The sequence below is a fragment of the Hypanus sabinus genome, chromosome 2, assembly GCF_030144855.1.
Source record: "Hypanus sabinus isolate sHypSab1 chromosome 2, sHypSab1.hap1, whole genome shotgun sequence".
Lineage (NCBI taxonomy): Eukaryota > Metazoa > Chordata > Chondrichthyes > Myliobatiformes > Dasyatidae > Hypanus > Hypanus sabinus.
Genome location: NC_082707.1, coordinates 81260743 through 81332831, shown reverse-complemented (window position 1 = coordinate 81332831; position 72089 = coordinate 81260743).

Genomic DNA, 72089 nt, shown 5'->3' with positions numbered 1-72089 from the left:
TGGAATATCATGTTATTTTAAAACATGTGAAAATGCAGCATGATGCTTGATTGCAAAGAGTGTACTGGTGAATTCCAATACTTGCAGCCTAAGTGAAGCTGTTATGTAAACAAATGACAAAATTATGAGTTGATTCTGGAGCCTGACTTCATAGATGGCAAAAATATTGACAAGCACCAGTAAGATTTGTGCATGCCATATTTTCTGTGTGAAGTTATTTTTTTAACTGAATGATAAAAGTAAAATGCCCTGGGATTCACAGAAGCTCTGTAGTGTTGGGAGAAGATTAGTTCCTGCTGTTTGGTATATAAATAGTATGGACTGTGAAATTGCACCAGTCGTGTGCAATGTGTTGTCGTGCTTAAAGTGGCATCTAAAACAGTACAGATGCACATTACCTTGCAACATTTTATCAAAATTTGTATTTTGCATTGCATTGACAACCTTCACTGTGCTGGAGAAGGTCAGAAGAAGCAGCCAATGATATAGAATAAGTCCAATGTTCAAAGTAAACTTATTATTGAAGTACATAAAGTCACTGATTCATTTTCTTGCAGGCATTCAGTGTAGAGCAAAGAAATACAATGGAATCAATTAAAAACTACACATAAGCAACCAGTATGCAATCAAAGACAAACTATGCAAATACTAAAAAAAAAATCTTAAATAAATAAATAATACTGAAATAGTGACTAATAATTCAAGCAGTCATTGAAGTTACAAAGAAACTGCTCAATTTGGGTTCCAACAATATCTCTTGACAAAAGAGTTTCATAGCAACTTTGGTTCAAAATGTACAAAATAACTGAAACCCAAATGCAGAAGTAACCAAGTCACTATCCTAAATGTCAAGACAACATTTGAATGAGTGTGGCACTGAGGAGCTCAATGACGGGCATGTTATCTGCTGATGTCCAAATCCTTCCAGATACATATGTATATCCTGTTTATATAATGCACAAGTTTTTGCAACACTTCTTAATTCAACAATTTAAAGCATCTAGAAGGACAAGGTTAGCAGGGACCGATAAACACTAATGCCTACAAGTTTTCCTCTAAGTCACTCACTAAGTTGTTCCAGGAGAGGTACACTTTTAATTGCATCAAATAGCATCACATGATTAATTCATTGGCTAGGAATTTATTTTGATTTACTTTGATAAAAAGAACACAGATTTCAGCTTATTTTAGCTATACAATAATGAGCTCATTTCAGTGGAATATTCAAGATATTGGGATGAAGTATGGATGCTCAAATCGAATGGACTACTGAACAGTAAGGGGAAACAAGCAAAAGAAATAGATGATAATGCATGATGCATTCAAGTTTATGATAAATAGAGTACGTAAATCTGATTACATATCGAAGAATTGTTCCTGCGAGGATAGAAATACACCATAATCCCTGTATTATTTCTGGATGCTGCAGCTCTTTATCTAACAGCATTGTTTGTGAAGAAGTTTGTAAGCTCAGCTCACTCCACCATAGGCACAAACTTCCCCACCATCAAGAACATACTCACAAGGAGATACCCCAAGAAGGTGGCATCTACCATTAAGGGCCATCACCATCAAGGACTTACTGTCTTCTCATTATTGCCATCAAGGAGAAGGTACAGGAGACTGAAGACACACATTCAACATTTTCTATCCCCTCCACTCTTAGATCTCAGAATGATCCATGAACCCATGAATACTCACTCACGATTTTGTTTTTCTTTTGACTGTTTATTTATTTTACTGTATCAGAATCAGAATCAGGTTTATTATCACCGACCTGTGCCATGAAGTTTGTTAACTTTGAGGCAGCAGTATGATGCAATACATAATAATACTGAAAGAAATAAAATAAGTAAGTAAATCAATTATAGTAAGTATATATATGCATATTAAATGGATTAAAAATAGTGCAAAAACAGAAATAATACATATTAAAAGAAAGTGAGGTAGTGTTCATGGGTTCAATGTCCATTTAGTAATTATATGGCAAAGGGAAAGAAGCTGTACCTAAATCACTGATTGTGTGCCTTCAGGCTTCTGTACCTCCTTCCTGATGGTAACAATGAGAAGAGGGTATGTTCTGGGTAATGAGGATCCTTAGTAATGGACATCACTTTTCTGAGGCATCTTGAAGATGTCTCAGGTACTTTGGAGTATTCAAGATGGAGCTAACTAATTTTACAACTTTCTGAGCTTCTTTCAGTCTTCTGGAGTAGCTCCCCTCCCCACCACCATACCACACAGTGATGCAGTCTGTCAGAATGCTCTCCGTGATACATCTGAAAAAGTTTTTGAGTGGTTTAGTTGGCAAACCAAATCTCTTCAAACTCCTAATGAAATATGGTTGCTGTCTTCCCTTCTGTACAGCTGCATTGATATGTTGGGACCAGGTTAGATCCTCAGAGATTGTGAAACCCAGAAACTTGAAATTGCTCACTCTCTCCACTTCTGATCCCTCTATGAGGACTGGTTCATGTTCCCTCATCTTACCTTTCCTGAAGTCCATCATCAGCTGTTTCATCTTACTGACATTGAGAGCAAGGTTGCAAAGTTGAATGCAATGTATTTTTATTGTCATGTATAGTAAGTTTTAAGTATCGTACTGTTCTGCTGCCAGAAAACAACACATTTTACAACATATTTAATGAGAATAAACCTGACTCTGATTCCCATTCTCAATCTGAACCCTCATTAATGACCTCTGGTTTAAGGTGATGCTATTGAATCATGTGGCGAGAAGGGAACACGTCAACATATTTTGAGTGCATACAGAGTCAATCTTCCCAGCGACATGTACACTTGGAGACATAACAATGTTCTCAAAGTTCTAACAGACGTGGTTGAGCAGAGAGTACTCCAGCACAATGAATCTCATGCCCCAAGCTGCACAGAACATCGCATATCAGTTGTGAAAGAAGGCTCCAAGTCAAGGGTGTACAGCGCAGGCCCACGATCAAGCATACTTTCTTCAGCCAATGATTGGTGTGTCAAGGCTGAACTGTCAGTTTCCCAGCGCAAATAGCTTTCACCCCATTGCGTCCAGATGTAATCTTATGGTCTGACACCAGTAGAGAAGTGGTTATTGGTGAACTCACAGTCCCCTGGGAAGACAACATTGATGAAGCCCAAGTTAACCAAGTGTGCAGAATTAAGATCAGAGTGCAGAGACCGAATGTGGAAGGTCTCATGCTATCCAGTCAAAGTAGGTTGCTGTGGCTTTATTCGTTCACTTTCCAGAAGCAGCTGCATGACCTTGGCTTCACTAGAAGAGAGATCAAGTCAACCAGCAGGGCTATAGCTGAGGCAGCAGAGACAGGATCAGCATGGGTGTGGACCAAATACATCCAGAGGGGCAGATGGTCGGACACTGTATCCATCTTTTGTAAACCCTTCAGTAGTTGCATAGACACCTGAAGAGTAGACTATCTGTTGGATGGAAGTGACCAACAACTCTGATAGATGCAGATGCCAAGTTTTTAAGCTCACCAGTGGGAGGTGGTGCTTTAGCACTGCTGGCCTACCACCTCGAGGGAGTCTTGATCATAAGCGGGCCGAAACTCCTGAAGACACGTGGCAGATCAACTGTTGATCCCACTGGTGATAGCACAAGATGGTTAATATCTTAGTCCAAGTGTATTTTCAATTCTTTAATACTGTATACATAATTTAATAATAAATGTACTTTGAACTTTGATGAGAAGAAGTGCAGCAGTCCCAGAAGGCTGCTCAGTAACAACTTCTGCAGTGCAAATGATATTGGGCAGCTGGCCTTATCAGCACAGCAAAAATTCAGTGAGAGATCACTACTATTTTCTAGATGTGCAGATACATTCTGTAGAGTCCAATTCTAATGTAAAATACTCGAAGAATCAAATGTTTTTTAGAACTTCTCAACCAGTTATTTGCCCTTAATATATTGCTAGGAATCTATTTACATGAATAGCCATCAAAAATAATCTGGACTAGCCTGCAGTCAATATTAGGAATTTCTGAAAGACTTCAGAAGCCAGTGGAATCCACCTCAGCATGACAGGTCTACTCTAGTTAATTAGTTTCCAAATGCCTGCATTAAAAGCTGAGGGAATGCTTTGACTTTCCTGCCCTGCTTCCCAAAGTAATTGGTATTTTCCATAACTGCGAAAATACATACATATAAAGCACATTTTCTTAAAAAAATGCTCCTAACCAGCTAAATTAACAGCCTTTAGAGACCTCAAGTTATTTACCCTGCACATAACCAAATCTAGATGCACTTTCCATTATAGGGCTATAATGGTTTTGTTTAGATGAAATAAGCTGACGGTTTGTATGATGAATTGTCAAAGGATAAAGATAAGTCCCTCGGCAAAACGTTCTATTTCAAAAGTTCAGTGTTGCTGAGTACACCTGAATAGAATTTTGCTTTGTGCCTAATGGAAGTTTAGTGTAACATGCATATATCTATTTTAGCAAGATACTGAATACTGATAAAGACTACTGAAAATTAACCCTTGGAGATCTATAGGTAAATATCTTGAGAAGTAGCTGAAATGACAACTACAAGACAATTTTATTGATTTAGATTTATTCCAGTTTTCATTTGGGAAAAATAACTTGTTAAAGTACAAGCATTTTTCATTGTAGTCTAACTTCAAACGTGTTCTTTTCAATGAAGGCATTAAGTTAAAATCTTCTCTGGTCCTTTTCCATCTAACTACTTTGATAAAATTACCATCGCTGGAGTGGTAGTTTTTCAGTGAACAATGAATGGAAATATAACACTGATCAGATTCTGTGAATTTTGTCAAACCCAAACTAAATTTCCAAGACACAGGAGCTTAATGACAAGTGACATTTTGACTTGAGACCCTTCACCTGAACTCAAATCAAACTTTGATTTATTTTGGGTTATGCTTGTATTGGGTTAAAAAAAAGTGCTGGTTCAGTGGATCAAAAATGGCTGATGAAAGGCAAAGAAAATGGTTTAAAGAAAGACACTGCAATATGCATTATAATGGAAAAGAGTAAACAGTCGATGTTTCAGACTGAGATCTTTCATCAGGTCTCAAGACTGTCCTAGCATGCTGAATACCTCAAGCATTTTGTGTGTCTTGGATTTCCAACATCTGCAGATTTTCTTGTGGTTGTATTATTTAATGTTGCTTTATGCAGTGGACCTATTCAGGGTCATGATAGACTGGTCAAGAGCAAAATATAGCCCTGTATTAATGAGGCCATAAGCCAGATCTCCTGTAGTCAAGTTCATGGCATTGCTTCTAATCATGCTTTATATGCTTTGACTGACTATATCCAACAACTATACAGCAAATTTTTGGTCACAATTTGTGAGGGAAAAGGTGCTTCACTATTTTTAAAAGTTTATTATTTAAAGACCGTAAGTCATAGGAGCAGAATTAGGCCATCTGGCCCATCGAGTCTGCTCCACCATTCAATCATCGCTGATCCTCTTTTTTTCACCCTCCTCAACCTCAGTTTCTGGCCTTCTCCCTGTAACCTTTGATGCCATGTCCAATCAAGAACCTATCAATCTCTGCCTTAAATACACCCAATGACCTGACCTCCACAGCTGCATGTGACAGAAAACTCCACAAGTTCACGACCATTTAGCTAAAGAAATTTCTCTCTGCATCACTGTTTTGAAAGGGCGCCCCACTATCCTGAGAGTGTACCCTCTTGTCCTAGACTCTTCCACCATGGGAAACAGCCTTTCCATATCTACACTATCTAGGCCTTTCAATATTCAAAAGGTTTCAATGAGATTCCCCCTCATCCTTCTGAATTCCAGTGAGTACAGACCCAGAGCCCTCAAACATTCCTCATATGATAAATGTCATTATTAAGTTGATCAAAAGTTTATCTGTACTTTATTAAAAATGTTATTGTTATTTTGTCAAAGGTTCAAACAAAGGAAAAGAAAAGTCAATGTGATCAAAATCAGGCCAACAGCCAGGTGACCCCTAAAGCCCATAAGACAACATATGGGAAACACACTGAGAAGATGGTACTTGGAAATCTTTGGAAACCCTTGAAAAAAACTTTGGAAACACCCTTCAACATCATATCCTAATCTGAGTGAAACCAGATAGAACGTAATCCCTTTGGACAGAGGTTGAGGAGATGACAACCACTTTTCTCACTAAACATCCAGCTTCATAGCTGCTTGCTTGCTTTGCTGGGAGTAACTGTTATGTTACGATGAAAGGTTATTGATTTGAATCTTCAGTTCTCCTTCCATTTCCACAGATGCTGCTTGACCTGCAAAGAATTACCAGAATTATGTTTTTACATTTTCTGCTTGAAATTTTGAAAGCAATTGTACCAATTTAATGAATATGATCTTTCTGAAATGATGCCAGTGATCATCAGTGACATTCTGTTATGACACACACCCAGCTGCACCAGTTTCTGGGGTTTAAACGCTCTAACTCCCTGGAGTATGGATAGTTGGCGCAGCCTCTTTAAAGATTCAGGTCCGTCCTGCTAATTGGCAAACTCGCTTTAGCACCAAGAACTGAGTATTTAAGGAACACCTGAACTGATTTCATTCAATATAATTCAATATAATGCTCAATATTAAGACTTACCCATGATTTTGTCTAGCGTTTGTCTTGTGCGCAGTTCTCAGCCCAGGTTGATACTGTATCTTGATCCCTGCTTTGGATACTCCAACATTTGGGTCCAAGCCATCCTCGTCAAAGACTCTTGTCACACATTCTGTAGGCTGCAGACAACAGTTCCAAATATTCTTTTAAATGTACCACTTCTTAATTACTCTCACTGTAGTCTACAGTATGTAACTTTCATCTAAGCAATATACTTTTAAATCAACTTAATGATCTACAGATCTCAAGAGCAACAGAGGTGCTTGGTGGACCAGACAGGTACAGAAGACAAAGGTTCATCACCACGACGGGAAGCATGGCAGGAGACCAAGCCAGGCTGAAATGCAAAGGGATGAGGCCTCCTCTGCCCAGCATCTTTTTGGCAAATGTGCAGTTACTGGAGAACAAAGCTAAGTACCTGAAGGCAAGATTGGTGTGTATTGCAGAGAAATGAGAGCCTGTTGTATTTTATGCACGCCATATACAGCGATAAGACCCGAAGGCTTCTTGATTTACAGAATGGTCCAAACTGCTGATAGGAAAAGGCAAAAGGAAGAGGTATGTGTTACATGATGAACTCTCGCTAGTCCTCGGATGTGGCAGTTTTGTCGAACTTATTTTCCCCTGGCTTGGAATACCTAATGGTCAAATGCTGTCCATTCTATTTACTTTGGGAGTTCTCATCCATAATCCTGACTGCAGCAACTGACTATAATCAAGCACTTGTGATACTGCATGATACTGTCTCCAAACAAGAAACAATCCATCCTGATGCCCTCCAACCAGGATTGTTTGAAGAAAACCAGGCCCAGTTATCAAGAGCATAAATCAACAGCAGCAGCAGAAGTCCCAGGGTATTAGACCACAGTTACACTAAGATAAGGAATGCCTACCATTCCAAGCCCAGACCGCATTTCAGGAAATCTGATCACTTTGCTGTCCTACCATCATACAAACAGAGAATAAAGGGCAAAGTTTCAGAGATTAGGATGCAGGAGGCAGAGAAGCAGCTACAGGATTTCTTCAAGTCAATAAACTGGGACTTCAAGGACTTATCTAAGGATCTGAATGAATACATCATGGTTGTAATAGGCTTTATTAAAACAACTGTAGATGAGTTTGTCTCCACAAAATCATTCAGAGTCCTCCCCAGTCAGATGCCCTGAATGAACCATGAGTTCTTTTAAGAGCCAGATCATAGATATTGCATTCTGGTGACCAAGAAAGTTACAAGAATTGAATTGACTTTATTTCTTACATCCTTTGCATACATGAGGACTAAAAGTCTTTACGTTACATCTCCGTGTAATGTGCAATCATAGTAATTTATAATAAATAGAACAGTCTATATAACATAAAAATACACTCAAATCAACATGAGTTAATCAGTGGATGGCCTAGTGGAAGGAACTGTCCCAGATCCTGTTGGTCCTGGCTTTTATGCTGCGGTACAGTTTCTTGGGTGGTAACAGCTGGAATAGATTGTGGTTGGGGTGACTCAGGATCCCAGTGATACTTTTTTCACACCTGTCTTTATAAATATCCTGAATCATGTGAAATTCACAACTACAGATGTGCTGGGCTGTCCACACCTTTCTCTGCAGAATCCTGCAATGAAGGGAGGTATAGTTCGCATGCCAGGCAGTAATTCAACCAGTCAGGGTGCTCTCAATTGTGCCCCTGTAGAAAGTTCTTAAGATTTGGGGACCTGTGCCAAACTTCCTCAACCATCTGAGGTGAAAGAGGTGCTGTTGTGCATGTACAGACCACATGACGTTCTTGGTGATGTGGATGCAAAGGAACTTAAAGCTGTTTACCCTCTCAACCCCAGCTCCATTGATGTCTATAGGGGTTAGCCTGTCTCCATTCCTCCTGTAATCCACAATCAGCTCCTTTGTTTTTGTGACATTGAGGGAGAAATTGTTTTCTTGACACCACTGTGTCAGAGAGATGATTTCTTCCCTGTAGGCCACCTCGTTATTGTTTGAGATAAGGCCAATGAATGTAGTGTAGTTGGCAATTTTAATTAGCAGATTAGAGCTGTGGGTAGCGACAGCATCATGAGTAAACAGGGTGTAAAGAGGGGACTTAGTATACAGCCCTGAGGGACTCCTGCGTTGAGGTCCTGGTATAAACTCCAGAAAACCATCTCCCCGGCAAAGTGATAATTCCGGACCAAACTTGAATCAGTGATGTTTGACAGTGCTTGAATACTATCACCTCTTAAAATGCTAAATCAAGTGACATAGGGGACAGCAGGGCTTCACTTCCAGATGAGCTTAATGCCTTCTATGCCTGTTTAGTCAGTCAAAAATGGAGGACCATCACAAAGCCTCCAAGTCCCTTGATGATCCCATGATTTCAATCTCTGAGCAGCCTGCAGAACAGTGTACTTACAAAAAGCATCTGGCCCAATACTAAAGGCCCATGCTAATCATTGGCTGGTGTGTTCACTGAGAGCTTTAACCTCTCACTTTGGCAGAATGTGGTATCCACTTGCTTCAAGCAGGTTTCAATTATACCAGTTCCCAAGAAGGTCCTGGTAACATGCCTCAATGGCCATCCCCCAGTTGCCCTTACATCCACAGTGGTTAAAGTGTCTTAAGAGACTGGTGATGAAGCATACCAACAGAGCAGATGCCATCTCATTGGCTCTTCACTCAACACTGGAACATCTGGACAGCAAAGGTACATAGATCAGAATGGTCTTTATCAACTACAGCTCAGCATTCAATATCATCATCCTTTCAATAATCTTCAAGACATTGGCCTCAATCCATTCTTGTGCAATTGGACCCTTGATTTCCTCACTTGCAGACCTCAGTCAGTTTGAATTGGCAACAACATCTCCTTCACAATCTCCATCAACACAAGTGCATCTCAAGGTTGTATGCTTAGTCCCCTGCTCTACTCACTCAACACTTATGACTGTATGGTTAAGCATAGTTCCAATGTCATATTCAAGTTTTCTATTGAAAAAACTGTCATAAGCCAAATCAAAGGTGGTGACAAATCAGCATATAGGAGGGAAATTGAAAATTTGACCGAGTGGTGTCATAACCGCACGTCGTACTCAAAGTCAACAAGATCAAGGTGCTGATTATAGACTTCAGGAGAAGGAAACCAGAGGTTCATGAGCATGTGCTCATGGGAGGATCTAGGTTTTATTATTTCGAAGGGCATGTGTTGGACCCAGCACTTAAGTGCAATTACAAAGAGAGCACAACAGCACTTCAGCTTCCTTGGGAGCTTGCGGAGATTCGGCATGACATCTAAAACTTTGATGGACTTCTGTGGACATGTGGTGGAGTGTGTATTGACTGGCTCTCTCACAGCCTGGTATGGAGACACTAGTGCCCTTGGATGGAGGATCCTGCAAAAAGTAGTGTGTATGGCACAGTTCATCATTGGTAAAACTTCTCAACCATTGAGAACATCTGCATGAAACACTGTTACAAGAAAGCAGCATTATCATCCGGGGACCCCACCACACAGGACATCCTCTCCTCTCACTGCTGCCATCAGGAAGAAGGTACAAGAGCCTTAGAACTCACATCACCAGGTTCAAGAACAGTTTCTACCCCTTAACCATCAGGCTCTAGAAACAAAAGGAATAACTTCACTTGTGCCATCATTGATATGCTCCCACATCCAATGGAATAATCTTCAAGCACTCTTCATGTTCTTGATATTTATTGCTGATTTATATATTGTCATTATTATTTCTTCTTTTCGTATTTACATGGTTTGTTATTTTATGCACTCTGGCTGAACACCCTAGTTGAGCGGTCTTTCACTGATTTTGTTATGGTTATTATTCTATAAATTTATTGAGTATGCCCACAACAAAAAGGAATCTCAGGGTTGTATATAGTGACATATATGTACTTGGATAATAATATTTATTTAAAACTTTACATTATTTAGAGTGGCATTTAAATATAGAACCCGTAGGATATCCACACTGACTAACAGTTATACCTGCAGCAGAAAGAGATATTTTACTCACTGGATCCTATTCCTACTTCAAAGAACAGAGGACAAATTTTCTCAGGATGTCTCAACCTCAGAGGATGAGACAGTTTGGGCTAATAGGCAAATGGTGCAGACATTTAAGAACAAACAGCCATTTTCTAGCTCTGTAGACACACTTTGCAAATCCATTACTTCTCTCCCTCAGATCCTTCCAGGGATCTTTTGGAGCTGTTTGCACTCTCACAACTGTACACAGATCTCTGAAGAAGATAAGCTAATGCCTTGGATGGCCAAAATTATCAACCTTGCTCATTGCAAGGATAATCACAATGCTTCAGGATGTGACTTTGTTTGGATTGCTGGAAGTGTCGGATATCCTCAGTTGCACAAGTATGACTATTACGTGACAATTTATTCTGCATTCTGTTTTTGTTTTCCCTTGTACAACCTCAATATATTTTTGTATTGGAATGATCTGCATGATGGCATGCAGGATAATATTGTCATCTGTACCTTGGTGTACATGACGATAATAAGCCAAGTTATTCTATATCATACAGGATAAGCCATTAAGCACCAATTCCTGTAGCAGAGCATTACACTCATCCTAGACAGGCACAAGAAACTAGAACAAAAAGAAAAAAAACAATCTGCTGAAGGATCTCAGAGGAGCGAGCAGCAGTTGTGGGAGGGAAGGCATTGTCAGTGTTTCAAGTCCTGATGCAGAATTTTAATCTAAAATGGTGACATTTCCTTTCCTCCTGCAGGTGCTGCTCAACCAACTGAGTTCTGCTAGCAGAATGTTCACTGCGTCATCCTGCTCACTTTAGGCTGCCTCCAGGTACAACTTCAAGGTGTCAACAAGAAGCTTCCCTTATCCACTAGTAAGAAGCACAATATCCATGAAGGCTTTTACTTAAAGCAAATGATCCCGCTAGAAACCAATGACTTATGGAAAACCTTTTTATGTTAATTCTCCATATTCTGTCTTCTTCTTGTTGTGTATTTAACTCTTCAATTATGCTTTTCAGTACTGGAGATAAAATCATAATGAGCACCTCCCCAAATTCCTAACTGACCTACAGGAAATCCATTGGCAATATTTTCATGTGATATAAGCTGACAAATATACTGTAAACATTTTGTGTCACACTGGAACTCCAGACCTACCTCATTTGCAAAGCAGGCTAAAATTAGAATCTGCTTCCCCTTTTATTGGGGCTGTCCAATCATTAAGCGTGGACAGCAAACTAACTAAGCTCCTCATTACAGGTACCATACAATGCTGGTGATGATATTGTCTGTCCAGAGGGTTTTTAGGATGTCAAGGGTAAGGGTCAAATCTTATGGTTACAGCCATTTTATGAGATGTTCACCATAGAAAAGAAAGCATCTATATAATCAATAGAGGCAAAGAGAAAAGACAAAAAGTAACAATGGACAGGAGACCTTGAGATCCCTCTTTATACTGCAAACTAGATGTAGATGATTAGATCAGGAGCTATTAACCCCGTATTCAGCCTTCAAATTCAACCTTCCAAAATGAATCACTTCATATTTATCTGAGTTGAATTCCATCATATGCAAGCTTACAAACCCACTCTTCTACTTCCTCATCCAAGTCATTTATAAAAATTACAAAGAGTGGAGGTCCCAGAATAGATCCCTGCAGATCAGCACTGGTCACTGACCACCAGGCAGAACACATTTCATTTACTACCAACTATAGGCAAACCAATTCTGTATCCAAACGGCCAAGTTTCCCTAGATCTCATGCCTCCTGACTCTGAATGAGACTACCATTGGGAACCTTATCAAATGCCTTACTAAAATACATATACACCACATCCACTGCTCTTCCTGCATCAATGTGCTATGTGACATATTGAAAGAATTCAATCAGGCTCATGAGGCATAATCTGCTAAAAACATGCTAAATACTTGTAAATCCTATGGTTAAAAATTAATAATTTGCCTGCCACTGAAGTAAGACCCGCAGGTTAATAATTCACAGGGTTATCCCTACTTTTTTTGAACAAAGGAATTACATTATGCCCCCTCCAGTCATCTAGTACTACTCCTGTGGCCAGTGATGACACAAAGATCATGCCAAAGGCACAGCAATCTCTTCCCCTGCTTCCCATAGTAACCGAGAATATATTCCATCAGGCCCCAGGGATTTATTTGTACTAATATTTTTCAGAAGTTCCAGCACATCCTCTTTCCTAGCATTAACGTGTTCAAGAATATAAATCGGTTTTAAGCTGTCCTCACAAATGTCATGTTCCCTCTCACTGGTGAATAATGAAGCAAAGTAAACATTTATGACCTCACCTAACCACCTCCTACTGTTTCCAGTCTGTGAAACAAGTACAGGATTGATTTACACTGTCCTGACGTCTTAGGCATATGAACAACGAAACCTCAGGAGTACAGAACCAACTATACTACAAATGACTGAAAGCATACAAGCAGCTGATTATGCATACATATGCAAACATTAAAAAAAAGTCAATCTACCTAATCCAATGCAATCCAAGGCAATCCTTGATCAGGTGTTGAAAACTTAGGAAGCCTCCCAGTGCTGATGATGCATTTTGCTTCTTTTCCCTGCACCCTGCTGTATATGAGAAATTGATCTACTACAAGTGGCTGGAATTGCTTTTGAATTACTTTGAAGTGGAGCTGCTTATATGTAATCTTTCTGAGCCACTGAGTAACCCTTCAAAGAGATATAGGTCAAGGATTTCTTTGAGGACCATAATGTTCAATATAACATGGACAATTGCTGAATGTACTATCTTGATACTTTGGTCATGCATGATGCCATACACTGATGGGTGGCATAACTCTTCAAAGAGTTTTTCTCTAATTTTAGGTGATGGTGTGGCGACCCACTTCCTGCGCAGGCGAACCGGCTCACAAATAGCCAGCGCTTGGGGGGAGACTTTGGTAATGCACCTCTGATGTCACTTCTGCCCAGAGAGGGCGGGCGCTAGGGATTAAATGCCAGCGCCACAAAGTTTGAATAAACTAGTCTCGAAACGACTTACCAACTGTGTGTCATTATTTCAGCGCTGTGTGTAGCACATCACTACATTGGTGACCACAACGGTCCAAATGGGATTTGGACCAAAGATGACCGACTCTTCATCTGTTCACACAGTTTCGCTAAAACTGCCGACTTTCTGGACGCTGCGACCACGCGTGTGATTTAGCCAAGCAGAAGCCCAGTTCCAGATTTGGCAGATATCCTCTGATTCCACGCTTTACTACCACGTGGTGAGCACCCATGACCAGGAGGCAGCCGCCCAGGTTGCGGATTTCATACAGTCACTCCTGGAAGAAGGCAAATATGAAGCATTCAAAGCGCTGCTCATTGGGACCTTTGGCCTCTGGCAGCGTGAGCGAGGTGCCCGCTTGCTTCACCTGGACGGTTTGGGAAACTGACTGCTGTCAGCATTGATGAACGTGATGCTGGCCCTGGCTGACGGACACAAGCCCTGCCTCGTGTTCGAGCAAGCATTCCTAGAGCAACTGCCCGAGGACATACATCTGCTGCTGGCCGACGCAGATTTCAGCGACCCCCGGAAGGTGGCGGCCCGGGCAGATGTGCTGTGGAAAGCCAAGAGGGAGAGCGTGGTGTCCGTCGGTCAGATTACCAGGCCACATGCCCAACAGCAGACCAGACCAGGCCCGGCAGTGGGATGCACACAACACAGAGGCAGGAGTGAGGAGGCCAGTGAACAGTGGTGTTTCTACCACCAACGGTGGGGCGCAAAAGCCCGCCGTTGTTGCCCGCTCTGCAAGGGCCAGGGCCAGGGCCAGCTGCCGCTAATGACTATGGCGGCTGGCCACCAGGGCAGCCTCTTGTACGTCTGGGACAAACAGTCGGGACGCCGCTTCTTGGTCAACACCGGAGCGGAAATCAGCATCTTGCCGAGTTGGTGTACCGCGCGCCCCTGGCCGTCCCGGGAGAGTTCATATCAGCCCCAAGGGGGCAAGAGGAAGAACCCGCAGCAGTCCTGGACAAGCTACATGAAAGGCTCGGCAACCTGGCCCCCGTACTGACTTCACAGCACAGACGGACCCCGACCCATGTACCCAAAGACCTGCAGAACTGTAAGTTTGTGTTTGTACGAAGGGGCGGACACCAGCACCGCTACAGTGGCCGTTCAAAGTGATCAACAACAATGGGTCCATGTATGTTCTGGACATTGGCAGGGAGAGTGGAGGTTTTCACAGTGGACTGACTCAAACCAGCCCATGTGGACTTGGCGTAGCCGGTCGAGGTTCAGGCACTGCAGTACAGAGGCAGACCTCCCAAACAGAGGCTGATCCAGACTGTGGACATTGGGGGGGGGTGTATCGCCGGTTCTTTGGGGAGGGGTTATGTGGCGACCCACTTTCTGCGCAGGCGAACCGGCTCACAAATAGCCAGCGCGTGGGGGGAGACTTTCGTAATGCACCCTTGACGTCATTTCCGCCCTGAGAGGGCCGGCGTTAGGGATTAAATGCCAAAGCTGCGAAGTTTGAATAAACTAGTCTCGAAACAACTTCCCGACTGCGTGTCGTTATTTCAACACTGTGTGTAGTACATCGCTACAATGTAGTATTGAATCATCATTACAATACAAATAAATACTCCATTCTGCATCCTGAAATTTACAATTTCAAAAATATATCAGCATCAGAATCAAATTTATTTTCACTGACATTGTGAAATGTGTTCTCCAAATGCAATGCAATGCTAGAATAAAAATTTCTAAAGGTTACAAAATAAGTACATAGTGCAAAAGAAGAGTAACAAGATAGGATTCATGGGTTCACGGATCATTCAAAGATATGATTGCAGAAGAGTAAAAGCTATACTTAAAACATTGGATGTGAGTCTTGTAGTCACGAGAAGTCCCAGGTGAACCTGAAACAGAATTGTAATCAGGTTTACTATCACCAGCATATATTATGAAATTTGTTAACTTTGCAGCAGCGGTACAATGCAATCATGATAAACATAGAAAAAGTCCTGAATTACAGTAAGCAAAAGTGGAAATACAAAAAAGTAGCGAGGTAGTGTTCATGGGTTTAATGTCCATTTAGTAATCGGATGGTAGAGGAGAAGAAGCCAAGTGTGTGCCTCTAGGCTTCTGTACCTCCTTGTTGATGGTGACAATGGAAAGAGATGTGAGGGTCTTAAAATGATGGTTACTGCCTTCTTGAAACATTGCCTCTTAAAAATGTCCTTGATGACAGGGAGGGTTAAGCCCAAGATAGAATAGGCTGTGTCTGCAACCCATTGTAGCCTCCTGTGTTACTATGCATTTGGAGGCTCCGTACCAAACGGTGGTGCAGCCAGTCAGATTGATCACCACTATACATCTACAGAATATTGCTGGAGCCTTTAGTGACACATGGTGATAAGCTAAAGGACAGGACCTCCAGGATAGTAATCTCAGGATTGCTACCAGTGCCACGTGCAGGCGGGTTTAGAAATAGTAAGATAGCGCAAATCAACACATGGCTGAAGACATGGTGCAGGAGGGAGGGCTTCAGTTTTATAGATAATTAGGCAGTTTCCCAAGGAAGGTAGGACTTGTTCCGGCAGGACGGTTTACATCTGAACTGGAGGGGGACAAATATTCTTGCAGGTAGGTTTGCTAGAGAGTCTCCAGTGGATTTAAACTAGATACAAAGGGGGATGGGAACCAGAGTGTAGGAACATATGTATGGGAGAAGGAAGGAAAAGAAGATAGTAGAGTTGTTAGTGATAAACAGAGAGTAAGAGGTGGAGAATTTCTTAAATGTATTAATTTAGCATTGTAAGAAAGGTGGATGAGCTTATGGCATGGATTGATACCTGGAAATATGATGTTGTACCTATTAGTGAAACATGGTTGCAGGAGGAGTGTGATTAGCAACTAAATATTCCTGGATTTTGTTGCTTCAGGTGTGATAGAATTGGAGGGATAAGAGAGGGAGGTGTTGCATTGCTTGTCAGAGAAAATATTACAGTGAAGCTCTGGCAGGATATATTAGAGGGCTCGACTAGGGAGACTATTTGGGTGGAATTGAGGAATGGGAAAGGTGTAGTAATACTTACAGGGGTGTATTATAGACCACCTAATTGGGAGCGAGAATTGGAGGAGCAAATTTGTAAGGAGATAGCAGATATTTGTAGTAAGCACAGTGTTGTGATTGTGGGAGATTTTAATTTTCCACACATAGAATGGGAAGCCCATACTCTAAAAAGGCTGGATGGTTTGGAGTTTGTAAAACAGACAGACATACTTTATTGATCCTGAGGGAAATTGGGTTTCATTACAGTCGCACCAACCAAGAATAATGTAGAAATATAGCAATATAAAACCATAAATAATTAAATAATAACAAATTATTATTAAAAATAAAATGGGTGCAGGATAGTTTTTTGCAGCAATATGTAGAGGTACCAGCTACAGAAGGGTCAGTGTTGGATCTCCTGTTAGGGAATGAGATAGGTCAGGAGACGGAGGTATATGTTGGGGACCACTTCGGGTCCAGTGATAGCAATGCCATTAGTTTCAATATAAATATGGCGAAGGATAGGACTGGACTGGTTGAGATTTTTGATTGGAGAAAGGCTAACTTTGAGGAGTTAGAAGGAGTGGATCAGGACAATTTGTTTTATGGGAAGGATGTAATAGAGAAATGGAGGTTATTTAAAAGTGAAATTTTGAGGGTACAGAATCTTTATGTTCCTGTTAGGTTGAAAGGAAAGGTTAAAAGTTTGAGAGAGCCATGGTTTTCAAGAGATTTTGGAAACTTGGTTCGGAAAAAGAGAGAGATCTACAATAAATATAAGCATCATGGAGTAAATGAGGTGCTCGAGGAATATAAAGAATGTAAAAAGAATTTTAAGAACAAAATTAGAAAAACTGAAAGAAGATATGAGGTTGCTTTGGCAAGTAAGGTGAAAATACATCCAAAGGGTTTCTACAGTTATATTAATAGCAAAAGGATAGTGAGCGATAAAATTGGTCCCTTAGAGAATCAGAGTGGACAGCTATGTGTGCATCTGAAAGAGATGGGGGAGATTTTGAACAATTTCTTTTCTTCGGTATTCACTAAGAAGAAGGATATTGAATTGTGTAAGGTAAGGGAAACAAGTAAGGAAGTAATGGAAACTATGATGATTAAAGAAGAGGAAGTACTGGCGCTTTTAAAGAATATAAAAATGGATAAGTCTCCAGATCCTGACAGGATATTCCCTAGGACCTTGAGGGAGGTTTGTGTAGAAATAGCAGGGGCTCTGACAGAAATATTTCAAATGTCATTAGTAACGGGGATTGTGCCAGAGGATTGGCGTATTGCTCATGTGGTTTCATTGTTTAAAAAGGGTTCTAAGATTAAACCTAGCAATTATAGGCCCGTACGTTTGATGTCAGTGGTGGGTAAATTAATGTAAAGTATTCTTAAGATAGTATATATAATTATCTGGATAGACAGGGTCTGATTAGGAGCAGTCAATATGGATTTGTGCTTGAAAGGTCATGTTTGACAAATCTTATTGAATTTTTTGAATAGGTCACTAGGAAAGTTGACATGGGTAAAGCATTGGATGTTGTCTATATGGACTTCAGTAAGGCCTTTGACAAGGTTCCACATGGAAGATTAGTTAGGAAGGTTCAATTGTTAGGTATTAATATTGAAGTAGTAAAATGGATTCAACAGTGGCTGGATGGGAGATGTCAGAGAGTAGTGGTGGATAACTGTTTGTCAGGTTGGAGGCCAGAGACTAGTGGTGTGCCTCAGGGATCTGTACTGGGTCCAATGTTGTTTGTCATATTCATTAATGATCTGGATGATGGGGTGGTAAATTGGATTAGTAAGTTGGCAGATGATACTAAGGTAGGTGGCATTGTGGATAATGAAGTAAGGTTTCAAAGCTTGCAGAGAGATTTAGGCCAGTTAGAAGAGTGGGGTGAAAGACGGCATATGGAGTTTAATACTGATAAGTGTGAGATGCTACATTTTGGTAGGAATAATCCAAATAGGACATACACGGTAAATGGTAGGGACTTGAAGAATGCAGTAGAACAGATTGATCTAGGAATAATGATTCATAGTTCCCTGAAGGTGGAATCTCATGTGGGTAGGGTGGTGAAGAAAGTTTTTGGTATGCTGGTCTTTATAAATCAGAGCATTGAGTATAGGAGTTGAGATGTAATGTTAAATTTGTACAAGGCATTGGTAAGGCCAAAAGTGGAGTATTGTGTTCAGTTCTGGTCACTGAATTATAGGAAAGATATCAACAATATAGAGAGAGTACAGAGAAGATTTACTAGAATATTACCTGGGTTTCAGCACCTAAGTTACAGAGAAAGGTTGAACAAGTTAGGTCTTTTTTTTTTGGAGCATAGAAGGTTGAGGGGGGACTTGATAGAGGTATTTAAAATTATGAGGAGGACAAAAAAAATTAATGTGGATAGGCTTTTTCCATTGAGAGTGGGGGAAATTCAAACAAGAGGACATGAGTTGAGAGTTAGTGGGCAAAAGTTTAGCAGTAACATGAGGGGGAACTTCTTTACTCAAAGATTGGTAGCTGTGTGGAACGAGCTTCCAGTAGAAGTGGTAGAGGCAGGCTCGATATTGTCACTTAAAATAAAATTGGATAGGTATATGGACAGGAAAGGAATGGGGGGTTATGGGCTGAGTGCAGGTCGGTGGGACTTGGTGAGAGTAAGCGTTTGGCATGGACTAAAAGCGCTGAGATGGCCTGTTTCCATGCTGTACTTGTTACATGGTTATGTTCAATCTCCTCTAACTCCTAATGAAGTAGAGATGTCAATGTGTGTCTTTGTGATAGCATCAATGTGATAAGTGCTCTGAAATGCTGATGACCAGCAACTTAAAGCTGCTCACTGTTGCCACCAGTGAACCCTTAAATAGCATTGGTATGTTTTCTCTCAACTTTCCCTTCCTGGATTCCATTTCCTTGCATTTTCTGACGCTGAGTGTGAGGTTGTGGTTGTGATACCACGTAACCAGACAGTCAGTCTCACTCTTCTACACCTCCTTTTCATCATTTTTATTCTGCCAGCAACAGTGGTATCATAAGCAAATGTATTTTGGACTACAGAGAAATTCAAGTAGATCAAAAATTCAGGCAAAAAAGCATGGTTATGATGCATATTATGTATTAAATTTAGCATGCAAAAGCTAACAAACCACTTTCATGTCACACAATGAGAAAATCATTGATCAGACTGCTCAGGATATGTTGCATCATTCCACTTGAATGATGATGCAGTTAATTATATCACAGCTATCCATTTAAATCATTTTATTTCAGCACCATCGGCAATGTATAAGGGCAGTCAAGTCCCTGTCAAGGCAAACAGAAGAGAAGTCACATGTGATGTTGCACAGCATTGGGAATTTATCCCTTTAATTCAAGGTTTGCATAGGTAAGAATTGCGACTCGTTTCCAGCTTCCCAATAATTCCAAGATCTCGTGTGAAGTTTGGGTTATCTAAATCTGAAGAGAACATATGGAACAGAAAAGTCATTACGGTTGGTTTACTTACAGTGATGCAGACTTCAGCTCATTTTGCAGCTGTGCATATGAGCCTGTAGCAATAAGCAGACCTAGTCAGCATGCTTGAGAGGCAAAGGTCTCACATTAATCCAAATTCCATTTGAGTGCAGTCACAAGTATCCAGGTTCGGAACTTTAAAAGTCAAACCTTTGTACCATTCAAATCTGAGCACATTTTTCAGAGCTGTATTTGTGTTTCGTGAAAGAATGTCAAGTCAGGATAAATAAACATCATCAGTTAGCTGACTGTTGTGAGATTGTGAAAATAGTGAAATAAGTAATCCTCAAAATCATCACCAGTGCCTCCAACTCCTCAGGATGCTAAAGAAAATTTGGCATGTCTCCTGTGATACTCACCATATTTTTTATGGAGGCATCACAGAACTCGTGTGATCCAGATGTTTCACTGAGTGGTATGGTAAGCACTCTGCCTAAGGTGGCGCCAAACTGCAGTAAGTTGTGGACGCAACTCAGAACATCACAAAAACCAGACGCCCTTCCATGCACTCTGTCTATACTTCTTGCCGCCTCAGTGAAGCAGACAACATAGTCAAGTACCCACCCCCCCCCTTATCTTTCTTCTGCCCCTCCCATCGAGCAGAAGGCACAAAGGCCTCATGGACAGCTTCTACCCGACTTAAGACTATTAAGTGGTTCCTTAGTACAATAAGGTGGGTTCTTGACGTCACTATCTACTTCATTGGTGTCTTCCACCTTATTGCCTGCTTGTACTGCACTCTTTCAGTAACTGTAACATTTAATTCTGCTTGGTGTTACTGTTTTACCTTGTACTACCTCAATGCACTGCTGTGATAAAATTACCTATATGGACGGCATGTAGAACAAGGGTTTCACTGTATGTTGGCACATTCTGTATTACAATAGTAAAGTAATTTACCAATGCACTAATTTAATTACTTTGTTGCACAATGCAATAGAAAGCCCAATCGCCAGATGTGCATGTTAGACCTAATCCATATGAGACTGTGGAACTCTGGAATACAAAATCAAAGCAAGATACATTTTCTCCAAATGAAGAAATATTCATCAAATTTTCACCATAACAATTAAAAATAATAATTGTTTCTTTACGTTGCCTAATTTAACTACAATTGTTATAACTTAAAGTAAGATCTATCAAAGAGTTAGCAGGCAAGGAAGCAATGTTTGTTCATGTACTGGGAGTCATACTTGTTTAACATAACTAGATATGTTATGTTTCACTAGAATTTGCATTTCTTTGATCTCCTGAGCAAGACAAATGACAGGAACAGTGGACGCAATGACAGTAAATTCTCATGGCTCATACTGTTGAATTTACTTAGAATTTTACCATTTCTGAATCTGAATTATACCATACATTGCATTGAAATTGTTTTTGTCTAAAGCAGAGCTGCTGATACTGCATGTACAAATAAAGATAAACACTGCATTCATGTATCTTGTTATTTCTATACAATTTCCTATTTAACTATAAGTTGGAAAAAAAACACTTTGGAAAAGTTATTTATTCACTTCAAAGTTTCTCCCTTTTTGGTACAGGATACATAGAAACATAGAAAACCTGCGGTGCAATACAGGCCCTTCGGCCCACAAAGCTGTGCCGAACATGCCCTTACCTGAAAACTACCCAGGCTTACCCATAGCCCTCTATTTTTCTAAGCACCATGTATTCATCCAGGAGTCTCTTAAACAACACTATCATTTCCGCCTCCATCACCACCGCCAGCAGCCCATTCCACACACTCACCACACTCTGAGTAAAAACTTACCCATGACATCTTCCCTGTACCTACTTCCAAGGACTTTAAAACTATGCCCTCTCGTGCTAGCCATTTCATCCCTGGGAAAAAAAGCCTCTGACTAACTAGACAAACAATGCCACTCATTATCTTATATACTTCTATCAGGTTACCTCTCATCGTCCGTCGCTCCAAGGAGAAAAGGTCAAATTCACTCAACCTATTCCCATAAGGCATGCTCCCCAATCCATGCAACAATTATCAGAAGAAAACAGTTTTTTTTTTCCTGAGGCCCTGATTATAGTTTCATTGAAAAATGAGCAGGCAGGATAGTATGAGGGTAAAGGATGCCAATATGATTAAAAACTAGAATTCAATGAAATACAAACATTCAAATATCCAAAGTATGTATGCTGTATACAACCCTGAGATTTGCCTTCCCCAGAAAGCCACAAAACAAAGAAACACCATGCAATCCATTCAAATAAAAACATCGAGCAAAGAACAAATTTGTTCTTTCCTCCAACGAGCAAAGAACAAATCACACAAATGGCAGAATAAAACAAGTGAAAAACACAGAATATAAAACACCAACCCACAAAGAGTCCTGGCATATCCAGCTAGGCTCAGTTCAGTTCAATCTATTGCAGGTCATTTGTTATCTGCCGTCTGCCCTGATCAAAACCAGATAAAATAGAAACAAATAAGGAGAAATCAGAAACAAGAAGCATATCACAATGTGAATCACAGAATCCAATCCACAAACCGCATTGATTAAATCTTGCCCAAGATCTAAGACTCCAGCATCATCCTAGAGCAAAATCAAATGAGAGACCAATTGAAATCAGACATCTTGCTCTGGAAGCAATGATCGAGAGCGAGGGAGAGACCAGTTACCCACGGGCAGGTAGTGCTGAACATTACTCACCTTCTGCTCGCATCCTCATTGATTTCAATCTTCGTTGATGTCATCTTCTTCAGAGATAAGAGGAAGAAGAAATAGTTTGTTTATATCAACATTTAAAATTCTGCAATTTGCTAGAAGAAAGATGAACCACATAATTCTGTATGGCCTTTACAGGAATCAAGATTTTGATTCTCCCAAGTAGCCAAGCCACAATTATAAATGCTTAAGGATTGCCCAATATTCAGACCCAACTGTGGTCAGTCCAAACATAGGTCATTATTATTTCAATGCTCAATAAAGCAATCAGCATTTGATTGCTTATAGCATTGATAGCAGCTTTTTCCACAAGAAAACATATTAACCTTTGAATGATGTAGAATTTTTGCTGCAAAAATGCTCAATTCTTGCTCTGTAATAAACATACATATTATTCCTTATCTCTAAAATTGCAAGATCACATCAAGAAAGAAAGAGACAACTCTTGTTGCAATCTACGTCTATTGCAAATGCATGGTGGAATTGTATGATTTTATTCAGACCCATTATTATTGATAATAAACTTCAAATCTGATCACTAAGTAAGTGCTTCATACAGTCATAAATATGCTAAAAAGGTTTAAGTAAAATAATGCAGTTTTAAATATGCACGTGTCCACACATACACACACACACTTCTTTCACTGAGTTCCTTCAGCAGATCTTTACAATAATCATTGTCTTTGAAAGTTTATAAAACAACAAAGAGATGGAGACTTGCTGGCCAGAATGATGGTAAGTTGTTAAAGTCGTATTGGAATCATCAAACATCTGAACATAAAGGTCCTTCAGCTGCGTCATTCTTGTTTGGATCAGCTGATTCAAAAGCAAGCATCCTCTCACCACAACAAAGGTGGTGCACAATGTGATGACAGTAATGCATTTACAAACCTTTTAACATGTTCAAAAAGAATTTTTCAGTTATAAAAAACAGTACAAAACCAGAAAACATTGGAAATACTCAGCATGTCAGTAAGGCTCTGTGGAAAGGGAAACAGAGCTAATGTTTCGAATCAAACTCTCAAAGTCAGAACTGGGAAAGACCAAACACAAGTTCATTTTAAGCTGCAAAGAGGATATAGGAGGGGGAAAAAACAAAGGGAACATCTAAAGGGATAACTTGCAAATAAAATTGACTGAGTTTTCTGTTGCCTGTTACTTTTATTCTCCATCATGTATCTAGGTAATTTATCTACCTGTAGCTTCCAACACTATTGTAGCAAGGTGTGACAAAAACTTGAAGAACAATACCATTCTTTTTTCATTTGGGTGCACTACAGTCTTCCAGTCTCAAAATCAAATCCTACAACTTGGTTTCTGTGTTGGTATCAGACTTGGTAAGCCACCTATCTGTGATATGGTTTCAGTTTTTTCTCTCCCCATTAAAACGGCCTGGTCAGCTAGGTATGCTTTACAGTTTGACATTTCACACTAACTTCGTTTCTTTGAGTTCTCATTCTTTGTCTAACTTAATTTCATAGCTTTTGCTCCTTTTCTCTCTCTAAAACATGGACTGGGTGACCTCAATTGCAACCTATCTCCACCACAGCTGAAGCCTCAATCTATCAGAGATAAGATTTGTCCTCTTCATCTTTCCCCCTCTATCCCTGCAACTTAGAAATACCTTGTTTACTATTCCTCCCAGTTTTGACAAAAAGCTATTGCCGAAAACATTGACTAAGTTTCTCTTTCCACTGATGTTGTATGACCAGTTGAGTGTTTCCAGTTTTTTTCTGCTTTCCAGCATCGTTTTTCAATTTGAAAAACCAAACCAGCTTATTATTCAGTCTCACTTAAATAAAACAAAATATTCTTGAAGAGATCAGGTAGTACCAGTAGAGTAAAGTACAGGAGAGATACAGCAATAGAAGGTGCTTTACTATCTATTTTCAGGTTGGTGACTTTTAGTTAGATTTTCTCACCAAAAATACCCCTTGACAATTGTTCAAGGTAAACTTTATTATCAAAATGTATATATGGCATCACATACAACCCTGAGATTCATTTTTCTGCAGGCATACTCAGCAAATCTATAGAATGAAAGATCAATCAGAGAGCAGTAGGCAACAAACTGTGCAAATGCTAATTTAAATAAATAGCAATAAATAATGAGATCATGAGGTAACACGATAGAGTCCTTAAAGTGAGATTATTGGTTGTGCCAGCATCTCAATGGATGGTGCAGTTATCTCCTTTTGTTCAAGAGCCTGATGGCTGCGGGGTAGTAGTTATTGAAACTGTCGGTGTGAGTTCTGAGGCATTTGTACCTTCTACGTGATGGCAGCAGCAAGAAAAGAGCATGGTCTGGGTGGTGGGGGTCTCTGGTGATGGATGCTGCTTTCACACAATAACGATCCATGCAGATCTGCTTAATAGTTTGGAGGACCTGTGATGTACTGGGCTAAATCCATTACTTCTTGTAGGATATTCCATCAATGGCATTGGTGATTACTTACTAGAATGTGATGCAACCAGTCAATACACTCTCCACCACACATCTAGAGAAGTTTGTCAAAGTTTTAGATGTTATGCCAAATCTCCACGGATTCCTAAGGAATTAGAGACACTACAATGTTTTCTTTGCAATTGCACTTACATGCTGGGTTCAGGATTGTTCCTCTGATATAGTAACCCTTAAGAATTTAAAATTGCTAACCCTCTCCACCTCTGATCCTCCGATGAGGATCATGGATCACTGGTTTCCCTCTCCTGAAGTTTACCATCAATTCCTTGGTCTTGCTAGCATTGAGTAAGAGGCCGTTGCTCTGGCACCATTCATTCAAGTATTCAGTCTCCCTCATTTATGCTGATGCGTCACCATCTTTGATTCAGACCACAACAGCGCTGTCATCAGCAAATTTGAAAATGGTATTGGAGCTGTGCTTAGCCATACAGGCAAAGGCGTAAAGCGAGTAGAGCAGAGGACTAAGCACGCAGCCCTTTGGTGCACCTGTGCCGATGGAGATCATGGAGGAGATATTGTTGCCATTCTGAACTCACTAGGATCTACAAGTGAGGAAATCCAGAATTCAATTGCACAAGGAGGTATTGAGGCTAAGGACTTGGAGCTCATTGATGAGTTTTGAGTGGATGATTGTATTGAATGCTGAGCTGTAGTTGATAAAGACTATTTTGTTGCAGTCATCTTTGCTGTCCAGATGTTTCAGGATTGACTGAAGATCCAATGAGATGGCAATTTCTGTGGGCACTGTTGCTCCAGTAGGCTAAGAAATTTCAGCAATTTCTGAAAGTTCAAGCACCAGTTTTCTTTTGGGTTACTCAAACTTGATGTTTATCACTTTTTCTATTATCATAACAAACAACATGTTGCCTTCATGGAGCTTCCACTTCCAATGCATCAGCTAAGTTCAGGTAATACGAACTCTGCCTCCTAACATGGGTGTTCATGCTACATCAAACAATTCAGGAGTAAACAAATCTGCCTGATACCCTTCCTGAATGGAAATTTCAAGCCTATTTAAGAAATTATCCTTCAATTCTCTGACCACATTCAATTCAAATTTTACCTTTGCCTTCTGATGGCTTTTCAGTAATGGTTGCTTGGCAACCTCATTTTGTCTGATGAGAATGATTTTCAGATTAGTATAATTATTTTACATATTGCCCTATTGAATTCAGAAATCCTTTCCAAGATATTTCTAGCTTTTCCATTCCCCAGGCCATATTCAACTGTTTTACTCCACAATGGACTAAATTTCCCAGCACCAATTGATGGTTATTTCAAAGCTTTCCAATTTTTTGTGGTATTTTTATAATTTCTTCAATTAATATGTGCATTACAGAATGGATTTACTGATAGGTCTAGAGATGGCTTAAAATAGATAAGTGCAAGAAAAAAACCTACTTGCATTTGTGCTCACTTCTTCCTTTTATTGAAAGGATATTTCATGTTCTGAAACATTTGAAATCTCAGTATAAACTGCATTTCCGATGCTTTACATTAAAAAATAACATCCTGTGACTGGAATAACTGATTTAAAAGAAGTTGCTTTATTGTCAATAGAAACTGAAGTAAATTCTGCAAATATAATTGTAATCTACAACTATTGGGTGAACAATAATCCTGATACTCTGTTGGTTTATGTTATGTCCAACACAGAGAAGTAATTCCCCTCAGTATTCCAGCAAAATATTGGAACACTAAAGAACTTAAAATTACTTCTAATCTGAGCTAATCCTTTTCCAAAAATAGTAACAGTTCATGTTATTACACCATTCCATTACTATTACAATATGTATTTTTATTTATATTGTGCTACCCTAACCAAGGAAATTCTAGCTAAAGAAGGAACTCAAATGAGCACAACAGCTAATTCAGAATCAGAATCATGTTTATTATCACTGATGTGCGGCGTAAAATTTGTTAATTTAGCAGCAGCAGTTCAATGCAATACATAATCTAACAAAGAAACAAATATTAATAATAATAAAAAGTAAATCAATTGTGGTATACGTATATTGAATAGATTAAAAGAAACATGCAAAAACAGAAACATTTTATATAAGAGAAAGTGAGGTAGTGTAAAGAGATTCAACGTCCATTTAGGAATTTGTTGACAAAAGGGAAGAAGCTGTTCCTGAGACACTGAGTGTGTGCCTTTAGGCTTCTGTACCTCCTACCTGATGGTAACAGTGAGGAAAGGGCATGCCCTGGGTGGTGGAGGACCTTAATAATGGAAGTTGCTCTTCTGAGACACTGAAGATATCCTGGGTACTTTGTAGGCTGGTACCCAAAATGGAGCTGACCAGATATATAACCTTCTGCTGCTTCTTTTGGTCCTGTGCAGTAGCACTCCCCACCCACACACCAGACAGTGATGCACCCTGTCAGAATGCTCTCCATGGTACAACTATAGAAGTTTTTGTGTGTATTTGTTGACATGCCAAATCTCTTCAAGCTCCTAATAATGTATAGCCGCTAACTTGCCTTCTTTATAACTACATTGATATGTTGGGAACAGGTTAGATCCTCAGAGATCTTGACACCGAGGAACTTGCTGCTGCTCACTCTCTCCACCTCTGATCCCTCTATGCAGTTTGGTATGTATTCCTTTGTCTCACCCTTCCTGAAGTCCACAATCAGCTCTTTCGTCTTACTGATGTTGAGTACCAGGTTGTTGCTGTGGCACCACTCCACTAGTTGGCATATCTCACTGCTGTATGCCCTCTCATCATCACCTGAGATTCTACCAACAATGGTTGTATCATCAGCAAATTTACAGATGGTATTTAATCTATGCCTAGCCACATGGTCATGTGTATATAGAGAATAGAACAGTGGGCTAAGCACACACCCCTGTATTTAAAAAGAACTAGAGGGTTTGAATTATTTCAAAATGTCAGTGCTGAAAATGTTTACAAACTGGCCAAATGAAAGCATGAGGAAATAATATCATAGTTATGAAAAATATATTTAGATAGTGAGTGTTAATTTAAGCACCGGATGGGTGAAATGGGAGTAAAATTATTATTCTTTTTGAACAAAATTCTGATTAATATAGCTTGTTATTTTGTCATTTTGTAATGGAATCTCTGCAGTTCCAGGTTTTCAGAAATTTTAATCTATAAGTCATTTCACTAATAGACACATTCTATGCAGAAGTTATTTCTTCAAGGATGGAAGAGAAATTTCTGAGCTGCAGTGGTGACTGAGTAAATTCTAGGTAAGTGCGTTGAGAGCAAGGAACACCGCTTCTGATGACCTTCAGAATCCAAATCATGCGTATTATCTGTGACTCAGGTAATGTGAAATTAGTTGTTTTGCAGCAGCTGTGCAGTTCAACAACTTAAAATAATTATGGATGAATAAATAAATAAATAGTGCAAAAGTAAAGAATTGCAAGGTAAAGTTCATGGGTTCATGGACCGTACAGAAATCTGATGTCAATGGAGAAGAAGCTATTTTTGAATCATTGAATATGGGTCTTTAGATTCCTGTACCTGTCTCCTAAATTCTCTTCTGAATTAATGAGTCAAGGAATGGTGCACTTCAATCATGTGTCAACACAGCACCAACGCTAGACTGTATTGCAAAGTCTCTATACTTTATTTCCAATAATGCCAAACTCTTTTTGTCATTATCATAACAATTTCTTTCTCTTCTTCCTTCTGGCAAAGAATTCTAGATGATTACACCTCACAGTGTGAATTGTTTTCAGGAGGATCATATGAGCCACAAGAGACTGCAGATGCAGGAATCTGGAGCAATGCTCAATCGACTGGAAGATCTCAGCAGACCTAGCAGCATTGGTGGGAGGATGGAAGTTGTCAACAGTTCAGTCCAAAACCTGCCTCAGGACTGTGAGTGGAGAAGTGAGATGGCCAGCACAAAGAGGAGAAGGGGATTGGAAAGAAAGAACTCCAAGGTAATTAGTGGACTGGAAGAAGAATGAGGTGATAGACAGGATGTGTCAGGTACAAAATGTGGGCTGGGGGTGGAGTTGGAAGACTGTGGCAGTGGTTAATTCACTGATTATATTTTCAAATTAATACATTCTCATTAATTAATACAATTTATGATCTCCCAAAGAACTCAAATTTGACTCCCACACTTGAATAATGCAGGAACGGCACTTTGAAGTGGATGATGGCCGGCCATCAATCAAAAGAGAGGACACTGGAGCAGACTTCAAGACAGATTAAAGCTTTGGGGTATGAAACTACCTCTCCTTAGGTTTTTGTTATGCTGTTATGTACCCCTAGGGTTCATTTTTTCTGTGGACTGTCACTTAAAACAGGAGAATGAGACAGATTTTAGACACTGTTTGAGCTGCTTCAGAGAGAGAGAGAGAGAGAGAGAGAGGTGGAGTTATTTGATGGACAATCAATGTTATGGTTTCTTGCGGCTTGTTTTGAATATACAAGGATGCACAGACACACACAGCTCAGAGTCAAGATAGATTCAGTCAATGGAAGACACCAGTGAGTCGGTCACTGGTTTAAACTTTCAGTAGCTCAAAAGGGGTGAGTTAAGATTGATCCTGTGTATTAATAAATGACTCTCTCTAAGTAGCCCATGAGGATAAGTTTGTTTCCATTCAAATGCGAAAGTGTGATTGTCACTTAGTTAATCCACGGGAGAAGGTTCTCTGGTGAGGGGAAAACCTTTGTGAATACCATGTGTGTGTTTACCCTTTGTTGGGGTGTGGTAGCTCACTGAAGAAAGGCAACCCTGTGCCAAATCACTGTTGGAGTTATTTTGTATGTTGTGGAACTGGATAAATGGTTATTGCATTGTGTGTTATTGGGGTAACCTTGTAGAATCTACCAGTGTGTCAACCCTTGCCTGGGTGGTGATTCCCTTGAAGATGGTCCCCTTTGTGATAAGCCACTATTGGTGATAATCCATACATGGATTCTGTCTGAGTATTTTGTGACCACCACTTTGGGATGACCCGTAGCTGAGTTCGGGTGTGGTACCACTTGTGTTGAAAGGAGATTCCTTGAAGATCACCATCGGTGATACTTTGTGTGTGGAGTGGAACAAGTTCGGAGATAAAACCTACTGCTATTGTTATTTTATATTGTTGTTGTGGAATCTGTGGAATATCGACATAATTGCTTTCTCACAACATTCGCCTTTGGATTACATACATCTTGCATTAATTAACCTGTGCATTTGAACTGAATTTTCTTACATACCATTGTAAGACTATAACATTTCCCACCTAATCTTGAAGAGGTATATATATTTACACCTATATATGCATAACACTGCTAACCCTTGGATTATCTGGTTTTAAGTTTAGTATTAATAATAGTTACTAATAAAATAGTGTTTTATTAACAGCGAAACCAGATTCCAGGTGTGTCTTATTGTTGCTGATACTTTTGTGCGTATGTGACAATGTACATTCACTGGAGAGCAAGATAGAGGACCAAAGGACAAGGTTGCTGTATCGAAGAGAAATGATTGATTGCTGTGTTCTCTATTTCACTGAAACATAACTCACTCCCATCTCACCAGAAATAGCACTGTGATCCTTGGGGTTCTTGACACAGTGGATGCACTGAACAGCCAATTCAAAGAAGGCAAGGAGTGGTAGATTCTGTTTCATGATAAACTCTCCCTGGTGCTTGGACGTATCGGCCTTGTTGCACTCTTGTTCTCCTGGCCTGGAACATCTAATGATTAATTTCCCATTGCAATCCTGATCGCAGTTTACATACAGCCAAATGCAGATGCTAAGCAAACACTTGGTATATTGAGTGCTGCGATCATTAAACAAGAAACAACCTTCCCTGATGCCATTGCTGGTGACTATAATCAGGCTATCTTGAAGAAACCTATGCCCAATTTCTATCAGCATATCACCTGCAGCACCAGAAGTCCCAACACACTCAACCACCGCTACACTACCATCCATTCCTATACCACCTTCAGGAAAATCTGATCAATGGATGTCCTCCTCCTACTTGCATACAGAAAGAGGCTAAAGAGCAAGAGGTAAGGACAACAAAGTGTGCTCGTGGGGAGCAAAGGAGAGGCTAAGTGGTTGCTTCTGGACAGTGGACAAGGCTGTATTCAAGCACTCCGAGGAACTGAATGAATACACTATGGTTGTCACAGACCTATATAAAGTCACTTGTGGATGAGTGTGCCCTCACAAAATCATTCATTCTTCCTCAACCAGAAACCCTCGATGAGCCAAGAGATTCGCAATCTGCTGAGGGCAGATTAGTGGCATTCGGGTCGGGCAACCAAGTACAAGAGATCCAGCTGTGATCTCTGGAAAGCTACTGCATGTGAGAAGAGGCAATTCTGGACCAAACCAGAATCTCAGAAGGATGTTCCAAAGCTGTGACAGAGCTTGGATATTATCACCTCCTCATAAGTGACAACAGATTTTCACTACCAGATGAGCTCAATGCCTTTTACGTTTGTTTTCACTGACAGAGCAAAGAGACTGATGAACTTCCTCAGCCCCCAGAAACCTTTTTATTTCAGTTTCTAAGGCCAACATGAGAGCATCCTTCAGGAGCATGAATATACTGAAAACATTTGGACCAGAGCATGTATCTGGTTGAGTACTGAAGACCAATGCTAATCAACTGGTTGCAGTGTATACTGACATCCTTAACCTCTTGCTTTGGCAAGAGTCTAAAGTGCCACCTGTTTCAAGCAGACTTCAATCACGTTGGTGCTTCAATGACTATCATCCCGTTTCACTTATATCTACTGGGATGCAGTGCTTTGAGAGATTCATCATAAAATATATTAAATTCTGAGTGAGGAATGAATTGGATCCACTCCAATTTGCCTACCATTTCAACAAGTCAACAGTAGATGCAATTTCATTGGCTCTTCATCCAGCCCTGGAACAAATGGGCAGTGAAGATGCATACATCAGGATGCTTTTCATCGAATACACTTTGCACTTAATACTATCATCTCCTCAAAATGAATCAATAAGCTCTAAGCCCTGGCCCTCAATACCACCTTGTCTAATTGGATCCTCAATTTCCTCACTTGCAGGCCACAGTCTCGTCGGCATTACACCACAGATTTGGCAGCACAGTAGATACGGCAATTGCGCTTTTGAACATGCACATGTCAGCTATTTATTATCTCATTGGGATAATATTTAACTCCATTCATTTTGTCGTAATATTTGTCGAGACTTGGTCAGAGCACAGCAATGCTTCCCTGCCTATTTGCATTCGACCTTGACTGAGAAATTGGACTGTCGATACAACTCTTCGCAGCAAGAAGACAGCGAGTGAACAGCTGATTTCAGGAGTGAAGGCAGTTATTACTACATGGGGTAAAAGAGAGGCAAGACTGCGCAGGCACACGACATCAGCCAGTAGAGTGTGAAAGGTTTAAAAAGAAGACCGCCCTTTCCAAGGGCCAGAGTTCGGAGCGGGCAGCAGAGTGATAGGCCTTCGGTTCAATGGGTTTAGGTGGTAATGGGACGAGGTGCGGTAGATATGTGTGTGAGGCCTGTGCTCAGTGTCAGATGTGGGAGGTCCTGGAGTCTCCCAGCCTCACGGACAGCCATATCTGCAACCAGTGTGTCGAGCTGCAGCTCCTAAGGGACAAAGTTAGAGAACTGGAGATGCAGCTTGATGACCTTCACCTGGTCAGGGAGAGCGAAGAGGTTATAGAAAGGAGTCATAGGCAGGTGGTCACACCAGGGCCACGGGAGACAGACAAGTGGGTCAAGATCAGGAGGGGGAAGGAGTATAGTCAGGTACTAGAGAGAACCCTGTACTGTTGGGGGAGACAGCCTACCTGGGGGAAGCGGCAGTGGCCGTGCCTCTGGCACAGAGTCTGGCCCTGTGGCTCAGAAGGGTAGGGAAGGGAAGAGGAAGGCAGTAGTGATCGGGGACTCTATAGTTAGGGGGTCAGACAGGTGATTCTGTGGATGCAGGGAAGAAACTTGGATGGTAGTTGCCTCCCAGATGCCAGAATCTGGGATGTTTCAGATTGCGTCCAAGATATCCTGCAGTGGGAGGGAGAACAGCCAGAGGTTGTGATACATATTGGTACCAATGACATTGGTGGGAAAAGGGAACAGGTCCTGAAAAAAGACTACAGGGAGTTAGGAAGGAAGTTGAGAAGCAGGACCGCAAAGGTAGTAATCTCGGGATTACTGCCTGTGCCACGCGACAGTGAGACTAGGAATAGAATGAGGTGGAGCTTAAATGCTTGGCTGAGGGATTGGGGCAGGGGGCAGGGATTCAGATTTCTGGATCATTGGGACTTCTTTTGGTGCTGGTGTGACCTAAACAAAAAGGACGGGTTGCTGGGACCAATATCCTGGCGGGGAGGTTTGTTAAGGCTACTGAGGAGAGTTTAAATTAGAATTGTTGGTGGTGAGAACTAAACTGAAGAGACTGGTGAAGAGGCGGCTGGCTCACAAATAGAGAAAGCTTAGAGACAGTGTGTGAGGGAGGATAGGCAGGTTATAGAGAAGGGACGTGCTCAGACTGAAGGTTTGAGATGTGTCTATTTTAATGCAAGAAGTGTTGTGAACAAAGTGGATGAGCTTAGAGCGTGGATCAGTACTTGGAGATAAGATTTGGTGGCCATTACAGAGACTTGAATGGCTCAGGGACGGGAATGGTTACTTCAAGTGCCGGGTTTTAGATGTTTCAGAAAGGATAGGGAGGGAGGCAAAAGATGTGGGGGGCGTGGCACTGTTGATCAGAGATAGTGTCACGGCTGCAGAAAAGGTGGACAACGTGGCGGCATTGTCTACAGAGTCTCTGTGGGTAAAGTTGAGGCATAGGAAGGGGTCAATAACTTTATTGGATGTTCTTTATGGGCTGCCCAGTAGTAACAGGGATATAGAGGAGCAGATAGAGAAACAGATCCTGGAAAAGTGTAATAATAAAAGACTTGTCATGATAGGAGATTTTAATTTCCTGAATATTGATTGGCATTTACCTAGATCAAGGGGTTTAGATGTGGTGGAGTTCGCTAGGTGTGTCTAGGAAAGTTTCTTGACACAGTATGTAGTTAAGCCTACAAGAGGAGAGGCCATTTGGTATTGGGAAGTGAACCTGGTCAGGTGTCAGGTCTCTCAGTAGGAGAGCATTTCAGAGATAGTGATCACAATTCTATCTCCTTTACAATAGCATTGGAGAAAGATAGGAACAGACAAGTTAGTAAAGCATTTATTGGATTAAGGGGAATTATGAGGCTATCAGGCAGGAAATTGGAAGCTTAAATTGGAAACAGATGTTCTCAAGGAAAAGAACGGAAGAAATGTGGAAAATGTTCAGGGAATATTTGTGTGGAGTTCTGCGTAGGTAAGTTCCAATGAGACAGGGAAGTTATGGTAGGGTACAGGAACTGTGGTGTATAAAGGCTGTAATAAATCTAGTCAAGAAGTAAAGAAAAGCTTACAAAAGGTTCAGCGAGCTAGCTAATGTTAGAGATCTAGGAGGTTATAAGGCTAACAGGAAGGAGCTTAAGAAGGAAATTAGGAGAGCCGGAAGGGGCCATGAGAAGGCCTTGGTGGGCAGGATTAGGGAAAACCCCAAGGCATTCTACAAGTGCATAAAAAGCAAGAGGATAAGACATGAAAGAATAGGACCTATCAAGTGTGACAGCAGGAAAGTGTGTACAGAACTGGAGGAAATAGCAGAGGTACTTAATGAATACTTTGCTTCAGTATTCACCATGGAAAAGGATCTTGGTGATTAGTGGTGATAACATGCAGCAGACTGAAAAGCTCACGTAGATATTCAGAAAGAGGATGTGCTGGAGTTTTTGGAAAGCATCAAGTTGGATAAGTCGCCAGGACCTGATAAGAAGCACCTCAGGATACTGTGGGAGGCGAGCTGAGCCTCCGGCGATGATCTTTGCATCATCAATGGGGATGGGAGAGGTTCTGGAGGATTGGAAGGTTGTAAATGTTGTCCTTTATTCAAGAAAGGGAGTAGAGATAGCCCAGGAAATTATAGACCAGTGAGTCTTACCTCAGTGGTTGGTAAGTTGATGGAAAAGATCCTGAGAAGCGGGATTTATGAACATTTGGAGAGGCATAATATGATTAGGAATAGTCAGCATGGCTTTGTCAAGGGCAGGTCATGCCTTACGAGCCTGATCGAATTTTTTGAAAATGTGACTAAAACCTATTGATGAAGGAAGAGTAGTAGATGTAGTGTATATGGATTTCAGCAAGGTATTTGATAAGGTACTTCATGCAAGACTTACTGAGAAAGTAAGGAGACATGGAATCCAAGGGGACATTGTTTTTGTGGATCCAGAACTGGCTTGCCAATAGAAGGGAAAGAGTGGTTGCAGATGGGTCATATTCTGCATGGAGGTTGCTCACCAGTGGAGTGCCTCAGGGACCTGTTCTGGGACCCTTACTCTTCGTGATTTTTATAAATGACCTGGATAAGGAAGTGGAGGGATGGGTTTGTAGATTTGCTGATGACACAAAGGTTGGGTGTGTTGTGGATAGTGTGAACGGCTGTCAGAGGTTACAGTGGGACCTCTGTTTCGATAGGATGCAAAACTGGGCTGAGAAGTGGCAGATGGATTTCAACCCAGATAAGTTTCAGGTGATATATTTTGGTAGGTCAAATATGATGGCAGAATATAGTATTAATGATAAGACTCTTGGCTGTGTGGAGGATCGGAGGGATCTTGGCATCTGAGTCCATAGGATACTCAAAGCAGCTGCGTAGGTTGACTCACTCTGTGGTATGGTGTATTGGCCTTCATCAATCGGGGAATTGAGTTTAAGAGCTGAGAGGTAATGTTGCAGCTATATAGGACCCTGGTCAGACCCCACATGGAGTACTGTGCTCAGTTCTGGTCGCCTCACTACAGGAAGGATGTGGAAGCCATAGAAACAGTGCAGAGGAGATTTACAAGGATGTTGCCTGGATTGGGGATCATGCCATTTGAATACAGGTTGAGTGAACTTCGCCTTTTCTCCTTGGAGTGACGGAGGATGAGAGGTGACCTGATAGAGGTATATAAGATGATGAGAGGCATTGATCATGTGGATAGTCAGCTTTTTCCCCAGGGCTGAAATGGTTGCCACAAGAGTTCACAGTTTTAAAGTGCTGGGGAGTAGGTACAGAGGAGATGTCAGGGGTAAGTTTTTTACTCAGAGAGTGGTGAGTGGGTGGAATGGGCAGCCAGCAACGGTGGTGGAGGTGGAAATGATAGGGTCTTTAAAGAGGCTTTTGGATAGGTACATGGAGCTTAGAAAAATGGAAAGCTATGGGTACGCCTAGTAATTTCCAAGGTAGGGACATGTTTGGCACAACTTTGTGTGTTGAAGGGCCTGTATTGTGCTGTAGGTTTTCTATGTTATTTGTTTTAGTTGTTCTTTTCAGCCGCAGTGTAGGCTTCATTTACCATTTGAGAGTTTTAGTTAATAGTCCTGTTTTGGCCTAGTGTTTATTGTTTTTTTTTCCCTTTTAACACTGTTTTCATTAAAGTCTATGAAAATATTGACCAACTTCAGTGCCTCTCACTTCACACTTGGGCTATATCCGACCCCTGGAGACATTCAGATAGGCTATAGAATTTACTCCACAATCTCCATCAGCTCTGGTGCAACACAAGGCTGTGTGTTTGGTCCACTGCTCTACTTACTTTATACCTATGACTGCTAGGCGAAGAACAGCTCCAATGCTATATTTAAGTTTGCTGATGACACCACTGTGGTTGGCTGAATTAAAGGTGGTGATGAATCAGCATATAGAAGAGACTGAAGATCTGGCTGAATGGTGCCACAACAGCCTCTCACTCAACATCAGAAAAGCTAAAGAGCTGATTATTGACTACATGAGCAGTAACTTTCAAGGACTCTTCAACTCATGTTCTCAATATTACTTCATTATTCACGATTACTATTACTTGCTTTTTGTATTTAAAGTCTGGCTTTGTTTGCAAATTAGTTGCTTACCCATCTTCATTTGTATATAGTTTTTCATTGTGTTTTTTTACCTCCTTCAAGAAAATAAATCTTAGAGTAATATATGGTGACATGTCGGTACGTTGATAACAAATCTACTTTGAACTTTGATCACTCCAATTCTTCTCAATTCACACTATTTACATTTTCAAATAAGGGCACACATAGACATGCGACAAGAATGGTAATTGAGTATTTGAAAACAGTTTTTATTTCAGTTGCAATTGAGGGAGGACTAACAAAGGGGAAGATATCACAGCACTGGTTAAGAAAAGAATCACAGGTGTGAAAAAGAATGGCATATGGGAAATTCAATCCTCCTCATACCTGTGATTGTTTCCAGCTGGTTAAGGAAACAATTACATGTGTGATATGTAAGGAACAAAAAGTGACAATCAGACTGAGTTGTGCAGCAGGCCTCCTAACAATCAAGGGGACCCAGAAGAGCAAATACATTAACAAGTTTCTGAGAACTACACAAATAACAAACCAGTGATAGTGGGAAGATTCAGCATTATTTGGGTCTGTGCCAGAGAAAAAGCTAAAGAGTGAATATAACTCTTCAAATTCATCTGAGAGGACTATTTTAATTGTTATGTTGCAACCTTACCATTGGCAGTGAGAGACAGTTTCAGGAAATAAACCCAGCAGAGATAATGGTTACCTTATTATTAATGTGTTAAGAATTAATCTGTTAACTAATGAGAGAATTATAATCAAAAACGTTATCTTACTCAATCCACAAACATAAAAATACTTGTTAAATTGTTGGTTTTATTAACGTGATCCATTTTGCTTGGCAGGATGTGCAAGTGCCTCTTCATTTCAAAGGTTTCAAAGGTGTGTTTAATGTCAGAGGAATGTATACAACTGGTATTGGTGCTTTTTCTTTACAAACATCCTCGAAAACAAAGAATTCCCCACTAAAGAATGAATAACAGTTAAATGTTAGAACCCCAAAGCCCCTCCCAGCTCCCCCTCCCACTTGTAAGCAGCAGCAAAGCACCGATCCCCCTCCCCGACCAGGAAAAAAAGCATCGGTAACACTAACGAGCACTCAAAGCATCAGTAAAGACACAGAATTGCAGTACCCCAAAAACTACTCAATCACCTGGTAATTCAACATACTACAAGTTCTCTCTCTCCCTAATAAGGGAAAAAGAGGTGTCTCCATTTCACAATTTCACAGCAAGAGGGAAGACATAACAAACAACTCGGTGGTTTATGATGTTAAAAGTCCGTTGTGTTGCTGTTGCCGAGCTCTGTGCCCAAACAACTCAGGTTGCTGGGCACACAGCCAGCAACCAGCTTGCTGCTTTCAATCTTCCATCTTCCAGGACACACAGATTCCCTGCAGAGGCCCCGACCTCGGGTTTGCCTGCCTCCAGAGCCACGAAATCCATGAACTCCGAAGGCGAGCTAATCTTCTAGATCGCATCCTTGTTAACTCGAATAATGCCAGTCGTGAGACCCCGAGTACAAGTTCCATTCCCACGAAGTACCAAAGTCAGCGTGTAACTCCAGGTCAGGGTCTTCAAAAAAATCCTGAAAGGGAAAAATCGAGATATTAAAGATAGAAATAGAGCTGTTTCTGAAGATGCCACCAAATAGTAGAAGAGGAACATAAGTGTAAGGATGCAAACAAAAAAAATTGAACAAAAATATTGTTTCAATATTAAAAGAGGCTTCATTTCAAGAGATTATTGAAGTGATTTAAAATGTGGTTTCCAGTGGAAGATCACAAAAATCAGTATAAGGTGACTAGATTCCTCTGTAAAGATAACAGTGTGAATAAAACAAGTCAAAACAAGTCATGTTTATTATTAGTTAACTCTATATATGTATACCACCAAAAGAGATAACATTTCCCTGGACCAGGAGGTAAAGCACAATGATTAACATACAATAACTTTAGGAAAGTAAGAATTAAATCTACAAATTATTTATGCATAGCTAACCAAAATAAAGTGCAGCCATTAAATATTGTAGGGTAGGGTACAAATTATCCAGTGACACTTCAAACGTGACCATAAGACCATAAGATATGGGAGCAGAATTAGGCCACTTGGCCCATCAAGTCTGCTTCACCATTTCACCATGGCTGATCCAACATTCCTCTCAGCCTCAATCTCCTGTCCTTCTCCCCATATCCCTTCATGCCCTGATCAATCAAGAACCTATCAAGTTCTGCCTTAAACACACATAAATATTTGGCCTCCACAGCAGCCTGAGTCAAATATTCCACATATTCACTACACTCTGGATGAAGAAATTGCTCCTCATCTCCATTCTGAAAGGATGCCCTTTTATTCTGAGGCTGCATCCTAGACTCCTCAAACATAGACAACATCCTGTCCACATCCACTATTTCAATGCCTTTCACCGTTCAATTGATCTCAGTGAGGTCAGCCCTTATTCTTCGGAACTCCAGTGAATGCAGGACTAGAGCCATCACATGACAAGCCATTCAATCCTGGAATCATTTTCATGAACCTTCTTTGAACCCTCTCCAGTTTCAGCACATCCTTTCTCAGATAAGGGGCCCAAAAATGCTCATCAGTGCTCCAAGTGGGCCTCACAAGTACTCTATAAAGTCTCTATGTTACATACTTGATTTTATATTCTAGTCCTCTTGAAATGAATGCTAACATTGCATTCACCACAGACTTAACCTGCAAAGTCCTGCACAAGGACTCCCAAGTCTCTTTGCATCTCAGTTTTTTTGGTATTTTTCTCCATTTGGAAAACAGTCTACCCTTTCATTGCTTCCTCCGAAGTGCATGACTATACATTTCTGAACATTGTATTGAATCTGCAACTTTTTTGCCCATACTCCTAATCTGTCTAAATTCTTTGAGGCCTCTCTACTCCCTCAAAACCATCTGTCTCTCCACCTATCTTCTTATCATCTACAACTTTGCAACAAAACCATCAATTCCATCATCCAAATAATTGATACAAATTGTAAAAACAGTCTATCCCATAAAAGCCCCTGTGGAACACCACTATTCTCCAGCAGCCAACCAGAAAAGATTTCCTTTATTCCCACTCTTTGCCTCCTGCCATTCAGCCACTGATCTACCCATGCTAGAATCTTTTCTGTAATGCCACAGGCTCATAACTTGTTAAGCAGCCTCATGAGTGGCATCTTGGGAAAGGTCTTCTGAAAATCCAAATACACAACATTAACAAACTCTTCTTCTTTGTCTATCCTGCTTCATATTTCTTAAAGTATTCCAACAGATACATCAGACCAGATCTTCCCCTGAAGAAACCATGCTGACTATGACCTATTTTATCATGTGTTTCCAAGTACCCTGAGAGCTCATCCTTAATAATTAACTCCAACATCTTCCCAACCACGAAGGTCAGTCTAACTGGCCCAGAGTTTCCTTTCTTCGGCCTCCTTCCCTTCTTGAAAAGTAGAATGCTATTTGAAATCTTCCAGTCTTCCAGAACTATATCAGAATCTAATGATTCTTAAAAGATTGTTATTAATGCCTCTACAATCTCCTCAGCCACCTCTTTCAGAATCCTGGTATGTACACCATATGATCCAGGTGATTTATCTACCATCAGACCAAACTTGTTTCCCAAGAACCTGCTCTCTAGTCATGGTAAGTTACACACTTCATGACCCCTGACACCTGGAACTTCCACCATGCTGCTACTGTCTTCTGCAGTGAAGACTGACTCAAAATGCTTATTCAGTTCGACTGCCATTTCATTGTCCCACATTGCTACCTCTCCAGCATTGTTGCCTAGTGGTCCGATATCCACTCTCGCCCCTCTTTTACACTTTATATATTTGAAGAAACTTTCAGTATCCTCTTTAATATTATTGGATAACTTACTTTTATTTTCCAGCTTTACCTTCTTAATGATTTTTTAGTTGCTGTCTGTTGGTTTTTAAAAGCTAATATCCCTCTAATTTTTGCTCTATTCTATGCTCTCTCTTTGGCTTTGACTTTCTTGTTAGGCATGGTTATGTCATCTTTTAGAATAGTATCCTTTAGAATACTTCTTCCTCTTTGGGATGTATATATTCTGTGCCTTCTAAAACTGCTTCCAGAAATTCCAGCCATTGCTGCTGTGTTGCCACACCTGCCAGTGTTCTTTTCCAATTAAATCTCTCCAACTCCTCCCTTATGCCTCTGTAGTTCCCTTTACTCCACTGTAATACTGATGCATCAGACTTTAGCTTCTGTTTCTCAAATTTCAAAGTGATTTGATCACATTATGATCACTTTTCCTTGAGGGTTCTTTTACCTTAAATTCTCTTACCAATTCTGATTCATCGCACAACACCCAATTCAGAATAGCTGATCCCCTTGTGGGCTTAACCACAAACTGCTCTAAAAAGGCATTTTGTAGGCACTTTAACAATTCCTTCTCCTGGAACCTAGCACCAATCTGATATTCCCAACCTACCTGCATATATGACTATTGTAACATTGCTCTTTTAGCATGCATTTTCTTTCTTTCCTTGTAATTTGCAGGCCATATCTTTACTATTAAAGAACTGTATGCAACTCCCATCAGGGTCATTTTACTTTTGTAGTTCCAAAGCTCTATCCACAATGATTCAACACTTTCCAACCCTATGTCTTCTCTTTCTCATAATTTGATTTCATTTTTACCAACAGAGCAATGTTGCCTTCCTGCCTGTCCTATAGAAAACGTACAACACAATACAAGCCCTCCTGCCCATGCTGAACATGTTCTTACCTGAGAAATTATTTAGGGTTACCCATAGCCCTCTATTTTTCTGAGCACCATATACTTGTCCAGGAGTCTCTTAAAAGACCCTATCGTATCCGCCTCCACCACCATCGCTGGTAGCCCATTCCATGCATTCACCACTCTCTGCATAAAAAACTCATCTCTGATATCTCCTCTGTACATACTTCCATGCTCCTTAAAACTGTGCCCTCTTGTGCTAGCCATTTCAGCCCTGGAAAAAAGCCTTTGTCTATTGTCATGATCAATGTGTCTCATCATCTTATACAGCTCCATCAGGCCACCACTCATCCCACGTCGCTCCAAGGAGAAAAGGCTGAGTTCACTCAACCCATTCTGAAAAGGCATGCTCCCCAAACCAGGCAACATCATTGTCAATCTCCTCTGCACCCTTTCTATAGTTTCTACATCCTTAACCCATCCCTCCACTTCTTCGTCCAGGTCATTTATAAAAATCACAAAGAGTAGGGTCCCAGAACAGATCCATCTACAACCACTCTTTGCCTTCTGTGGGCAAGCCTATTCTGGATCAATTAAGCTCCCAGCTATAATCTTCTTTCAGCCTTGATTCAGTAATGCCTATAACACCATACCTGCCAATCTGCAAATTCATCTACCTTATTCCGTATACTGTGTGCATTTAAATATACTGTATTTACTATATTGTATTCACCCTTTTTGATTTTGTCCAGCTTTTACGTTGTAAGTCATTCTGTTGACTGCAATTTTGCACTATTAACAGCCTTTCCTCATCACACATTCCCTCTGTTTGTAAAACATGACCTCATCTTCAGCACTGTCATCTGCCTTTCCTACAATTCTTCTAGCAGCTCAGGATACTAGTGCACTATGGTCAACTTTTTGATTCCTAACTTTGCCAAAGCTCTTACCAACATCAGCCTCCACAATCTCGCCACTAACTGTTCTGATACACTGGTTCCCATCCCCCTCAACTCTAGTTTAAACCCCGCCATGCAGCATTAACAAACCTTCCTACTAGGATATTAGTCCCCCTCCAGTTCAGATGCAAACCATCCCTTGCGCACAGGTCCCACCTTCCCTGGAACATTCCCAACGATCCAAAAATCTTATGCGCTCTCTCCTGCTCCTAGCCACATATTAAACACTTTATTCTTCCTAGTTCTGGCCTCACTAGCACGTGGCTCAAGTGGCAATCCTGCGATCACAACCCTCGAGGTCCTGCCCTTTAACTTAGCACCTAACTCCTTGAACTCCCTATGCAGAACCTTGTCACTCATCCTACCCATGTTATTGGTACCTATAAGGACCACGACTTCTGTCTTAAAATAATGAGGTCTCAAGATGTCCCTGACTCTGGCACCCAGGAGGCAACATACCATCCATGAATCTCATTCTCAGCCACCGAACCTCCTGCTCATTCCCATAACTGACAAATCCCCTAGCACCACAGCATGTCTCTTTTCTCCTTTTTCCTCAGAGTCACAAAGGCAAACTCAATGGCAGAGACTTGACCACTTTCTTCTGTTAGGTCATCTGCCCCGGTGGTATCCAAAGTGATATACCTGTTGTTGAGGGGGATGGCCGCAGAGGTACTCTGCACTGGCTCATTAACCCCTTTCCCCTTCCTAATGGTCATTCATTTTCCTGTGCCCTGCACCTTGGCTGTAACTACCTTCCTATATTTAATATCGATCACCCTCCCCCAGCCTCCTGAATGATCTGGAGTTCATCCAGTTCCATTTCCAACTCTTTAATGCAGTTTGTTAGAAGCTCACATCTCACAGTTGCAGTGGTCAGGGACACCAGAGGTCACCCTGCATTCCCACAGACTGAGAGAGGAGAAGTCAGCCATCCCACCTGTCATCTCTGCTGTCCTAACAGAGCGGATATTAACAAGGTAAGTGTAAAAGCTTAACCTTGAATAATGTGGCACGGAGTTCAGAAGCCTAACTGCCTGGGAGGAGAAGCTGCTTCCCATCCTGAACGTTCTGACCTTTATGCATCGGAGTCTCCTGCCTGATGGTAGAATGTCATAGAGGATGCTGGATGGGTGGGTGGGATCCTTGATAATGGTAAGGGCCCTCTGTACACAGTGCTCCCATTACATGTCCCCGATGGATGGTAGGGAGACACCTATGATCCTGTCAGTCATTTATAGTCCTTTGAAGGGACTTCTGGTCTGAGGCTCGGCTGCTCCCATAACAGATGGAGATGCAACTTGTCAGGAAGTTCTCAATGGTGCTCCTGTAAAATGCATTTAAGATGGTGTGTGTGTGTGGGTGAGGGGAGAGTCTCACTTGCCTCAATCCCCTCAGGAAGTGGAGGTACTGCTGTACCTTGTTATTCAGGGGGGCGATATTGAGGGACCAGGTGAGGTTGACCATGATTTCAATACCCAGGAAATTAGTGCACTTAACTGTTTTCTATGGAGGAACCATGTATACTCAGAGGGGGATGGTTCATGTGCATATTCATAAAGTCCATAATTCTGTCCTTGGTCCTTCTGACATTCAGACAGGCGATGACTGTACGTTCACACTGGTAAGAGTAATCAATTTAATAATACAGTTGCATTGACAAAACATAATAAAGGAAAGAAGAATTTGTGACTATAGTTTCATCAAGAAGAAATACACTAGAACAGACAGGAGATTCTGTGGATCTGAATGGGACACTTGGATGGTATGTTGCCTCCCAGGTGTCATGGTCAGGGATGTCTCAGATCATGTTCACAACATTGTGGAGAGGGAGGGAGAGCAGCCAGATGTCTTGGTACATATTGGTACAAATGATTTAGGAAGGAAAAGCAAAGAGGTCCTGCAAAGAGAATTTAGAGAGCTAGGTAGGAAGCTGAGAAGCAGGACCTCCCGGGTGATAATTTCTGGATTGCTGCCTGTGCCACTTGCCAATGAAACAGGATGACTTGTCCGAGGGGCACCAATATTCTCATGGGCAGGTTTGTTAGAGCTTTTGGGGAGGGTTTAAACTAATTTGGCAGAGGGGTGGAAACTGGAGTGAAGGGACTCAGGATAGGTGTGTGATAGGTGTGGTCGACCATGCGTTCTGCGCCTCTGGTAGTCACTGGCTTGTCGAGGAGTGTCGACTGTGGCCATTGAGGCCAATCCTGGAATGGTAGGCTCTGCCACAGTTGCTGCATGTGTAGGGCATCGTGGAATTGTTGTCGGCTGTCTGCTGTGCTCTCTGTTTAGCTGTCCGCTCCTCAAACTGGCTCAAGATCACTCTTTTGCCTTGCTCTAGGTGTTGCTGAAGAGTAACTCGCCATTTGTTGTTGTCATCTGCTGTATCCTCCCAGCACTCTGTGTTGATCTTTAGGGTTTTCATGTTGTGCTTGCAGAAGCCCTTGAAACAAAACTGGAGTCTACCAACGTTCCTCTTGCCTGTTGCTAGTTCTCTATAGAGGATGTCCTTTGGCAGTCTACCATCTTTATTATGATGGACGTGGCCCAGCCAACACAGTCTACATTGTCTTAAAAGCGTGAAAATTGTGGGAAGTCCAGAGCGGAGAGGACATCAGAGTTTGGGACTTTGTCTCTCTAGGTGATGTCGAGGATGTGGCGAAGGCTGCACAGATGAAAGCTATTGAGTATACTCTCCTATTTGGAGTAGATGGTTCAAGTCTCACTACCATACAGGATGGTGCTGATAACGCATGCATTGTACAAGGCGGTTTTAGTCTCTGTAGTGACTTTCAGATTCTCCCAGACCTATGAGGAGAGTCAAGCAAGGATTGATGTTGCTTTGACAATACACCTATTGATTTCAGCATCGAGGGAGAGAGTGTCGCTAATGGTCGACCCCAAGTACGTGAACTCGTGGACCACTTCCAGATCGTAATTTTCAATAGTAATGACTGGTGTCTCCATTACGTTCTGGGCAAGGACATTTGTTTTCTTTAATGTGATGGTAAGCCCAAAGTCCTTGCATGCCTTAGTGAAGCATTCCATGAGAGTTTGTAGTTGCTGTTTGGTGTACGAGGTTATAGCAGCATCACTGGCAAAGAGCATGTCACATATTAAGATCTCTCACACCTATGTTCTTGTTCTCAGGCGCGCAGGGTTGAACAGCGGCCCATCAGAGCTGGTGTGCATGTGGATGCCTTCTGTCGATGTCCCAAATGTGTGCTTCAATAGCAGAGAGAAGAATATGTCGAATAATGTTGGGGCCAACATGCATCCTTGTTTGACTCCACTACGAATAGCGAAGGATTCTGATGAGCTGCCATCAAACTGAACAGTAGCCCTCATGTTGTCATAGAATGACTTGATGATACTTTGGAGTTTTGGGGGACAGCTGAGTTTGAGGAGAATCTGAAAGAGCCCATCCCTGCTGACAAGGTCGATTGCCTTGGTCAAGTCGAAAGCATCATAGAGGGGTTTCTGTTGTTCCCTGCACTTCTCCTGAAGTTGACGGAGTGAGAAAATCATGTCGACAGTTGACCTCCTTGTGCAAAAACTACATTGGGACTCAGGGTAGATTCAATCTGCCAGAGTTTGTAGATGTGCCAGAGTTATGTGAGCAAAGACTTTGCTGACAATACTCAGGTGGGAGATACCCCTGTAGTTGTTGCAGTCACTCCTATCACCCTTATTCTTGTAGAAAGTGATGATTTTGGAGTCGCGCGTATCCTGTGGTACGGCTCCTTCCTTGCAGCACTGACAGAAGACCTTGTGTAAAGGTTGGAGGAGTGAGCTCTTGCAGTGTTTTATCAAGTCTGGAGGAATCCCATCATTGTCAGGATAGGACGAATGGTAAAAAAGTAAAGATAGTGTGCAGTCAGACTGTCAAGAAAGACAAGCAGGTGATGGGACTTAGTTTGAGCCCACAGCTCAGTATCAAAACATTGTGGATGCAGAATCAGAAAGCATAGCAAATCAGGTACACAAAATGTTGCATCTAAATGCGCATAGTATAAGAAATAAGGCGGATGATACTGTTGCACTATTACAGATTGCCGGGTATAATGTTGTGGCCATCACTGAATTGTGGCTGAAGGGTGGTTGCAGTTGGGAGCTGAATGTCCAAGATTACATTTTTAATCAGTGATAGGAAGGTAGGCAGACGGGATGGTGTGGCTCTACTGGTAAAGAATGGCATCAAATCAGTACAAAGTTGTGACATAGGATTGGAAGAAATTGAATCCTTGTGGGTTGAGTTAAAAAACTGCAAGTGTAAAAGGACTTTGATGGCAGTATATACTGGCCTCTCAACAGTGGACCACAGATTACAACAGGAAATAGAAAAGGTGTGCCAAAAGGGCAATGTCATGGGAGATTTTAACTTGCAGATCAATTGGGAAATTCTGGATGCTAATGGATCTCAAGAGAGTGAGTTTGTTGAATGCCTAAGAGATGGATTTTTAGAGCAGATTGTAGCTGAGTCTACTAGAAGAGCAGCTATAGTGGATTGGGTGTTTTGTAAAGAACTGGAGGTGATTAGGGAGCTGAAGGTAAAAGAACCCTTAGGAGCCAGTGATCACAATATGATTGAGTCCAACTTGAAATTTGATGGGGAGAAAGTAAAGTCTGATGTAGCAGTATTTCAGTGGAGTAAGGGAAATTACAGTGGTATGAGAGAGGAGTTGGCCAAAGTAAATTGAAGGGAGCTGCTGGCAGGGATGTCAGCAGAGCAGCAATGGTGTGCGTTTCTGGAAAAAACGAGGAAAGTGTCGGGCATATGTCATCCAAAAATGAAGAAGTACTCAAATGGTAAAATAGTACAACCATGGCTGACAGGGGGAGTCCTAACTATTGTAAAAGCAAAATAAAAGGCATACAACAAAGGAAAAATTAGGGGAAGATAGAGGATTGGAAAGTTTTTAAAAACCTACAGAGAACAACTAAAAATCTTCAGAAGGGGAAAGATGAAATATGAATGCAAGCTAGCAAATAATATCAAAGAGGATAGTAAAAACTTTTTCAAATATGTTAAAAATAAAACAGAAATGAGAGTGGATATAGGACTGCTAGAAAATGATGCAGGAGAAATAATAACAGGGGATAAGGAGATGGCTGATGAACTAAATGAGTATCTTGCATTAATCTTCACAGTGGAAGACACTAGCAGTACGCCTGATGTTGTAGAGTGTGAAGGAAGAGAAGTGGGTGCAGTTACTGTTACAAGAGAGAAGGTGCTCAAAAAGCTGAAAGACCTAAAGGTACATAAGTCACCCAGACCAGATGAACTGCACCATAGAGTTCTGAAAGAGGTAGCGTTAGAGACTTTGATGGTGTTAGAAATGATCTTTCAAAGGTTATTGGACTCTGGCTTGGTGCCAGAGGATTGGAAAATTGCAAACGTTGCTCCACTCTAAAAAAGGAGGAAGACAGCAGAAAGGAAATTATCCTGACCTCAGTGGTTGGGAAGATGTTAGAGTCAATTGCTAAGGATGAGGTGATGGAGTATTAGGTGACACAGGACAAGATAGTATAAAATCAGCACGATTTCCTTCAGGGAAAATCCTGCCTGACAAACTTGTTGGAATTCTTTAAGGAGATTACAAATAGGATAGATAAAGGGGATACAGTTGGTGTTGTATATTTGGACTTTCAGAAGGCTTTTGACAAGGTGCCACATATGAGGCTGCTTACCAAGTTAAGAGCTCATGGTATTAGGAGAAAGTTACTAATATGGCTAGAGCTTTGGCTGATCAGCAGGAGGCAGCAAATGGGAATAAAAGGATCATTTTCTGGTTGGCTGTCAGTGACTAGTGGTGTTCCACAAGGGATGGTGTTGGGACCACTTCTTTTTATGCTGTATATAAATGATTGAGATGATGGAATAGACGGCTTTGTTGTGAAGTTTGCAGACGATACAAAGATTGGTCAAGGGGCAGGTAGTGTTGAGGAAACAGGCAAGATGCAGAAGGGTGAACACAGATGAGGAGAAAGGGCAAGAAAGTGGCAAATGAAATACACTGTTGGAAAATGCATTGCCATGCACTTTAGTAGTAGAAATAAATGTATGGACTATTTTATAAATGGGGAGAAAATCTGAGATGCAAAGGGACTTGGGAGTCCTTGTGTGGAACACCCTAAAGATGAACTTGCAGGTTGAGTCGGTGGTGATGGAGGCAAATGCCATGTTAGTATTTATTTCAAGAGGTCTAGAATACAAGAGCAACGGTGTGATACTGAGGGTTTATAAGGCACTGGTGAGGCCTCACCTTGAGTATTGTGAACAGTTTTGGGCCCCTCATCTTAGAAAAGATGTGCCGGCATTGGAGAGGGTCCAGAGGAGATTCACAAGGATAATTCCAGGAATGAAAGGGTTAACACATGAGGAACTTTTGAGGGCCCTGGGTCTGCACTCGCTGGAATTCAGAAGGATGAGGGGGGATCTCATTGAAACCTTTCGAATGTTGAAAGGTTGAGACAGAGTAGATGTGGAAAGGATGTTTCCCATGGTGGCAGAGTCTAGGACAAGAGGGCATATCCTCAGCATAGAGGGGAACCCTTTCAAAACAGAAATGCAGAGAAATTTCTTTAGATAAAAGGTGATGAATTTGTGGAATTTGTTGCCACATGCAGCTGTGGAGGCCAAGTCATTTGGTGTATTTAAGGCAGAGATTGATAGGTACTTGATTGGACATGGCATCAAAGGTTACAGCGAGAAGACTGGGAACTGGGGTTGAAGAGGAGAAATAGAAAAAAAGATCACCCATGATTGAATGGCAGAACAGACTCAATAGGCCAGATGGCCTAAATCTGCTCCTATGTCTTATAGTCTTATCTGTTTGAGATTGGTTTACTAATGGTATGAGTCGTGAGAATAATGAATGATGTTCACAAACCACACAAACTACAGTAATTACGCCATTGTGCCAAGAAGAAGCTGGGAGAGCTATGGACCTCCTTATTCCAGCCTTGGTCTGCCTTGATCAGTTCAAGAAGACTACAGTGAAGAAGATCTGTCGCTGTTGTCTGTCCTGCTACCATGAATAAGCCACAATACCATGTTTTAGCTTGCCTGATCAACATTAATTATGGGTCATATGCTCATTTGTAAATTTTACAAGATTATGGATGGAAGTAATTGAAGTAAATTGTTTCTTCACTAATCAATCATTTAAGCAGTTGGGAATTTGAGATCTTTAGACCAGATTAGAATCTTGTGAGCCTGTGGGACTGCATGCTGCAAGCATTGGTCATAATTTAGCTACATTTAGCCTGGTTATGTAAAAGGACAAATAAATATTTTTTTTAACTTGTGGAAAGGCTGATTTTATTAGACTGCAAAACTATTTAATACAAGAGAATTGGAAGCAGCTGCTTGAAGAAAATCAGTGTCAAAGGAAAAGAAGGTATTCAAGGACCAGGAAGTGAGGGGTTGAAACAAATACAATATATATCCAATGAAAGAAAGTGGGGAGCTCTCAGTCCCAGACCTCAATACAAGCTTTATGATTTATCTAAGAACAAATATTATTAATCTTACCAGGATCTTGGAAACTCAGGATACAGTAAATGTCATTGCAAAAGGGCAACATGGTAGTGTAGTGGTTAGCGCAAAGCCTTAATATGCCCCATGTAAGATCAGGGTTCATTTGCCACAGCGGTTTGAAAGGGGTTGTATATTCTCCCTGTGACCAAGCAGGTTTCCTCTGAGCACTCCTGCTTTCTCCATTAGTCCAGAAGAGCACAATTAGTTTTAGTGAGTAGCGGCATGTTAGGTTGTTGGCAACAGAGGCGTGGTGACACACATGGGCTGCCCAGCATGATCCTGACTGATATCATCTGACATGAATATACTTTTCACTGTATGTTTCAATCTACATGTGACAAATAAACCTAATGTTTAACCTTCAACCTTTTAAAAAGAAATGAGACAATACTTATGCAAGGTTTTTCTCTGCTAATCAATGTTTTTGGTTGTTGATACTAGGGGGTTGTAGACAGCCATTGATTACTTTAGAGCTGGGAATTTACCAGTTCATGGTGTGACGTCTAGGGAGGAAAACCTTGTTGGGTATTACGAATAGAGAGAAGTAATTGTGAGAACGAAGTGCTGTAGGGGAAGCTTTTGATATCAAGACCATTGAAAGCAACAGTAAGAATTAATATATTTTCCATTTAACTTTGGTTCTTTAGTGAAATGAGCAATAGCAATGAAATGCAAGATCTAGGGACCCAAGTAGAGTAACCCTAAAACTTATAATTTAGGGCTTATTTGAAGATTGAACATTTTAAATTTACAATCATTAAATAGTTGATTGCTTTGGACTGTTACAATTGATTGCAATGGCTTGAACTAGTCACTTGCACTGAATTTGCCGTATATTATTAGAATTTATCTTCATTTTCAGAAGTTCCACTTGCTCAAAAATATAGGAGAGGGGTAGATGTTCTGTGGGGGCGTGGCTTACATGCTGCATGCCAAAAGCATTGTCAGCCCAACGCGGTTAAGGTTGGAGCAATGATGAAGTGGTGCAATGACTCTACTGTGGTATGCGGATGTCGGATAGATAATGAAAGTGAGGGAGAGAGGGTAGCATGGACCCCTCAGATTAATCCTCAAAATGACTGCTCTCTTCAGTGAATGGCTGAAACAATACAGGCCAAGGCAAGGATGATGTGTTCCCACACCCGCCAAGGGGGGCATTAGTCCACTGCTTCTTCCTTTCAGGAGGGGGAGAGGGAAGAGGATCAGGAAATTGTGGGGGATGATACAATTGGCACTTTGGTTACAACAAAGCTCAGAAAATTATCCACCAAGGAATTGGCAAGTTTAGAAACATAGAACATAGTAACATAGAATACCTACAGCACAATACACAAAGCTGTGCCAAACATGTCCTTACCTTAGAAATTACCTATGGTTACCCATAGCCCTCTATTTTCCTAAGCTCCATGTACCTGTCCAGGCGTCTCTTAAAAGACCCTATTGTTTCTGCCTCCACCACCATCGCCGGCACTCACGCAATCACTACACTCTGCGTAAAAAAACTTACCCCTGACATCTCTGTACCTACTTCCAAGCACCATAAAACTGTGCCCTTTCATGCTAGCCATTTCAGCCCTGTGCAAAAGCCTCTGAATATCCACATGAACAATGCCTCTCATCATCTTATAGAAATCTTTAAGATCACCTCTCATCCCCTGTCACTCTAAGGAAAAAAAGGACGAGTTCACGCAACCTATTCTCATAAGGCATGCTCCCCAAACCAGGCAACATCCTTGTAAATCTCCTCTGCACCCTTTCTATGGTTTCCACATTCTTCTTGTAGTGAGGTGACCTAAACTGAGCAGAGTACTCCAAGTGGTGTCTGACCAGGGTCCTATATAGCTTTGACATTACCTCTCGGCTCTTAAACTCAATCCCACGATTGATGAAGGCCTTCTTAACCACAGAGCCAACCTGCACAGCAACTTTGAGTGTCCTATGGACTCAGACCCCAAGATCCTTCTGATCCTTAACACTGCCAAGAGTCTTACCATTAATTCTATATTCTTCCATCATATTTGACCTACCAAAATGAACCATCTCACACTTATCTGCCACTTCTTAGCACAGTTTTTCACACTATCAATGTCTTACTGTAACCTCTGACAGCCCTTTACACTACCAATAACACACCCAACCTTTGTGTCATCAGTAAATTTACAAACCCATCACTCCACTTCCTCATCCAGGTCATTTATAAAAATCACAAAGAGGTCCCAGAACAGATCCCTGAGGCACACCACTGGTCACCGACCTCCATGCAGAATATGACCACTCTTTGCCTTCTGTGCATAAGCCAGTTCTGGATCCACAAAGCAATATCCCCTTAGATTCCATGCCTCCATACTTTCTCAATAAGCCTTGCATGGGGTACCTTATCAAATGCCTTGCTGAAATCTATATACACTACATCTACTACTCTACCTTCATCAATGTGTTTAGTCACATCCTCAAAAAATTCAGTCAGGCTCATAAGGCACGGCCTGGCTTTGACAAATTCATACTGACTATTCCTAATCACATTATGCCTCTCCAAATGTTCATAAATCCTGCCTCTCAGGATCTTCTCCATCAACTTACCAACATCTGTAGTAAGACTTACTGGTTTATAATTTCCTGGGCTATCTCTACTCCCTTTCTTGAATAAGGAAACAACATCTGCAACCCTCCAATCCTCCTGACCCTTTCCCATCCCCATTGATAATGCAAGGATCACCACCAGAGGCTCAGCAATATCCTCCCTCACCTCCCACAGTAGCTTGGGGTACATCTCGTCTGGTCCTAGTGATTTATCCAACTTGATGCTTTCCAAAAGCTCCAGCACATCCTCTTCTTTAATACATACATGCTCAAGCTTTTCAGTCCACTGTAATTCATACCTACAATCACCAAGATCCTTTTCCGTAGTGAATACTGAAGCAAAGTATTCATTAAGGACTTCCGCTATCTTCTGCACACTTTTCTACTGCCACCTTTGATTGGTCCTATTCTCTTATCCTCTTGCTCTTCACATACTTGTAGAATGACTTGGAGGTTTCCTCAATCCTGTCCACAAAGGCCTTCTCATGGCCCCTTCTGGGTCTCCTAATTTCATTCTTAAGCTCACTCCTGCTAGCCTTATAATCTTATAGATATCTACTTAGTTTTTTGAACTTTTCATAAGCTTTTCTTTTCTTCTTGACTAGTTTTACAACAGCCTTTGTACACTGTACCTGGTTCCTGTACCCAACCATCCTTTCCATGTCTCATTGGAATGTACCTATGCAGGACCCCATGCAAATATCCCCTAATCATTTGCCACAATTCTTTCTTATGTTTCCCTGAGAACATCTGTTTCCAATTTATGCTCCTGGCTGATAGCCTTATGTTTCCCTTACTCCAATTAAACGCTTTCTAACTTGTCTGTTCCTATCCCTCTCTAATGCTATGGTAAAGAAGATAGAATTGTGATCACTTTCTCCAAAATGCTCTCCCATTGAGAGATCTGACACCTGACCAGATTCATGATCAAGTACAACTTCCCCTAGGCTTATCTATATATTGTGTCAAGAAACCTTCCTGAACACACCTAACAAACTCCAACCCATCTAAACCCCTTGCTCTAGGGAGATGCCAATCGATATTTGGGAAATTAAAATCTCCCACCACAACAACCCTGTTATTGTTACACCTTTCCAAAATTTGTCTCCGTATCTGCTCCTCGATATCCCTGTTACTATTGGGTGGTCTGTAAAAAACACCCAGTAGAGTTATTGACCCCTTTCTGTTCCTGACTTCCACGCACAGAGACTCTGTAGACAATCCCTCCATAACTTTCTCCTTTTCTGTAGCCATGACACTATCTCTGATCAACAGTGCCATGCCCCCACCTCTTTTGCCTCACTCCCTGTCCTTTCTGAAATATCTACAGCCTGGCATTCGAAGTAAACATTCCTGCCCCTGAGCCATCCAAGTCTCTGTAATGGCCACAACATCATAGCTCCAAGCATTGATACACATTCTAAGCTCATCCACTTCGTTCATAATACTCTGCATTAAAATAGACACATCTCAAACCATCAGTCTGAGCACATCCCTTCTCTATCACCTGCCTTTCCTCCCTCTCGCACTGCCTCCAAGCCTTCTCTATTTATGAGCCAACCACCTCTTCCTTCGTCACTTCAGTTCAATTCCCACCCCCCACACCCACCAGCAGTTCTAGTTTAAACTCTCCACAATAGACAAAGCAAACCTCCCCGACTGGATATTGGTCCCCCTGGGATTCAGGTGCAACCCATCCTTTTTGTACAGGTTGTACCTGCCCCAAAAGGGGTCCCAATGATCCAGAAATCTGAATCCTTGCCCACTGTTCCAATCCCTCAGTTATGCATTTATCCTCCACCTCATTCTATTCCTATACTGATTGTCACGTGGCACAGGCAGTAATCCCAAGATTACTACCTTTCTGGTCCTGTTTCTCAACTTGCTTCCTAACTCCCTGTAGTCTGTTTTCAGGACCTCCTCCCTTTTCCTATCTATGTCGTTGGTACCAATAAGTACCACAACCTCTGGCTGTTCTCCTTTCCACTTCAGGATATCGTGGACATGATCAGAAACATCCCGGACCCTGGAACCTGGGAGGCAAACTGCCATCCAAGTTTCTTTCCTGCGTCCACAGAATCGCCTGTCTGACCGCCTAACTATAGAGTCCTCTATCACTACTGCCTTCCTCTTCCTTTCCCTACCCTTCTGAGCCATAAGGTCAGATTCTGCGCCAGAGGCATGGCCACTGTTGCTTCCCCCATGTAGGCCATCTCCCCCAACAGTACTCAAACAGGAGTACTTATTATCAAGGGGTATAGCCACTGGATATTCTCTAGTATCTGCCTCTTGCCCTTCCCTCTCCTGACCGTCACCCACTTATCTGTCTCCCGAGGCCCCGGTGTGACTACCTGCAAAAGGCTGGTGGGGGAGGGGTGTCTTTGACTGTATGGTTATTAATTTACGAGATGAGGGAGGCACCGGAGTGGTCCTATCTAACAGAGAGATAGGTGCTTTAGGGAGTCTATTGTCTGAACACGTGTTCAGTAGCGCTTTGAGAACACTGCTTGCTTCCCCTGAGTATAACGAATCACTGTGGATTTGAATAATGGCTGAAGTGAAACGGGTATCCCACTCTTACTGAACAGAATTTAAAACCCCAAATGGAATAGAGCAGAGTAGAGGAGGGTACTAAGGTTCTCTGCCAGTGGGCTTTTATCTCAGAATTATACTGAGACAGTGGTAGCCAGGAAGAAGGTATTGAAATAACTTCTGGAATGGTAGAACACATGGCTGTGGTGGTGGTTGTCCCATTAAAAGGGGAAGGTCTGCCTTTAACAGCACCAGCTGTTGATCATCCTGTAAGTACAGTGAGTGGCTATTGGGTTTACAGTACTGGGTATTGTACTTCTGTGTTTTATATGTAGCCTAATTGGGATTTCATGAGAGTCATACTAGTCTGAAGTTTGGATCAGCACATTCACAATTTTTGAGAGTTGGAATGTCCTGTGGCAGGGCATAGCGTATTCTGATTGTCGAAAGTCACTTCCATCGAGATTGGTTCATTTAGAAAATGCAGCTGCTTTTCCCATTGGTTCGCTGTCTGGTGTCCAGTTTCAAATATCTTGGGTATATAGACAGCACATGTGGGAGGTTCGTTCTCTCTCTTCCCTTGTTCAATGCAAGCCATAAACATGATCATTGGGAAGATATGCTCTGCATGCACTTTAACCTAAGTATGTTTTTGTCAAATGTATGTTTGTTAAATATTCAGCTTTGTAGTTTCTGTAACTTGGGGAAACTGTATGTCTGGTTGAATTTTTACAGTTAGTAAATAAATAATGAATACACTTATTCCGTCAATTTTTTTCTATCTTACTCGCCAGACCTGCAAATCTGATTCAACATTACAGTAATTAACATTGGACATTTTACTCAATAAAACAAAACTGCTGGAGGAACTCAGTGCCAGTCAGTCAGCATCTGTGGAGGGAAATAAACTGTCAACATTTTGGCTCAACATCCTCCATCAGACCTACCCAGATAAAGTCCAGATTAAGGGTCTCAGCCCAAAACAGCATGTTCAATATTTGCTGATGACACTAAACTGAGTGGAAAAGCAAATTGTACAGAGTATGTGGAGAGTCTGCAGATAGATAGAGATAGGTTAAGTGAGTGGGCCGAGATCTGGCAGATGGAACACAACGCTGGTAAATGCGAGATCATCCACTTTGGAAGGAATAATAGAAGAGCAGATTATTATTTAAATGGTGAAAGATTGCAGCATGCCATTGTGCAGAGGGAGTTGGGAGTATTTATTCATGAATCACAAAAAGTTAGCTTGCAGGTACAACAGGTTATTAAGAAGGCAAACGGAATGATGGCCTTCATTGCTAGAGGGATTGAATTCAAGAGCAGGGAGGTCATGCTGCAACTATACAGGGTAATAATGAAATCGCACCTGGAGTACTGTGTGCAGTTCTGGTCTCCATACTTGAGGAAGGATATACTGGCTTTGGAAGCAGTGCAGAGGAGGGTCACCAGGATGATTCTGGAGATGAAGGGATGTGGAGAGATTTGAGTTGCCTGGGACTATAGTCTCTGGAGTTCAGAAGAATGAGAGGGGATCTTATAGAAACCTAGAAAAATTTGAAAGGGATAGATAAGATAGAAGTTGAAAAGGGTTATTTCAGGGTTATGGGGGAAAGGAGGTAGATGGAGCTGACCTTATGGACAGATCAGCTGTGATCTTATTGAATGGTGGGGCAGGCTTGATGGGCCGAATGGTCTACTCCTGCTCCTAATTCTTGTTCTTACGTTCTTTTCCCTCAACCCATGCCACTGACCCATTAAGTTCATCCAACTGTTGGCTTGTTGATCCATATTCCAGCATCTGAAGACTCTTGTGTCCCTGTTAGTCAGACCAAAAGGGGCCTGCTTGTATTTGCAGGAAATTTACACAACAACTAAGAATTTGAAACAAGAGTCCAGGCCAAGATGTCCAGTTACAAAATTCCTTTTTAAATGATAGATGAATATTTTACTTACACTAAATTCACACCTGTTTAAAAAAATCCATTCTAAACAAGGAGAATTGAAGGAGATTGCTTATCAGGTCCTGAATGAGATTAATAATTTGGCACCTCTTCTTTATACAGACAACAGGCAATAAAGTAAACATTATTTTTTAAAATTTTCTCCTGGTTTTGATTCAAGTTGCAATAAAGATGATTATTGATTGATTGTGTATTGTCTGTCATGGATGATATAGTTTCAGTCTGTACCTGTTAAATGAATGAAGAATTGTTCAGTCAGGGTCACATCAGTGTCTCTAAGTACTGGAGAGGTAATACCTAACAGGATAAAATTTCAAACTTCAAAGTAAATTTTACTAACAAAGTACATATATGTCACCATATATAATACTGAGATTCATTTTCTTGAGGGCATACTCAATAAATCTATAGACTAACAATCATAACAAAATCAATTAAGTGCTGAAGACAACAAACTGTGCAATTGCAAAAAGAAGAAACAATGATAATATATAAGCAACAAATATCGACCACTTGAGATGAAGAATCCTAGAATCCTTGAAGTGCATAAGCTGTTGGAACACTTCAATGATGGGGCAAGTGAAGTGGAGTGAAGCATTTGATAAGGTACCCCATGCAAGACTCATCGAGAAACTAAGGAAGCATGTGATCCAAGGGGACATTGCTTTGTGGATCCAGAATTGGCTTGCCCATGGAAGGCAAAGACTGCCTGTAGGTTTTCTATGTTTCTATGTAGTTATCCCTTTGGGTTGAGGGTTATTAACTGTTTCTGAACCTGATAGTTTTGCAATGAACAAGGTGAACCTAAATGCACAGAGATTGAGTTAGGATGCAGACGTGGGCGTGAGCGTTGAACAGCAAACAGGAGGGAGTGCAGGAAAGCAGGAGACAGGCAGAACTTATCTTGACACAGAGTGTTGAAAGGGAAGCGGCAGACAAATCTTTTCTTTGCAGGGAGGGACGGAGATGCACAGGTAAACCTCGGTACTGGAGTAAACTTGGAATCCTTATCTTGATACGAAGAGACAGAGTTTCACAGGTAAACCTCAGAACTGGAGTTGAACTTAGAAAACTTATCTTGACTCGGAGAGATGGAGTTACACAGGTAAATCTCAGTACCAAAGCAAAACTTAGGACACACAATCCTAAATGGCCGGGAAACATTAATTACCACACTGGCAAAACCAATGATCTGGCAACTAGTGGGTGCAAAGCCAGAGTGCTTATACTGCAGGTCCTGATGAAAACTAGGTGTGTTGCCATCAAAAGAAATTAGGAGAAAATAGGGAATTAACATTTGGGACCGTGACAGATAGTGTGAGCCCTAAGGCTCCTGCACCTTCTTCCTGATGGCAGTGGTGAGAAAAGAGCATGTCTTGAGTGGTGAGGTTCCCTGATGATGGATGCTGCCTTACTGTGACAGTGTTTAATGTAGATATGCTCAATGTTTGGAAGAGCTTTAGCCATGGTAGTGGATATCCCACTACTTTTTGTTGGATTTTCCATTCAAGAGCAATGGTGCTTCATTACCAGACTGTAATGCAGCCTCAACCATGGACTGTACGCTTACAACTCTCATGCCTTGCTATGATATAAATCAGGTTCCATTGAGAAACAAGAGTGTAACATAAGTGTAGTGTATGACTAATATTCCACTGCTTTCTCTCTACATATATGGTGCTGGAAGGTGGGAAGTTTATGGATCTTGGTATATTTGACAGTTTGGGTAATTCATTAATCAACATAGTCTAGACAAATCATTAACTAACTCTGTCCAGGTAACTTATGCACTAAGTACCCTCGGATGGTCTGAGACTTGTTGTGAGCAAACTGTTGGAGAAAGTTCTGATGGATCGCATAAATGCTATTAGGTATACTCTGCTTAATTAAATACAGTCAGTGTGGATTTGCTGAGGGAAGATAATGTCTCACTAATTTAATTGAATTTTGTGAGGAGATAATAAGTAGTTCAGATGAGATTGGAGCATCTTATGTGGGTTTTGACAAGATCTCATATGACAGATTAATCAAAAAATTAAAAATCTGTGGAGTTCAAGGGAAAATGACAATATTCGGGTAAAATTTGTCTCAGTAAATGAGGTGGTAGCCAATAGGATTTTATTCATTATTGGGGAACTTTATACAATGAAGTCCTGAAAGTTCATTGTTTATTGTGGGTTATATAAATGATTTGGATTGGTGAAAGAAAAAAAGGCTGGAGAAGGGGGAATCTGATAGGAGAGGAGAGAAGACTATGGAAGAATGGAAATATTGAGGCACACCAGAGGGAGGTGATGGACAGGTAAAGAGATAAAATGAGGGAGGGAAACAATAATGGGGAATGATGTAGAGGGACAATTACCAGAAGATTGAGAAATTGATGTTCATGCCATCAGGTTCAAGAAAATGGGAATGGAAAGTAGAATTGAAATGGGTGGCCACCAGGATATGCCACTTTTTTGTCCACAGTAAGGGCTTCACCTTACTGAGGGCAAAAGAGCCATGACCAGCAATCAATCTGGACATTGGGAGTTTGAGAGGAGCGGATATCACTCAGGTTCACTGCCCAAGTAGAAAAGGGAGCAGAAGGTCACAGCAGCATATTAGAATCTTGACCAGTGACCAACCTACATTTGATTATCTAGAGCAAATTAAAGGGAGGAAAGGGCAAACACAATGGCCACCATCGCAGCAGCTGTCATTTGAGAGGACAGAGTCAGAGTGGTGATCTTGAGGCTTTAGCTCTTCAAGGCTAAAGTGAAGAGAAGCTTCTGTCACAGAAGGCCAAGAAGAGAAAAACTCCAGATTAAGTTTTTTTTTCCTTCCCTTCATTATATCTGCATAGTTAGGACATTAGGAATGGAATGCCAGGCAGGAGTATGGAGTGCTCCTTTTGTGGGATGTGGAAAGACAGGGAGATCTTCAGTGCCCCTGATGACTACAACTGCAAGAAGAGCATCTAGCTGCAGCTTCTAACAGTCCGTTAAGAAGCTGGAGCTGGATGAACTCCAGATCATTCAGGAGGCTGAGAGTGTGGTAGATAGATCATATAGAGAGGTGGTTACACCCAAGGTGCAGGATACAGGAAACTGGTGATAGTCAGGAAGGGGAAAGAGGGTAAGGAGCCAGTGCAGTGTACCCTTGTGGCCATCCCCCTCAACAACAGGTTCATCACTTTGAATACTATGGGGGTGGGGTTACAGTGGAAAGTTACAGTGGTTGAATCTCCAGCATTGAGTCTGCCTCTGTCACTCAGAAGTGAAGGTGCGGAGAAGAGGCATGCTGTGTTGATAGGGGATTTGTCAGTTAGGGTAATGGTCAGGAGGTTCTGTGGTGAGAACAAGATTCCCTGTTGGTATGTTGCCTCCCAGGTGGGAGGGTCCAGGACATCTTAGATCAAATCCTCAGCATTCATAAAGGGGAGGGCAAACAGCTGAAGTCATGGTCCATGTAGGTGCCAATGACATGGCTGCGACAAGTGAAGAGGTTCAGGGAGTTAGGTGCTAAGTCAAAGGGCAGGACCTCCAGGGCTGTGTTCTCAGAATTACTACCCATGCCACATGCTAGTGAGGCCAGAACTAAGAAGATTATATAGTTTAATATATGGCTAAGGATTTGGTGTAGGAGGAAGGGCATCAGATTTTTGGATCATTGGGCTGTCTTCCAGGGAAGGTAAGAGCTGTATAGAAGAGAAAGTTTGCACCTGAACTGCAGGGGGACTAATATCCTAGCAGGAAGGTTTGTTAACGCTGGATGGCAGGGTTTAAGTGAGAGTGGGAGGGAGATGGGAACCAAAGTGCCGGAACAGTTAGTGGAGAGGTTGTGGAGCCAAATGCCGGTAAGTGCTCAGATAAAGTCAGGAAGCAAAAGATTGATCGTGGTGTGACTAGTGTCCTGAGCTGTGTATTGTAGGAGAGGCGGATGAGCTCAGGGCATGGACCAACACCTGGAGGAATGATGTTATAACCATTAATTAGACTTGGTTGCAGGAGCCGCAGGACTGGCAGCTCAATATTTTGGGGTTCCATTGTTTAGGCATGACAGAGCAGGAGAGATTAAAGGAGGAGGGGTGTGTTACTAGTCAGGGAAGTGTCATCGCAGTGCTCTGTCCAGACAGACTGGAGAACATGACTAGTGAGACATTATGGATGGAACTGAGAAATAAGAAAGATAGGGTGACATTGCAGACCAACCAACAGTCCATGGGATTTAGAGGAACAAATTTCTCTAAATTTTTTCTCTAAATTAATGTTTCAGGTTGTTATTGTTGGTGATTTTAACTTGCCACATATTGACTGGGAATCCCACTCTGTAAAAGGTCCATATAGGTTAGAGTTTGTCAGATATATTCAGAAGGTTTCCTTGATTAGTATGTGAAGTCCCAATGATGGAGCTTGCCATATTGGATCTGCTCTTAAGAAATGAGACAGAGCAGGTGACAGAAGTTTGTGTAGTGGAATATTTTGCATCCAATGACCACAATGCCATTAGCTTCACAATAAATATGCAAAGAGATAAGTCTTGTCCATGGGCTGAGATTCTAAACTGGAGAAAGGGCAGTTTTGCTACACTGTGGAAGCACCTTCATTCAAAAGTAAACAAAAGTTCAAAAATCTGTTCACCACCAACTTCTCAAGAGCAATTAGTGACAGCAATAAATACAGATCTTGCTAGTAAAGTCCACATCCCAAAACATCAGTTGTATGAAATAATATATTAACTTTGCCATAAAAAATTCCCTCTATGGTTTTCTGTTATTTGCATTTTACAGGAGCCCCAAAATCTTCAATTAGCTATGCAGCCTTTTCCCTCCATAAACATTGACTAAACAGAAGTGGATCCATGTCTTTACCTTGAAGTTACATTGTGCAATATAGTAATTTGAAAGTTTCTTTCCCTGCTATTTTAACAAATAAGACTGCATTTGAAATAAATCTGCTGTCATGGCTAAAACTGGCATACAATGTTAACACCATTTCTGTGGTAGTATCGTAAAACGTAACTTTAAGGCTCTTTTTCGAATAATGCTCATTATCAGAGCATTCTCAGGACAGTATATCACAATGGTGTTACTGAAACCATTGTTATTAGCTGTAACCTTTTTAAGTTTGAGAGCACTGCCCAATTTTGAAGAATATAATTGCTTGCCAAATTTTGGTGAAACAGAGGATTAAAAATGTAGTACTCTTCCACAGAATTCAACATAATAAATCAGTATTCACCAGCACACTGATATACAGGTACACAACAGTGATCTATTTACAGAAACAGGCAGCTGCTAACATCCAATCATAATGTAATTATTTAATAATTATGAAACCATATCTGGATCTTGACAATTGTGGAGACAGCTAGGATATTCACCCACGCTTGGTGCTGTTTCAAATTCCATTGAAGATTTTACATAGCATTGTCTTACAACTAACTATATAGCATTGGCTGCACGTTGAGCTTTAAGAGGTTGATTCTATTTAAATATGCGAAAGAACTCTGCCTTAACTCACTAGTTTTATATAACTTCTGAAGAGAAGGCAGCGAAAGTACTCCTCTTTCTACTTTCATACCAAAGTACAACATACTCAGACATAGATTTATAAAGCATGGAAACAAGGCTTTTTGCACAAATTGCCATGCCTACCAATTTGCCTCCTGGGCGAGTCACATTTGCCTGCATTTATCCCATATCCAACTAAACTGTGATTAAAACAAACAGCTAAAATAGAACTTCAGTTCTCATAGAACGGTGCAGTACTGGACTGGCCATTTTACCCATGATGTGCCAATCGTGATCCCAATTTATATAAGTTGTCCTTCTCCTGTGTATCATCCACATCCCTTCCTATCCATCTGCCTATCTAAAAGCCTCTTAAATTCTGACAAACTAACTGATTCCACTACAGCTGGTAACCTATTCAAACCTCCTACCACTGTTAAAATATGTCTGTCTCATCACATTTAAAACTTCCCTACTCAGACCTTAAATTCATGTCCTCTGGTGGTTGACACCTCTACCCTAAATAAAAGATTCCAACTGTCTACTCTATCTATGCCTCTCATGGTTTTAGAAAAATCTATGAAGTCTGCCCTCTTCCTGTGATGCTCTTATAGGATAATGTGGAAACATAAGTATAATTCACAACCACCAACATTGAGTTGAAGATCTCTTTAAGAAGCTGGTCTTATGTGATGACGTAATGATATAAAGTTTTTTTACCGCACTTTGTGTTTGATGTTTGATTGACATTAAAGGAGTCATTACAGTTTCCCTTAAACTTAAAATGCTATTGCGGTTTTATTTACAAAAACCTACATTGGTGACTAAATAGTCTGGAACGGTTCCAAAGTTATTCAACCTGTTGGCCAATGCGATTGCTTTGAAACTGCCAGAGTTTTGGCAGCAAAATGCTGTCATTTGGTTTGTACAAGCCAAGACCCAATTCACACTGTGAGAAATCTCCGCAGGTGACACTGAATATTATGACAGAGTGGGGTCACTCAATAGTGCCACAGAGTGAGAGTGGTGACCTTGCTTGAACACCCTCCTGAAATGCATCCTTGTTAATGCAAACATGAATAACTATAGGGAGCTTGCTAAAATGGCTGATAGTCTACACTTCACCAGGCAGAGGTGCAGAATTCCTCCTCCTCCTTTCCCTGCCTCAATAAGCCCAGTCAGCAGAGCTTCCAACACACGCACTCACTTGGCTGCAAACTGCACAGCTCCAGGTCTGTGCTTTTGCCACCCTCGTTTTGTTATGAACACGAGGAAGTGCCGACCAGCTAGTTGGCTTCTCAGCAGCATTCCACCCTCTTCAGCACCTATTCCTACCTCATTATGGTACCCTGTTGACCAACATTCTGCCTTGCTTGTTTATGTCCACCATGATGCACACCAACATCTCCTTTAGCCCCCTTGCGATGGCTCGTTCCACGTTTTGGAATGGAGAGGAATAACTTTTATCATAGATATGAGGGCTAAACCTGAATGCAGATATTCCACCTCTCCCGGAAGTTCCGAGAGTGTCCCGCAAATTGATAGAAGCTCCCTGACACCTGCAAATTATATACAATATCGCGGAAATCAAATTTTTTGAGAGCGAGCAAGTGAGAGAGAGAGAGAGAGAGAGAGAGAGAGAGAGAGAGAGTGAGCAAGAGAGAGAGGGCGCAACATGGCATAGTGTTCCAAAAAAAGAAAATATAAACCGTTCTTCACCCCGGACTAAACCAAAGTGTACCCCTGCCTAATAGGGGTCAAAAATAATGACAGTGTTGCTTGCTGCACTGTTTGCAACAGTGACTTTTCTATTGCCCACGGTGGGTTAAAATGTAAAATACATGTTGAGGTGAGTTTAACAGGTGTCATTCGTTCATTACCATAGCTAATGTTATTTAAACTAGCTGGCTAGCTGCTAAGGAGCTACTCTACTGCAGACATCCCACCTCTCCCGGGAGTCTCCCGCAAATTGATGGTGCTACCTCCCTGAAATGAGTTTTTGCAGGGTGGGATGTCTGTGAATGTGTTTTGGTAAATCGCCTTATACCAGACCTTCAAGATTTAAAGGATTCCCCAACCATGTCCCTGTCAGCAAGTCAACCCACTTCTGGATGAGCCTGAGGCACCTGCTGTGATTCCTTTCATGGAACATTGGACCCGAGCCAGATGTTTCATCTGAGCTCTAGACAGGTTCGCAATGCTAATTTTGATGAATTCTGGGGGTGGGGGGGGGGTGTGCAGGCAGACCTCTGTAGGGTAATGTAATGGGTGGAAACATATGTATAATTCACAATCACTTTCAGTGAGTTGGGGTTCACTTTAAGAAGTTGGTCTGATGTGATGACATAACATTTTTTTTTAACCACACTTTATGTTTGGCATTTGGTTGAAAATAAAGGAGTTGTTCCAGTTTCCTTTAAACTTAAAACACGTTTGCTGTTTTATTTATGAAAACCTACATTCTAGCCTAGAGAGAACAACCTAAGTTTGTCTAAACTTTCCTTATAACTCAAACCCTCTAAACCAGGCAGCACCCTGGTAAATCTCTTCTGCAGTCTCTCCACAATCCCCATATCCTTACTATAACCTTTAGTTCTAGTCTCACAGAACCTCAGTAGAAAAAGCCTGCTTACATTTGCCCTATCTATGCCCTCATAATTCTGTATATCACTATCATTCTATTATGCTCTAAGGGAAAAAATAAAGGCTTAACCTATTCAACCTTTCCCTCTAACTCATATTCTCAGGTCCTGGCAACATCCTTGTAAAAGTTCTCTGTACTCTTCTAATCTTAACATCATTCCTGTAGTTAAGTGACAGTGCTCCAAATTTGACCTCACCAATGTCTTATACAACTCAGTACTCTTATTTATGAAGGCCAGTGTGCCAAAAATTCACTTTATGACTCTATCTACTGTGATACCACTTCCAAGGAATTTTTGTTTTGTATTCACAGATCCATGGTTTACTGCACTCCTCAGTGCCCTACATTCACTGTATAATACCTATCCTAATTTGTCCTCCCAAAGTATGACATTTCATATTTCAGATTCAGATTCAGTTTATTGTCATTTAGAAACCACAAATGCAATGCAGTTAAAAAATGTGACAACGTTCCCCCAGAATTATATCACAAAAGCACATGACAAAACAGACTACACCAGAAAATCCACAGAACGTTTGTAATCCCCAATCCAGAGTCCGGAGAGGATGCTGGATTAATAAAGCGCTACCGTCTTAGTGCTCCAAGTCCACCAGACAAAACAAAGATCAAAAACTAAAGCTGTAAGACCTGCACAAAACCACATAGTTACAACAGTGCAAACAATAGCATAATTGATTAAAAAAAAACAGACCATGGGCACAGTAAAAATAGTCCAAAGATGTTAAAGGATTATAAGTTCAAAATAAATCACCACACAGTTTCCACAAGTCCCCAGGGTCCCGACAGACTCGCCATCCCATGCCGGCAGCAGAAGGGAATACCCTCGCTATGGACTTCCACGGCGCCGCCCGACTCAGCTTCACAGACTCAGCACACTGAAAGCAACCTGACCGCAGTGGACTCTGAGTCCGTCAAACTGACGACCATCCCCTCCAGCACAGCTTCTCTGAGCACCATCCTCTGCCGAGCATATTAAGACGGCCCTGCCAACGGCCATCGGCAACGCGACCCCGAGATCTGGGGGCCTGTTCCTCCCAGCAGAGTCCCGGACCTCACAGCAGCAGCAACAACGAAGAAGGTCTTCCTGGAGATTTCCCAATGTTCCTCTGTTCTCCCATGTCCATTTTTTAATTGTTTATGATTGCACATGGCACCCCACTTCACAAATAACAGATAATCAGCTCCGGAGTGGCCGCTGCACGCTGCGTTGCACCACCATCTTGGAAACCCAAGATATTTGTGCATTAATGTCCATATTTGCCATTTTTTATCCCATTTGTGTAGCTGGCTCAGAATCTGCTGCAAGCTTTGATGCTCTTCCTCACTACACCAACAACCTCATAGAAAATGCAGAAAAGGTTTGACTCAAAAGCAGAGCAGCAGAATTGATATGGCAGTAAATGATATTTTCCTAATAAACTGCAAAATAACAAGCCACAAAACAAGAAAGAACAGAAACTTAACACAAGAAAGTAACTGAAGTCCAGGAGCAATTGGTTGAGGTTGGCTGGTTCATTTTAATAAACAAGGATTGCTGATGAGAGATGGGTTTAAATGGGCTGCAAGTGATGACTTGGAAACAAGGAGCAGTTAACTACTGCTAGCTGGGTGGAAACTCAGGGTGCCTGCCTTTGCAGGCCTGACAGGGGACACCTTTTGTATGGCTGGCACCTAATGGCCCAGGGCGATCTGATTGGGTCCAGTGGAACTTGTTGATGAGCAATGGATCCAAGGTGAAACTAGGTGGATGCTTCCCAGTTGACCAGGTACTGCATACCACATCCACAACAACATGAATCCATCAACCAGCAAACTGTATACACTACACCACCTTCCATCATCCTTGGTTCTGGAGGAGCAGGCTCAGGTGGGTTGAGAGGTCCATGACAACTAGCTTAAGGCAGGACATGTGGGAAATTGGTGTGATTGTGAAGGACAGTAGCAGCTGGAGGTGTTAAGTGACAGGGTTGATGCGATAGGTAATCTTAAAGGGACCAGTGAACTGTGGAGAGAGTTTATGGAAGCTGATGCGAAGGGGCAGACCTTAGGTGGATCGCCGACATGGTTCTCAGTCTGGAGTAGTCTGGCTGGGCACCAACAACGGTTAGTCTGGATGTAGTAGATGTGGTTGGCAGCAAGGATGGCCCTCCATGCACTCTTCCGAGCATTCCAGCATTGAAGCACTTCTAAGGGTGACATTCCTGTGCAGAGGAGGTGTGCAGATTGTGGGACAATTTGGCCCAGAGCAGATACTTCTTCCATGTGGAAGGGTTAGAGGTAGCAAAGCATCACAGAAACTTCTCCACTTGCTGACTGGATCTCTCTGATATCCATTGGTCTGCAGGTGATAGCCAGAGGACAAACTCCCTGAGGTGCAGAGAACGGAGCAGAAGACCCACCAGAAACTGGAAACAACTTGTGGGCCCTTGCCCAACATAATGTCCTGGGGGAAGCGATGGAAGCAAATTACTTGTTGGAGAAACAGGACTGCCATTTCAACAGCTGATGGAAGTTTGGGGAAATCAATGAATTGGACTGCCTTGCAGAACCAATCCACCAATGATCACCATGGCCCCAATGTTTTTCCCGTCATCTGCCTGTCCTTCTTCACAGTTTCACTACACACTGCATCTACTTGTATACCAATTGCCCCATCTTCAGTCCGGTCACTCCGGTTCCCATCCCCCAGCCAAATTAGTTAAACTCTCCCCAACAGCTCTAGCAAACCTGCTTACAAGGATATTATGCCTGTTTTGAATTATTTAAGAAATAATACATTCAATTAAGCTAACTATTCATTATTCCCTCAGTTGCCTTTAATTTTTTTCAGTGCTCATGGTCCTTATCCAAGTTTTCTGCATAAAATCGGAATTTGTATGGTAAAAAAAGAGTTTGACTGAAACAACGCTGAAAATCCGAAATAATAGAAAAAATACTGGAACTATCCAGCAAATCATGTGGTTTAAGTGGAGCAATCTCCTTTCTCTCCTGACAGATGCTGTCAGATATGCTAAGTATTTCCAACTGATTCAGTTACCTGGTACTAAGCAAAGCAGTCTAATTTGAAACATTATGTACCACTAGCATAGATATTCTGGATTGGTATTGGATTAAAAAGGCATTTAAATGCCAATGAAGCAACTAATTGTACTGCGGTAAATACAGCAGTAGAGCTAATTAATTCCTGAATTAGTTAATGCTAAAATAGAGAGTTATAGGTTAACCTTTTGCTCTAAATATCTTTCAGATCATTGGGAAGATAGTTCAGCAGCAACCATTTGGTTTGCTTTGGGGCAGGGGTCACCAACCTTTTTTGCACCGCAGACTGGTTTAATATCGACAATATTCTTGCAGACTGGCCGACGGGATGGGGGTGGTGTTAATCATGCCCGCAATATAGGTAATAAGTCAATTATGAGTCACTTATAAGTGGCTAATACATTCAATTTTGTTTCTAAAAGGGGTTATCTAATGAATTTAATATTAAACACACAGCTCATATTTTCCTTGCATGAATATAGTGATAAGTCAATTATAAGTCACTTATAAGTCAATAGCATCATACGTTTTGAGTAGCGTTTGGATATTAAACACACAGTGCATATTTTCCTCATATCGACATATAAAATCATTGCAACGCACCAATATTGCTGAATCAGAGGGAGCCCTGGGCTTGTTTCCCTGCAACAAGATAGTCCCATCGAGGGTTGATGGGAGACAGCGATACTCGAAGGGGGTATCTTATGTCCAGTCTATTCCACAATTTAATTTTCGTGGCTGTCAGCACTTGCTTCTGTCCCGCTTGCTCATGTTTTTTCTGCTGAAAAAATTCAATGGGTTTGTCTTTAAGTGCAGGGTGCTTGGACTCAAGGTGCCGAAGCAGTTTTGAATGCTTTATTGCCTCATTAGACAGCCTCCAGGCCCGAACTCCAGCCTCCCGCCCACCCGCTGCCAGACACCTTGGCCAGGTGTGGGTGGTCGTGGGTGGGGTCAGAGGACAAGGCAAGGGCTGGAGGTCCCCGTACCAGGGCTGCTGTGGTCGCAGTCCAGAGAGAGTGACCGACCGAGCGAGCAGTGTGACAGGGCACATGCCCACCCTCCTTGTAGGTAGGTAGGATGTATCAGTCAACTAAAGTTTGGCTCGAGGGATGACTTTTAGTAGATTGCAGTGAGGTAGCTGCTCTGCTACTTATGAAACCCTGAGCCCGAATTAGGTCATCTACGAATATTGTAGCACTGGATTCCCCATGAACATTTGATGTGCTAAACAGGTTTAGAGGCGGCACCCATCTGCTTGTGCTCCAGGCCAGTAGCAATGGCACTTCTCACCGGCCGCGTGAGGCAGCCGGTTACCTGAGGCCAACCAGTGATCCCTGGCACTAGGTTATAACTGCATTTAGGCAGCTGATGACCTTGCATGTGGTTCAAGTTCAACAGTGGACGTGACAGGGAATGAGGAAAGTTGCAGCTGACTTATATCGTTTCATATCGCCAAATCATTTTGTTTCCTTGTGGCCCGGTAGCACATGCTTTGTGACCCGATGGTTGGGGACCACTGATTTGAGGTAGATGCAAGTAGATGCAAGAACAGTGCACACTTTTAAATTTAGATTTATTCTCATGGTTGAATTCATAGTTTTAAAAGCAGAAGTACAGTAAGTTACTTGGCTTCTCAAACCTTCTCCAATCTTTAATAACATAATGTATGAATCAGACTCTAACCTCAACTCCACTCTCCACTCCAGTGACATTTCACTCCCTTGTTAATCAAAAATATGCCTTTAAAAATATCATCTACTCTGCTTCCAATGTCATTTGATGAAGAGTGCTCCAAAAATGCATGGTCCTTTATTAGCAAATATTTTTGCTTCACTTCAATTTGAAGCAGACAAACCCTTTTATTTAAACAGGTTTATCCATTTATGTACTGTATCCCCACAAGTGTAACCATGCTCTCCCACTTTATCAAGATTCCAGAGACCTTATGTACTTCAATCATCAAATCTCATTCTTCCAAATTTTGGCGGATATAAGATTAGTCACTCCAACCATTTCTCATTGGGTATCCACCCATTCCAAAGCAGAGGTTTGAGTTCCAACTATTTCAACTACAGGAGGTCCTCAGGTTGGAGTTCTGGGCCTCATCATCTTCAGTTGCTTCATGAAAGACCTACTACACACCACAAAAATGAAAGTGATATGCTTTGTGATCAATGTGAAAAGTTCAGAGGAAATGGTAATTTTGAAATTAAAATAACCTCCCATGATGCAAGTAGCAAGTCCTGAACCGTAGCCAAGTCTAAGCAGATAAATGGAACATAACAATCACACTGAAGAAGAACTAGACAAGGAGCGCCTACAGAAGAATAGCAATCATGCTTGGCATTCAATGGTTCAAAATTCATCCTTGAGTGGTGTAGAGTTTACCTTTATCATGACTTATCAAATGTATATTTTATTCATATACTTGGAGATACAGCACTGTAACAGGCCTTTCTGACTCCTTATCCAGTAACACCCATGTGACCAATTAACCTACTAACCCATAATTCGTTGGACTATAGAAGGAAACCGGAGCACCTAGAGGAAACCTACATGGCCACAATGAGAACTACAAACCCTTTACAGTTAGTGGTTGCTGGTACTCCAAGAACATTAGGCTAACTGCAACACTACCATGTAGGACAATTGGACTTCTGTTCCTAGCCCAGGACCATATCACTGTATTTAAACTATCAAGCTCCATAAGAACATTATATGTTTCAGTTGATTGGTGAAAGAGATACAGGGCTGGAGAAGGGGTATTCTAATAGGAGAGGACAGAAGACCATAGAAGAAAGAAAAAAGGGAAGGAGCACCAGAGGAAGGTGATGGGCAGGCAAGTAGATAAGGTGAGAGAGGGAAAAGGGGATGGGGAACAGTGAAGAAGAGGGTGGGGGCAGTACCGGAAGTTTGAGAAATCAATGTTCATTGATCAGGTTGAAGACCACCCAGACAGAATATAAGGTGTTGTTCCTCCAACCTGAGTGTGACCTCATCATGACAATAGAGGAAGTCTTGGATGGAATTGTCAAAATGGGAATGGATCTCGTTGATATACAAGAGGTCATACCGGGAGCACCAGATACAATAGTTAACCCGAAAATACTCACAAGTGTAGTGTCGCCTCACCTGGAAGGATTATTTGGAGCCCTGAATGGTAGTGAGGGAGGAGGTGTAGGGGCAGGTGCTGCACTTGTTCTGCTTGCAAGGATAAGTGCCAGGAGGGACATCAGTCAGGAGGAATGACTGGATAAAGCAGTCATGGAAGGAGCAGTTTCTGCGGAAAGCTGCAAGTGGGAGGAAGGAAAAGATGCACTTGGAGGTGGAATCCTGCTGGAGGTGGTGGAAGTTACAGAGAATTATGTTCTGGACACAGAGGCT